We start from the raw sequence: 72,089 nt of genomic DNA, 5'->3' as shown, positions 1-72,089 counted from the left end.
TCTTTACTGATTTGTACATTCCAAGCGCTTAGTACAGTGCCCTGCACAGAGTAAGCGCTCAATAAATACTATTGAATGAATAGAGGAGGATGGAGAGAGTGTAATTTTTTTAAACGGTATTTTAAAGTGCTTACTACGTGCCAGTCATTCAATAGTATTTATTTATTTAGTATTTATTGAGCGCTTACTATGTGCAGAGCACTGTACTAAGCGCTTGGAATGAACAAGTCGGCAACAGATAGAGACAGTCCTGCCGTCTGACGGGCTTACGGTCTAATCGACTGTAACTTAGTGACTTAGTGACTTAGTACAGTCACTGTACTAAGCGCTAGGGTGGATACAAACTAATCAGGTTGTATACAATCCATGTCCCACTTGGAGCTGGCAGTCTTAATCCCCATTTTACAGGTGAAGTAAGCGAGGTACAGAGAAGTTAAGTGACTTGTCCAAGGTCACGCAGCAGCAAAGTGACAGAGCTGGGATTAGAACCCAGGTCCTCTGACTCACGGTCCTGTGCTTTTTTTCTATTAGGCCACGCTGCTTCTACTTTCCTGAGAGAAGTCAGAAACCAGACTACAGTAATGCATGACGACAGGCAGTTTGGATTTTATTTAATTATGTTAGGCTTTGCTATTTTTGTGAATTTTTGTGATGATTAAATCTAGATGCTTTGAGCCTTTTTTATGGTACTTGTTAAGTGTTTTCCATCTACCAGGCACTTTACTAAACACTAGGGCAGATACGGGATAATCAGGTTGGTCACAGTCCCTGTCCCATGTGGGGCTCACGGTCTTAATCCCCATTTTACAGATAGAGAACTGAATCACAGAGAAGTTAAATGATAATAATGCTATTTGTTAAGTGCTTACTATGTGCCAAGCACTGTTCTAAGCACTGGGGAAGGTACAAGCTAATCAGGTTGCCCCTGGTGGGGCTCACGGTATTAATCCCCATTTTACAAATGAGGTAACTGAGGCACAGAGAAGTTGTGATTTTCCCAAGGTCACACAGCAGAAATTTGGTGGAGTTGGGATTAGAACCCAGGTTTTTTCTGACTCCCAGGCCCATGTTCTATCTATTAGACCACACTGCATGGAAAAAAAAATCTTGGAAAAAAAAAATGTCCTTCTTTGCCACTCCATTTAGATTCCTTACAGTAAAACGCGCCCCCCCCCCCCCCCCCAACCTCACCCATCAGCCTCAGAGACCAACGCTTCATTTTACAAACAGGGAAACTGATGCCTAAGATGCAAAATGAATTAGCCATTTAACTTTCAGCTCAAGTTGGTGAGTTGTATTATTTCTGTTTCCCGAAGTCCCAACTTCTCAAGAAGATGATATTTTACGTCTGTCAGCAACCCCTGTCTAATTTCAGTATATTCCTTTCCTCCAATCAAGCAGTAAAGAAATGATATATAGCGAGTGCTCACTGTGTGCAGAGCACTGTACTAAGCACTTGGGAGAGTACGATACAGTGGATTTGGTAGACGATATGCCTGCCCACAAAGAGTTTACAAGGGGACAGTCTACAAGGGGAGAGGCAGCGTGGCTCGGTGGACAGAGGCTCTGGAGTCAGAGGCCATGGGTTCGAATCCCGGCTCTGCCACTTGTCAGCTGTGTGACCGTGGGCGAGTCGCGTCACTTCTCGGTGCCTCAGTTCCCTCATCTGTAAAATGGGGATGAAGACCGTGAGCCCCACGTGGGACAACCTGATTCCCCTGTGTCTACCCCAGCGCTTAGAACGGTGCTCTGCACATAGTAAGCGCTTAACAAATGCCAACATTATTATTATCATTAGATATTAAATTACAGATAGAGGAAGTAGTAGAGTATAAGGCTATGTACATTAAGTAATGTGGGTCTGAAGTGCGTAACAAAATGCTTAGTGGTGCACAGCCAAGAGCACAGTCAATGCAGAGGAGAGGGCAGATGGCGGGATTAGGGTTTAGAGGAGGTTGCTTGGAGAAGTGACTTTAGGAGGATTTTGATGGTGGGCAGAGAGGTGGACTTTTGGTTATGAAGAGGGAGAGAGTTCCAGGCAGAGGGAGGATGTGGGCAAGGAGTCAGCCACTGGGTAGATTCATTCATTCATTCAATAGTATTTATCGAGCGCTTACTATGTGCAGAGCACCGGACTAAGCGCTTGGGATGGACAAATCGGTAACAGATAGGGACGGTCCCTGCCCTGTGACGGGCTCACGGTCTCATCGGGGGAGACGGACGGACGAGAACGATAGCGAGAAATAGAATCGAGGGGATGAACGTCTCATCAGCAAAATAAATAGGGTGATGAAAATATATACAGTCGAGCGGACGAGTACGGCGCCGAGGGGAGGGGAAGGGAGAGGGGGAGGAGCGGAGGGAAAGGGGGGAAAAGAGGGCTTAGCTGAGGGGAAGGGAAGGGGGGGGGGGGGGTAGAAGGGGAGCAGATGAAAACGAGGTAGAGAGAATAGGTTGGTTTGGGACGGGAGAAGTGTGTGATTGTGTTGTCGTGTTGTAGTGCAAGTGTGTGTTTGGTTTTCCACGGAAATGTGAGGCTCGCATGCATAAATACACACATACAAACACACAGCCCCTACATTCTACCCATCTTCTTGAAAGAATGAAGGTAGAAATGTGACTGATTTGCTTAAGTACTTCACCCCCCTCTCTGGAGAAAGGAAATCATTAACCCCATTTTATTTAAGAATGTGATACTGCTGTCACGCCTAGATGAGCGAGCAACTTTTTCAGAAGCAAAGCTAATATAAATGATTAGCTGAGTTGGGATAGTGAAGATCAAGGAACTGTGCATTCCAGTGGGGACTATCAAAACCTGGAAGAAGCCCCTCCGTAGACAAACTCCCCTTCCTTTTAAATAATAATGTTGGTATTTGTTAAGCACTTACTACGTGCAGAGCACTGTTCTAAGCGCTGGGGTAGGTACGGGATAATCAGGTCGTCCCGCGTGAGGCTCACAGTTAATCCCCATTTTACAGATGAGGTAACGGAGGCACAGAGGAATCAAGTGACTTGCCCACAGTCGCACAGCTGACAATGTAGGAAGTATATAAAGTTCAGAAAGAGATCACAGAGGGAAAATCAACGCTGCAGTACATTATTCTGGCCCTCTAAAGCCTTACCTTCCCTGACTACTTTCATTCTTACAGTAAAACAGGAGTTTCACAGATAAATATTGGCAACTCCGGGGGCTACTTTTTACACAGAGGCTTGGGGACGAAAGGCAGGCATTATTTTGGTTTTGTCCGAGTCATCGTGCCCCACGGGCGTTCGTACGATGAAAGACGACGTGTGACGTAACAGAAGCGAGGACCATCGCGATTAGAGGTCTGCAGAGAATTAAAAGCTGACTGCTCACATCCCCATCCCTTCTTCATCCCCTTCAGACACATTTCCCAAGTAATGGGTTGCACTTTGTCCCAACGAAGAGGCGGTGACCTTTTAGAATTACAGCTTCAGAGTCATAAATTTGGAGCCTGTGAAATATAATGGTCCATTCTGGGATTCTAATCATGCACCTGACCTGCTGAGCTGATCACTCTTTTAGTTTGTGGTTCAGCATTCATTTCGTTGTCTCTCCCACTGAGATTCGCGGTGTATTTCGGTATCCATGCTGTACAACTTGCTGAGAGGAAGTTCAAAATTTCTTTCTCATGTATATTCCCTTTCAAGCGCACACGAACAGAGTCACAAAGATACACACGCACGCACAACAACACACAAAGTATGCACCCCTTTAGGACAGCTTTCAATTTTGCACTGGCCTGCAGTCCCTGCCTTTTCCGTCATACTTGCAAGATGGGCCCTGATGGTGCTTTTCTCTTATGTCATTAGAGATCACTCTTTTATATACCCAGTTTGATCGGGATCGATGGATACCACTTTGACCTTTTCGGTCATGCATACATTCATAGGTGAACTTCATCATCAGTGACAACTGTACACACACACACACAAATACATATAGACCTGAATTCTAAACAAGTCATTTCCCCCGATCTTCTCAACTTATATATTCTACTTTTAGGTACCATAGGTGTCTAGTTGATGCTCTTAAGTTATATATATATATATACATATGTGTGTTTATGTGTGTTGTATTTATGTATATCCCATATGTATGTGTGTGTGTATATATGTATATCCATATCTGTGTGTTTTAGGGAAGATAATGTGTACTAGTTTTTAATCCCCATGTGTGTATATATGTGTGTGTGTATGTATGTGTGAGTATATATATGTGTGTGTGTGTGTGTGTGTGTGTGTTGTATATATCTATATCCCATATGTATGTTTGTGTGTATATATGTATATCCATATATGTGTGTTTTAGGGAAGATAATGCGTTCTAGTTTTTAATCCCCATGTTTGTAAATATGTGTGTGTGTGTATCCCATATATGTGTGTATATGTTGGTATTTGTTAAGCGCTTACTATGTGCAGAGCACTGTTCTAAGCGCTGGGGTAGACACAGGGGAATCAGGTTGTCCCACGTGGGGCTCACAGTCTTAATCCCCATTTTACAGATGAGGGAACTGAGGCCCAGAGAAGTGAAGTGACTCGCCCACAGTCACACAGCTGACAAGTGGCAGAGCTGGGATTCGAACTCATGAGCCCTGACTCCAAAGCCCGTGCTCTTTCCACTGCGCCACGCTGCTTCTCCAGCGTGTATATGTGTTGTATATATGTATATCCCATATGTATGTGTGTATATATGTATATCCATATATATATATGTGTGTGTTTTAGGGAAGATACTGCTTACTAGTTTTTAATCCCCATGTGTGTATCTACGTGTTTGTGTGTGTGTGTGTGTGTACGTATGTGTATATGTGTGTGCATATATATATCCCATATATGTGGGTATGTGTGTTGTATATATGTATATCCCATATGTATGTGTGTATGTATATATGTATATCCATATATATATATATGTGTTTTAGGGAAGATAATGCTTACTAGTTTTTAATCCCCATGTGGGTATATATGCATTTGTGTGTACGTGTGTGTTTGCGTGTATATATGCAGCACGGCTCAGTGGAAGGAGCCTGGGCTTCGGAGTCAGAGGTCATGGGTTCGAATCCCGGCTCTGCCACTTGTCAGCTGTGTGACCGTGGGCGAGTCACTTCACTTCTCTGTGCCTCAGTTCCCTCATCTGTAAAATGGGGATGAAGACTGTGAGCCTCACGTGGGACAACCTGATGACCCTGTATCTACCCCAGCGCTTAGAACGGTGCTCTGCACAGAGTAAGCGCTTAACAAATTCCAGTATTACTATTATTATTATATACCCCCATATATATGTGTGTTTCAGGGAATATAATGTTTACTAGTTTTTAATCCCCACTACTTCCTACCTTTTTATGGTATTTGTTAAACTCTTACTACGTGTCGGCCACTGTTCTAAGCCCTGGGGTAGATACAAGTTAATCAAGTAGGGCACAACCCCTGTCCCAGCCGGGGATCATAGTCTAAGTTGGGGGGAGAACAGGTTTCGAATCCCCATTTTACAGTCGGGGAAACTGAAGCAGAGAAGTCAGGTGACTTGCCGAAGGTCGCCCAGCAGGTAACTGTGAGCCAGTTGTTGGGCAGGGATAGCGTACATTCCAAGTGCTTAGTGCAGTGCTCTGCACATAATAAGCGCTCACTAAATACGACTGAATGAACGAAAGATAAATGGTGCAGCTGAGATTACAACCCAGATCCTATGACTTCGAGGCCTGTGCTCTTTCCACTAGGCCATGCTGCTTCTGTGAGTTCTAGCAGACAGATTAGGTGTTTTCACCAGTGAATTTTGGGATGGCAACTCCCTAATTGATTGCATTTATTGAGCACTGTAAAATGCCGGTGCCCACCTATATACCTAGGGAAGAATATGCCGAGTGTCTAAGAAGCCCTTGAGCTCTGTGGAAATTTAAAAAAAAAAACTTTTAGAACAAACTCTAGAAATGCTGATATTATTCTAAGTCAAACAGTTTGTCTAAAAAGATAAACAAAAACCTTGATCTTACGTTGAATTTTCAAAATATTTAATGATTTAACTGAATTCATCTCTAGATTTATTGCCAGGATAAGGTAGGCTATACAAGCCTATTTTGTTTTTGCCTTAATATTCAGCTTCAGGTTGATTTTATAGAGTGGGGAAAAAATGGAATGATTAAAAACCTAGAGACTTATTTCCAAACCCATCTGTTCTGTATTGTTCCCTTGGGAGGTCTTTGGAACTGATTTGCCTTTGGTTCTGTATAGGTGACCCTAGATGAGATTTCTGGATCCCAACTATGTATTTGCCATTTTAAATGGCAACTTTATGCAATGAAAATCTGATGTAAACCATTAATCACATAATCACCGGGTAAACACGCTATTCAGAATGACATTAGAGCTACTGCGTTCCATCTAACGGCTAATATTTGTTTCCACATTGCATAAATCTGCCCACCCAATCGTTTTCTCCCGGGACTTCTTCGGCATAACAGGAAACTTACACGGTTTCTTTGAGCACAGCTTATATATCTGGCAGAGTTAGAAACATTGATATTGACACTGTGCATATTTAAATACTCTGTCCTGCAGTCAGTGGTTTCTAGGGTGGCGAAATGATCGTAGTAAAAGCAAATTTAAAAGAGGGTGGAATGCAGTCCCAACCCACATCACCTCTTCTCTTGTGAAGAATCCTGAGGGGGCAAAAGACAAAAGATCGCAACCTCAGATATTAAAGAGTCCTTCTTATTATCGAGAAGCTGCGTGGCTCAGTGGAAAGAGCACGGGCTTAGGAGTCTGAGGGCACGGGTTCTAATCCCGGCTCCGCCACCTGTCAGCTGTGTGACTTTGGGCAAGTCGCTCGACTTCTCGGTGCCTCAGTTACCTCATCTGTACAATGGGGATTAAGACTGCGAGCCCCAGGTGGGACGACCCGATTACCCTGTATCTACCCAAGCGCTTAGAACAGTGCTCGGCACATAGTAAGCGCTTAACGAATACCGACGTTATTATTATTTTGCATTTAAATGCAAGACTTCACTTACGGGTATTAACTGAACACTTACTCAAGACCATCAACTAGACACCTGTTGTACCTACAAGTAAATATATAAGTTGAGAAGATTGGGGGAGGTAATTTGTTTAGAATTCACGTTTTGGTCATGGTTCCCTGTAGGGCGAAACTAACTTAGCATCACGTTTTCGCAAATTTTGAAGACTCGGAGAACATTTTGGGACCCAAATAGCAGCTTAGTCCAGGCTCCGACCTTGTTCCAGAAATCCTGTTGTCACTATTTTGCTATGATCGACGGCGCATTAGGCTTTTTCAGAACCTCCTCCCTTGATCCCCACCCTGCCACTTAGGGCTAGAGACCCCCTGTCGTCAGCTGCCAATCTATAGATGGTTGGGTCTATCACAAGCCCCGCTATAGATTTGCTGCCTGGTCTCCAGACGTCCACCCTAGTAGTGCCAGGGTAGAGCCTAGGCTCCACTGCCACAGCAACCAAAAGGCTGTTTCCAATTTGCGTTGTGTTTTGTTCACATTGAGTCTGGCTATCCTTCGGAACCCATTTAGATGCTTTGGGGGTGAAAGGACTTATATGTAACCTTTGTAAACGTAATATTCATCCCCTATTCACGGGTTTAAGTACTTGATAATTGTGATATTTATTAAGGACTAGGTGCCAAGCGCCAAAATGAATATTGGGATAGATACAAGGTAACTGCACGTTTTACTTCTCGCATTCACTATTTATATTAATGTCTGACTTCCCCTCTAGACTGTGAGCTTGCCGAGGGCAGGGAATGTGTCCGCTAACTCTGTCGTACTCTTTCAACCACTCAGTACAGCGCTCTGCGCATAATGAGCGCTCCGTAAATACCACTGATGGATTGAATCATTTCCCCTTATATCCAGTCTGTGACCAAATTCAGTCGATTGTACATCTGCAGAATTTCAAGGCTCTTGTCATTCCCCGGCCTCTCAGAGTCCTACATTTATGTAAACCTGATCTTTAACACTAGCCTCCTTGCTGATTGCGGTCACTCCAGTCTTTCCCTTCTCAAATCCACCCTACACACGGCAGCGCAAATCATCTTTCTGAAAGGCCGATGGGATCAAATCACACACGGCTGAGGTCTTCTGCTCTCCTTCCCTGAGCTCTAACCACCGCCCCCCGCCCCCCAAATCTCCCACCCCTGACCCATCGCTCAAACCATCACTCCACCCCACCGGGTATGTCCTCTCCACTCTGCCATAGCCCTCCCAGCACTTGTGTGCACACCTGCAAGTCTCTGTGTGTTCTTTGAATTGTATTTTTGTGACCCCCTACTAAATTGTAAGCTCTTTAAGGCCAGGGGCATCTGTCACTTCTTTCACTCCGTTGCCTTCCCCTCCCTTAGAATTAGTACAGTGTGTTTCACAGAAAGCCGTTACAGGAGCAGCCTTGCCTGGTAGAAAGAAGATTCTAATCCCAGCTCTGCCGCTTGCCTGCTGTGTGATCTTGGACGAGTCACAACTTCTCGGTCACCTCAGTTTCCTCATCTGTAAAATGAGGATTCAATGCCTGTTCTCCCTCCTGTTTAGATTGCGAGCCCCGCTGGAGACTAAAACTGTGTCTGATCTTATTATCTCGTAACTTGCCCGGCACTTCGTACGAGGCTTGACGCACAGCCCTTAACATTCACCGCAGTTATTAGTAGGAGGAGGAGGAAGAGTAGAAGTATATAGAGAAGCAGCGTGGCTCAGTGGAAAGAGCCCGGGCTTGGGAGTCAGAGGTCACGGGTTCGAATCCCGGCTCGGCCACTTGTCAGCTGTGTGACTGTGGGCGAGTCACTTAACTCCTCTGTGCCTCAGTTACCTCATCTGTAAAATGGGGATTAACTGTGAGCCTCACGCGGGACAACCTGATTACCCTGTATCTACCTCAGCGCTTAGAACGGTGCTCTGCACATAGTAAGCGCTTAACAAATACCGACATTATTATTATATTACCACTCCTCAAGAAAAACAAAGTAGAGAATCAAACCCGTCTTGCCTTCCCTCATTCTTTTCTAAACTGAGGATTTTAGAGATGCTAAAGAGGACCTCTGCCATTTCCTTTCCCCATCTCTCAAGTATATTTTTGTAAAGAACAGAAGGAAATAATTCTTCCAATCCCCTTCACTTCTCTTTTTCTTTCGGGTTGCCATTCTGCTGCAGTGCCACCGTCCAACTGAGATCTTTACAAGGGGCACCGAAGAAGCAAAGCAAACACGAGCTCCATGAGATCTCACTTCGAGGAAGCAGCTTTTTCAGCAACCTGGAGGCCCTTGGGTCCCAGGATTTCTAAAAGTTTGAATATGCCAGGAGCCTAGATTGATATTTCATAAGACCCAGATCTCCTAGGTGCCATTTAAGAGGTATTTAGAGTTATTTAGACATGGCATTACATAGAAATGTGAAACATACCTAGAATAATTTGACCTGCTGTCCTGGGGTTTGACCCTGATTCTCGAGGCAGGCAGCGATGAGAGTTTAGGAAAAAAAGCACGATAATTTATGACTGTGGGGAACTCGAGTTGGTCTCCAAAGCACCATGTTTTAGCCCTGGAAACTTCTTTGTTCCTATAAAGAAGCCACTTAAAGAAACAATTAATTTGCAGGGGAAATAAAAATGAAGTCATAAAATCAGAAAGCATTTACTTATTTCTCTTGTTCATTGATTAAAGCTCACTAACTGGTTCGTGAGCATTCTGGTTATTGGATTGCGTGGTCTCTTTAGGCTCATCACTGAAGCCATATTCACAAATGATATTCTTCTTAATGAAGCATGCATGAAAGAAAACTGAGAGCGTTCGGGGAGGGCTCTCTCTAGAAAAAGGGCCCAGAATTACAAACGATGCTTTCTAAAATACCGCATCTCTGGACTTGAGGTTGTCGATCGGGTCCCAGAACAAGGTCAGGAAAATCCGCATTAGGAAAGAAAAAGCAAGTTCCCTGATCGTAACTGTCACACTGAAGTAGCAGTCGGGTAATACAAGGAATTACACTGCCCCGTGGACTTTGACTATCGCCTGAAATTAACTCCTTTTGGGCCAAAGAGGAAGTGCAGTCGAGACTGAGTTTCCCTTAGTGCAATCGCCGGCCAATGAAAACCAGAAATAGTGGATTGAAATGAATAAGCAAGAAGTCTGCAAAATCTCCAGGATGCATAATCTCATGTCTCCAGAATGTCTCTAAATATTAAACTTGCTACCTGAGACATTTTCCATTTTTCATCATTACCAGGGCACGGGAAAGTCTCCGCTGAGAACATTAAATTTGAAGGTCTATTTGGAAAAGTAAAGGTGTCAAGGATGAAGCGATCGACCCAGCCGTTAAGAGTTTACGATTCCAAGTACCATTCGATGTGCTTGCCTGCTCACGTTTCATCTGTTATGGCTCTAATATTTGGGGCATTACTGCCCAATACCAGAAGAGAGAAACCCGTAAAGAATGATCTGCATCCCAGCTCTGATGTTGGGACCTGGGTAGCTAAATTGGCACTAGGCAGGACTTTAGCAGTTGGACGGGCGATTCTAATTGCGATCGTCGGCTCAGATCAAATCACCCTTTCAGTTCTGCACCCAGCAGTTGACTCGAGTTAGAATGTTTCTTTTTCCTTTCCCCAAGTCCGAATAAGGTTCTCGCCAGTTCTCTTCGACCTGCATCAGCCTCTGGTCTGAGTTTTGGAAATCCGAGGCACTGGCCAAGTCCATCTGGAGCAGGGCATGTTTTTGGAAAGAGTTTCTCTAGTGGACAGTTCCTCTTAATAATAATAACTGTGATATTTTTAAGTGCTTACTATGTGCCAAGCACTGTACTAAGTGCTGAGGAGAATGCAAGGAAAGTGGGTTGGGCAGAGTTCCCGTCCCATGTGGCGCTCGCAGTCTCAAGAGAAGCAGCGTGGCTCGGTGGAAAGAGCCCGGGCTTGGGAGTCAGAGGTCATGGGTTCGAAGCCCAGCTCTGCCACTTGTCAGCTGTGTGACCGTGGGTGAGTCACTTAACTTCTCGGTGCCTCGGTTACCTCATCTGTAAAATGGGGATGAAGACTGTGAGCCTCCTGTGGGACAACCTGATTACCCTGTATACCCCAGCGCTTAGAACAGTGCTCGGCACATAGTGAGCGCTTAACACGTACCAACATTATTATTATTATTATTATTAATCCCCATTTTACAGATGGGTAACTGAGGCCCAGAGAAGTGAAGTGACCTGCCCAAAGTCACACAGCAGACAAGTGGCAGACGGGATTAGAACCCATGACCTTCTGACTTCCACACCCACGCTCTGTCCACTGCGCCATGCTGCTTCCCAGCGGTTTTGTGAGTCTCGTGACCCAAATCTGCGTGGGGCAGGTGTAACCCGTGACATCGAACCTGTGCTCAGGAGGAGGAAGCAGGGCAGGCGTGGAGAGCTTCATGGGGGCGCTACGTGCCGCTCATTTCACCCCAGAGCCTTTCCCGGGGCCCTGACAACAGGACGGCCACCTGATTTACTGTAGGAGGCCTAATGGCAAAAGCACAGGAGTGGGAATCGGATGACCCGGGTTCTAATCCCTCCTCTGCCAGCTGTCTGCCGTGTGACCCTTGGGCGAGTCACTTAATCTCTCGGTGCTTCAGTCTGCTCATCTGGAAAATGGAGATTAAATCCAACGCCCCCCGCCCCCTCTGCTTACACCGCGTACGACCTGATTCATTTGGGTCTACCTCGTCTCTCAGAACAGTGTTTAACACAGAGTACGCACTTATTGATAATGAGGAGGTCCAGATTGAGGATGTGAGTGCACGTGTGTGTTGGTTTGAAGAAAGCTGACCTCATTTCTTCATCCTCTTTCGTCCGAAGAGCACCGGAACGAGCTTCGCTACGGGGAACCTGTAACCCGACAATCCTTATTTAGTCAGTCAGTGCTATTAACTGTGCACCGACTGTGTGCTGAACCCTGAACGGACCTCTTGGGGGAGTAGAGTTGAATAAGAGAAATGGCTCCAACGCTCAAGGAGCTTGCAAGCTAATAATAATGTTGGTATTTGTTAAGCGCTTACTATGTGCAGAGCGCTGTTCTAAGCGCTGGGGTAGATAACGGGGTCATCGGGTCGTCCCACGTGAGGCTCACAGTTAATCCCCGTTTTACCGACGAGGTAACGGAGGCCCAGAGAAGTGAAGTGACTGGCCCACGGTCACCCGGCTGACGAGTGGTAGAGCGGGGATTCGAACTCCTGACCTCTGACTCCCAAGCCCGGGCTCTGAGCCACGCTGCTTCCTCTCTTCTCTATCATGGGGTCCAGACATCTTATCTCCCAGTCCCCCCTCGACCCCTCTCACTTGCTGCGACCCCCCAGGCTTTCTATTCTTGGTCTCACCCTATACCCCCGTACTGTTAACACATGGGAGCAAGCCCACTATCTGAGTCCGGGAAGTCGTAACGAACGGCATCCGGAGAGAGGTGGGGGTCCTTGAGATGCTGAAGGAAAATACTCCAAGAAGCCTAAAGGGCCTCTTCCCTTAGGACCCACGACCCTGGAACAAGGTTCAGGACCATCTGCACCGAGTGGAGATCCAGGCTGTGAGTGTCAGGGTGCTTTCATTGAATGGAATTTAATTCAGCGTCAAAAAAACTAAGTCCAGGGCCGTCTACGCTGGGGATAAATAACAGGGTGCTTGCGTTCAACAGAAACCAACCCAGCATAGAAAAGTCCAGGACCATCTAAGAGGCCTTTCCTGACTAAACCCTCCTTTCCTCTTCTCCCACTCCTTTCTTTGTCACCCTGACCTGCTCCCTTTATTCATCCCCACTCGTCCATTCATTCGATCGTATTTATTGAGCGCTTACTGTGTGCAGAGCACCGTACTAAGCGCTTGCAAAGGGCAGTTCGGCAACAGGTAGAGAAAATCCCTACCCAACAACGGGCTCACAGTCTAGACGATCCCCATCCCCCAGCACCGATGTACGTATCTTCAATTCATTTAATAATAATAATGATGTTGGTATTTGTTAAGCGCTTACTGTGTGCAGAGCACTGTTCTGAGCACTGGGGTAGAAACAGGGTCATCAGGTCGTCCCACGTGAGGCTCACAGTTAATCCCCATTTTAAAGATGAGGTAACTGAGGCACGGAGAAGTGAAGTGACTTGTCCACGGTCACCCAGCTGACGAGTGGCCGAGCCGCGATTCGAACCCATGACCTCTGACTTCCAGGCCCGGGTTCTTTCCACTGAGCCACGCTGCTTCTCTATATTCATATTAGTGTCTCTCTCCCCTTCTAGAGTGTAAGCTCACTACGGGCAAAGAATATATCTGCTATACTGTACTCTCCCAACCACTTAGTACAGTGCGCTGCACACGGTAAGCGCTCGATAAATGTAATTGACCAACTGACTGATCTTTACCGGATGTGAACGCCAATGTGCTAGTGCTCATCAGAATACCAGACGCGACAAAAAAAAAAAAAGAAGATGAGGTCTAAAATGCCGGTGTGACTGTAAGGGAGTGGACTGTGGTTTCTGTCGTTTGGGGAGCTCGAAATGGTTTTGGGAGTCTCACGGCACGTGAAGCCCGCTGCTCCCCGTAACGTGGGGAGGACGCCTAATCGTGACTGAGCCTCACCTGTGACAACTTCCTGTTGAATTGGAGTGTTGGGGATCGTCCCAGTCCGGGACCCTTCACGGACCCCCCACAGCCCGCTCCCTTATCCCTTAAGAGAAGCAGCTTGGCTCAGTTTACGGAGCTCGGGCTTGGGAATCAGAGGACGTGGGTTCTAATCCCGGCTCCGCCGCTTGTCTGCTGTGCGACCTTGGGCAAGTCACTTAGCTTCTCTGGGCCTCGGTTTCCTTATTCACTGCTATTCTTTTCTGTCCATCTCCCCCGGTTAGACCGGAAGCCCGCCAGAGGGCAGGGACCGTCTCTATCTGTTACCGATTTGTCCACCCCAAGCGCTTAGTACAGTGCTCTGCGCTCAATAAATACGAATGAATGAGTGAATGAATGAATAAAATGGAGATTACGACTGTGAGCCCCACGTGGGACAGCCTCATTACCTTGTATCTACCCCAGCACTTAGAACGGTGCTTGGCACATAGTAAGAGTTAACTAATACCATTCTTATCATCATTTTATTATTATCATTATCCCTCTGTCACCAGAGGGAACCTCGTGGCAATCCTCAGAGCCTAGGCAGCCGGCGGGACCTCCAGACAGCGACCGGCTGTCAGGATGCCTCGCAGCGCCGTCGGAAGGCACAAGGAATCGCCCAGTCGACGGCTTTCAACCGACCCCCCAGGTATCGCCGCCAAATTTACTCTCTTCCAATCTCATTTAGGTTTGAATGAAGAGAAAGTAGGGCGTGATGACCCCATTAGGAAACGTGTAGGTTCTGGATTATTTTGAAAATGGAAACCGGCTTTGCTCCAGGTGTGCGTGGCCACTGCGAGTCCTTCGCTGAATTTAGGTCCAAGGAGTGTGAAGGTCTCGGGGAAAATGGCTCCAGGTACGGCTGGCGGGGGAGAATGGCAGAGGTGCTGATCGAACAACTTAATTTCCGGGAGACCAGGGATGGAGAAGGGAAAGGGTGTTAGGAGCAATCTCTCAACACCCCATCTGAAAAGTGGAGCCCCGGGTCTATATCATCCCACTGTCCCACACCCCTCCACTCTCTAGCTCCAGTTCTAGTGAGGATGTTTTGAGCTGGAGGGAAGGAGAGAGAAGGGCAGCTGCAGAGAAAGAAGCAAAACAATGATGAGGCTAATTCAAGGGCAGGGACCGTCCCTATCTGTTACCGATTTGTCCATTCCGAGCGCTCAGTCCAGTGCTCTGCACATAGTAAGCGCTCAATAAATACTATTGAATGAATGAATGAATATTCACCCTCCCGAGAGATAAAGTCGCTTCACTTCTCTGGGCCTCGGTTACCTCATCCGTAAAATGGGGGTTGAGGCTGTGAGGCCCACATGGCATAGGAACCGTGTCCAACCTGATTGGCTTGTATCCCACCCCAGCTCTTAGAGCAGCAGCGTGGCTCAGTGGAAAGAGCCCGGGCTTGGGAGGCAGAGGTCATGGGTTCGAATCCCGGCTCTGCCACTTGGCAGCTGTGTGACTGTGGGCGAGTCACTTCGCTTCTCTGTGCCTCAGTTACCTCATCTGTAAAATGGGGATGAAGACTGTGAGCCTCACGTGGGACAACCCGATCACCCTGTATCTCCCCCAGCGCTTAGATCAGCGCTCGGCCCATAGCAAGCGCTTAACAAATACCAACGTTATTATTATTAGTACGGTGCATATAATAAGTATTTAACAAATACCACAGTTATTATAAAGTGAACCATTGGGAGGCTGGGGAGGGAGACCCTCTACTATCAACGCGGCACTTAGTGCCAACCGCGCACTTCCATGGTCTCACCCGCCTGTAGCACTTTGCACCTACATTATTATTTAAGCATTCACTCACCTAAATATCCACCTTCCTGATACCTGTCTGGAAATTATTCAGTTTCTAATTTTCCCCTCTGGATTGTAAACTCCGCAGGAGCAGGAATCTTGTCTGCCGACATTTGGATGCCGCACACGGTAAGCACTCGGTAAATGCAACTTGGCTCTGTGGTGGTGAAGGAGAGCATCTCTTTCCCCTGAGCCAAAGGAGAGGCTTCCCCTTGCCGTGGGCCAGGAGAATTTGCTGGAATAGCTTCCTGGGATCAAAGGGTAGAATTGAGTTGTATGTTTGCCTGCATTTTCTGGGTATCTTGATTTCGAGCAGGCCAAGACGTGACTTCGGTAAAATCTGAGTTTAACTAAGCTACGAACTAAGAAACAAAATGTAAAAAGTTGTACTTTGTAAATACAGGAAGTTCTTGGCCTTACCACACTAAACCATTTCCGAAAACTGCATCTGAACGCCAAACCTGTCGGAACCGATTTTCTCCGGAAGAATGGAATATATGAAGGCTTGGTTTCTGAACCAATGATAATTTTAGTAATTATAATAGTAATGGCGGTAGAGAAGCAGCATGGCTTAGTGGAAAGACCGTGGGCTTGGGAGTCAGAGGTCACGGGTTCTAATCCCGGCTCTGCCGCTTGCCAGCTGTGTGACTGCGGGCAAGTCACTTCAAGCAGCGTGGCTCAGTGGAAAGAGCCTGGGCTTGGGAGTCAGAAGTCACGGGTTCGAATCCCGGCTCTGCCACTTGTCAGCTGTGTGACCGTGGGCAAGTCACTTTACTTCTCTGTGCCTCAGTTCCCTCATCTGTAAAATGGGTATTAACTGTGAGCCTCACGTGGGACAATCTGATGACCCTGTATCTCCCCCAGCGCTTAGAACAGTGCTCGGCACATAGTAAGCGCTCCTGGCGAAATTCCAAGCACCAAGCCGACCTCACACACTTCAAATTTATCCTTTCCTGCCTTAACTCTGCCCTCTCCTCCGCCAGGCGAAACCTCTTCTCCTCCCTCATCGACACCCATGCCCGTCACCCCCGCCGACTGTTCCGGACCTTTGACTCTCTCCTCAGGCCCCCTGTTCCTCCCCCTCCCCCATCTCTCACCCCCAATGGTCTGGCCACCTATTTCATCACAAAAATCAACACGATCAGGTCTGAGCTCCCCAAAGTCACCCCTCCCCCTTTCTCCTCCCCCCCCACCGACCCTCTCCCCTACTTTCCCATCCTTCCCTGCAGTATCCTCAGAGGAGATCTCCCTCCTCGCAAGTGCCACCCCCTCCACCTGCGCCTCGGACCCCATTCCCTCTCACCTTCTTAAAACCATCGCCCCTGCCCTCCTCCCTTCCTTAACTTCTATTTTTAACCACTCAATCTCCAATGGCTCCTTTCCCGCTGCCTTCAAACATGCCCACGTCTCCCCCATCCTAAAAAAACCCGCTCTCGACCCCACTTCCCCCTCCAGTTATCGCCCTATCTCCCTACTACCCTTCCTTTCCAAAATCCTAGAATGAGTCGTCTACAATCGCTGCTTAGAATTCCTTAACTCCCATTCTCTCCCGGACCCCCTCCGATCTGGCTTCCGTCCCCTCCACTCTACCGAGACCGTTCTCTCTAAGGTCACCCGTGACCTCCTTCTTGTCAAATCCAATGGCTCCTACTCCATTCTGATCCTCCTTGACCTCTCTGCTGCCTTCGACACTGTCGACCATCCCCTCCTCCTCCATACCTTATTTCACCTTGGCTTCACGGACTCCGTGCTCTTCCGGTTCTCCTCTCACCTCTCTGGCCGGTCATTCTCCGTCTCCTTCGCCGGCGCCTCCCCCCCTCCCATCCTTTAACTGTTGGAGTTCCTCAAGGGTCAGTTCTCGGCCCTCTTCTGTTCTCCATTTACACTCACTCCCTCGGTGAACTCATCCGCTCTCACGGCTTTGACTACCATCTCTACGCAGATGACACGCGGATCTACATCTCCGCCCCTGTCCTCTCCCAAATGCCAACATGATTATTGTTCTCTGTGCCTCAGTTCCCTCATCTGTAAAATGGGGATTAAGACCGTGAACCCCATTTGGGACAACCTGATTACCTCATATCTACCCCGGCGCTTAGAACAGTGCTTGGTACATAGTAAGCACTTCACAAATGCCGTCATTATTATCAAGTACCATACTAAGTAATGGGGTAGCTAGAAGGTGATCAAGTTGAATGCAGCCTCTGTCCCTCATCGGGCTAACAATCTAAGTAGGAAGGAGATGATTCTATTTATCGTGATTAAGTTGTCTTGTTTTTGTCTGTCTCCCCCGATTAGACTGCAAGCCCGTCGGTGGGCAGGTAATGTCTCTATCTGTTGCCGAATTGTACATTCCAAGTGCTTAGTACAGTGCTCTTGCACATAGTAAGCGCTCAATAAATCCTATTGAATGAATGAATGAACAGCTAGTGAATCCCCATTTTACAGGTGAGGAAACTAAGGCACAGAGAAGTTAAGTGAGTTGTCCACGGTCACAAAGCAGGCAAGTGGCAGAGCGATAAATAGAACCCAGCTCCTCTGACTCCCAGGCTCAAGCTCTCTCCACTAAAATTAAACCGCTTTCGATTTACCATTATTCTTACCAGATTACTCGGAACTGCATACTCAGTTGCGGAAAACTAATATGGCTACATTCGTGAATTTATATTAAGTCAGAGGAGTCGTAGGAGGAAGTAGTATTAAATACCTACTGCATGTACAGGACTGTTGTAAAGCACTGGGAAAAGATACACATGTGAGAGATTTCATGGTAGGGTAACGGACTTCTGCAGAAGTAAAATGGCTGTGTTGATCCTCGCCGGTGACTCTGCTGGCCCATTAGGAAGATGACCCTTCCCTACTCCCGGCCTTGTCCACTCTCCCCTCAACCACCGCGTCTCATGAATGTCCCAGGCTGTATCTTGTGTGGGTGTTGGTCGTTGACTCGATGAGGTAAAACATCTGTCGCCTTGATGTCATCTGCTTTAACCCCGGCTGTAAGCGATGTGACGGTTTTGCTCCCGCTCATTGCCCTCTTTTGGTTTTGTATTCACGTGTCAATTATCCCAAAGCAGGGGAGAATGGTTTCCTGGATTGAATTTAGCCATAAATCCATATAGGACAAGCCACTGGCTCCGTGCTCGAGAAAGCCACCCAGTGAGTGGGATGCCATGGCGGTCCCCGCCAGCCTTGCTCTCCGGACGACAGTAAGGCTCTGGTTGGCGATAGTCCCCTTTTCCTTCAGTGTTGCTCACGGAGCCAGCACCGAACGAAAAGCAAATGGACCCACATCTGGACCACTAAGGAATAGATATACTCACCGCACCTGCTTTTTGGTTGAGCTCAACCACAGTGTTTGTCTCCTGCAGATGTGATTTCAGTCTCACCTTTACCCTTTCTCACAGGGTAAGACTGGGAGGGAAAATTCAGCTTGGATCAGGGGAACTGATCAGATGTGTTTGGTCCATTGAGACCTGAGTAATCCAGAGGAAGAGTTTTAGCAATAATCCCTCAAACCGCTCCTCAGAGTAAATTTGCCTTTGGCCTTGGTGATCTTTCCTGAGTCAGAGCCCTGGCAGATTAGTAAAGGAGAATTAGTCAATTTCTGCTGCACTTCAAAAGGTGAAATTAAAGCGTATGTCTCAGGAAAGCCTGGTTGGTTATTTTCCTCTCTTGAAAAGATAAGTGAAAATATTTATTTTGTGCCCTACCTAGCGGGGTCATAACAGGGTTCTTCAAATACCTCAGTATTCAGTGTTATAGCTGGTCACCTTTAAAAGGTAATGTGCATTTGTGTTGCACAAAACAGGGTGATGAGGAGACCCAGGAACAGCCATTCAGGCATATCTGCCCCCCATTAGTGAGTTAGCTGGACCAGAAACAGAATGTCGTCCCCCGCCGCCTCCCCCTTCTAGACCGTAAGCCCGCTGTGGGCAGGGATCGTCTCTCTTTATTGCGGAATGGTACTTTCCAAGCGCTTAATACAGTGCTCTGCACACAGTAAGTGCTCAATAAATGCGACTGGATGAATGAATGTTGATGAGTTTTGCTGGGCTGAGTGAAAACACCATGTATTCCCAGTCAGCCCAGCCGATTGCCCCAAAAATCTTCTCCCCACCCATGCTGGAGACCCAGACTTTCTATCACAAAGGTCAAGGATGGGCATGTTTCAAATGAAATATTTTAATGGAGTCTAAAGGAATGTTTTTTTCTAGAATGTGCTACATGTATCTGGAAGGGGGAAAGGCTTCCACTCCAAGTGTAATATGAAGTAAAAACCCAAATCGATCTGCCTTAGAAAAGTTATCACTGGTTGGAATATAGTTTGTAAACAAAATCAGGTATCTCTACGGCAGGTTTCACGGCCCGACAGAGAGTACTACCAAATACACTGACTTTCGCTCTAGTGGGTGCTGGTTTGGCATTTATAATGAAGAGAAACAAAGTGTGTTACGATGAGACATTTCTTGCCCTGTTTGCAGGAGGCACATAAACCCGTTCTTTAATCCTGCATTCTTCAGGATTTGAAAATCCCCCCCCCCCCCAAAACCCCCACAAGTTAAGAAATGAAGGAAAGAATGCCAAGCATCCCAATAGGTATTTTAATTAAAACTTCTTATGGAGTGATATACAACAATATCCTTTGGCAGCAGCAATATCGGCTAATTTTAACTCCCTATGCTGAATTCATTACCGAATTGAATTACACAGGAACTAAATGTTCCACTCAACATTGTTCCTCTTACAAGGTTAGCTGTGAAAGAGAAATAACAAGGAAGCCAGTACAGTCGGGGTTGAGCGATTTACTATACATTTGTCCATTTGCGATCTAGAAGTATATTAGTGCATAAGCATAGTCAATACATGGCTTAATATCGAGTTGACACGTACATCCCGATGAACCGTTTTACATTCCCTACCTATCCGTCAGTGGTATTTATTGAGCGGGCACTGTGTGCACAGAACTGTACTAAACACCTGCGAGAGTACAGTACAGCCCATATTGCCACATGTCAGGCACGTAAAGACTTCCTTCCTCCCTCAACTTGGTTCACGTCATTCTGGGAGTTTCCGTTTTTCCGGAAATCCTCAGCGTTGAATCCACATACATGACAGAGAACCAACAGGACTCCAAATCTCTAGACCAGCTGAGGCCGATCAGTCACCGGCATTTACTGAGCACTTACTGGGTGCAGAACACTGTACTAAATGCACTGGCGAGGACAATACAAAAGTTGGTAGACACCTTCCGTGTCCTTATGGCAGCACGAGCGACCTTCTGCGGACTTACTTTGCTCACTTATCTTTTCTAATACAAACCCAGGGAGCCCGCTCCTCCCGGGGTTACGTCTACTCTCTGCTGCTGTGTTAGGTCAGGCAAAATATCTATCTATGGGAGAACAGTATCACTGCTCCATGGCACTAAATGCCCTTTGAGATTTTTCCCGGGTCCCTCAGTGGTCTGGAAGCTAATGCGCCTTCCAGAGACGTCCGATTCATTATGTCTAAGAATCTTTCTCATTGGAAATCTGACTCATCAGTAAATAAGACGTACCGTTCCTTTAGGTAGGAAAGACAAGCCAAGGAAAAGTGTCATCTTTATATGTCTGCTGTGATCCCATTTCCCTTAACACCCTGGCTAGCTCCTCCTCTCTCTGCCGTCTCTCATCTCTTCCTCTTCAAGATCCCAGTGTTGTAAAAGTTTAGCGATGAGATCAGTATTACCTCATTAGAGGAAGAAAAAGATAGCTTGACAAGGCACCCACTCACTTTTTTCCGGGACTCTGGGCAAATCTCTATTCTAATCAGGGTCTCTCTTTCCCTATCTCTAAACTGGGAGTAAAGATTTTGACTCCTCTCAGAAAGTTATTATCAGGAGTGACTGAGAGATCTTTGCAAAGCTCTTTCGGGAGAGCGACTGTCAAGCAACGAAGCCATTCCAGAGCTTAATGGCAACAGCACGAGAGAGCTACGTCGTTATGCGGTAGTGAATTCTGTTTCTTGACTTCTCTTGGGCAGGTAAAAGCAGCGTGGCCTAGACGAAAGAGAGCACGGGCCTGGGAGGCAGAGGACCTCGCTTCTGATCCCGGTTCCGCCACTCATCTGCTGTGTGACCTTGAGCAAATCACTTCGCTTCTCTGTACCTCAGTTACCTCATCTGGAAAATGGGGATTAAGACTGTGAGCCCCAAGTGGGACGAGGACTGTGTCCAACCTGATTATTCTGTATCTACCCCAGCGCTTAGGACAGTGACTCACACAGAGTAAGCGCTTAACAAAATCCTCTTCTTCAAATGCCATCGAGTCATTTCGGATCCACAGTGACTCCGTGGACACAACCCTCTCCAGAATGTCCCACTTCTACCATAGAACCTTCTGGTATGCGTATCCATAGAGCTTAACAAATGCCATTTTAAGAAAAGGCGTGCGGCAACTATCTGTTGCTCAGTTCGATGTCCCCTTTAAAGTAGGATTAGCACCTAAGTGCCTGAGGTGTAGTGAGGTAATGAAACTTAGAATCACACAGGTTGCTCCACAGGATTGGAAATTTGGGAAAAATTAGATGGTTGCCTGGTCGCCAAAGTAGCTGATCATTCAGTCAATCAATCAATGGTGTTTACTGAGCGCTTACTGTGTGCAGAGCACTGCACTCGGCACTTGACAGCGTACGACAGAATTAGCAGACCCGTTCCCGGCCCATAATGAGCTTACAGTCTAAGCAACCGCGGACTCCAGCTGCAGCGGGAATACGGGTAGCCACTCGGGTCAGTGTTTGCAACTCTTCCTCTCCCTCCCCTCCTTGCAAATATTTTGGTTTGGTCCCTGAACTTTCAAATGTTCAATTGACCTCAGATTAATGCCGAAAACACGCCTCCCTTTCTAAAGCGGGACTGGGAAGTTCTTGCTCCATGATTTTTCCCTTTGATTTTTCCACTGCTCTTTCCTGCCTTTCATGGAGTCAAAGCAGCATAAATGCAAATGGTCCCAATCCTGTCACCCTTCCGCCATCTTAAATAATCAAATGGTCCCTGTACGAATGAGTCTTTCTGTCCCACCCTCCTCTAGACCACCACTCTGTCATTCCCTTGTCCCCACCCTCCACCAGGGGACCAGCAAAAGTCCAAATTTTAGTTTTGAGTGACGGTGGTAACAACAGAGCACTCCGGGAAGTCCAGCATGGGGGGCGGAGGATGCTGCAGGGAGCTGTGGTCGAGCGTAACTACTGCTGCTATCTCTCTGAAGTTCCTATTTCCACCAGCCCCGGAGAAGGTTGCTTAGAGCTCCGTCTGGGCAGCCGTAACGGGAATTCAGAGGAGTCGGCCCTGGCCTCAAAAGCCTCTCTTTTTAATTGGTTTCTCCTATTACTGCTCAGCTCTGGGCTGGGCATGTCTATCTTGGAATCACGGTTCTTTATTTGGGTCTCTGTGGGCGCGTAAGGGTCTGTACATTCCTGTGTCAGTCATCCAATGGTATTTTGAATGTGCACTTACTTTTTACAGAGCACTGTACTAAGCCCTTGGGAGAGTATGCTATAGTGAAATAGATGCGATCCCTGCTTTAGTGAGTGTACATTCTAGTGGGGGAGACAGACGTGTCTTTGTGAGTGTGTGTCTGGATGCATCTGTGAGGTATGTATACCAAGAGGGAATTTGTCTTTGTGAATGTGTATGCGTCTTTGTGAATATGTGTGTGTCTTTGTGAACGTATCTGTGAGGCACGTGTTAATGTATATAAAGTTGGGAGGGTCTGTGTGTATATCTGTTGCCACTGTTTGTGTCCACTTCTGAATCCTTTATGTCTCCACTTCCCCTCTCTGCCTCTACTTCTCTTCCCCTCTTCCTCCACCAGCGCTTAAACCACTGGCCTCATCTCTCGTCCCGCTTTGAGCTCCAGAAAATCTGGTCACCTCTACCCTGGTCATCCGCCTCACAAGATTCCTCACTCCGGTGATCATGTGAAACCAGATTTGCAAAGAAATGTCTTTGATTCAGTGCAGTTCAAGAAGGCAGTGAGCTTCCTAGTTGGTTTATAATAGAAATCCCTGTTGCCAAAGCTGCACAAGAGGATCATATTCACTCTCAGCTCCAATTTTTCTGAATTCGGTCCCAGAGTCATGTGACTCAGACCTAAAAGGAAAATGTGGTGACTAGCTGGAGGCAGATGACCCCATCACACCCAATGGGAATGCAGAGGTGTGGCTGCTGTCAGTCCACTTCTCAGGGCCAAAAGTGGATGAGGGTAGAAAATTCTCTTGGGGTGTTAACAAGCTGAAAAAACACAGAACAGTTAAGACATACATGACTAATGGCCTGAAGATTTCTCATTTAGTAGATTGAAGTGTTTCAAATTTGCCAAATACGTAGAAACCATTACAGTCCAATGTGCAGATTTTCATCACGATAATCATTAGATCTTTTTATGTGGCTTTCATAAATTTATATATTTCCTGAAGGAGCCTAAGAAAAACCAGACACACTCTTTTGAACAATCGTCTACGGAAAAATGAATGGGTAGTTTTCAAGTAGCTGCTTGAAGTTACCTAGTCCTCTGTGGAAGTCTTCTAGAAGAGCAGTACAGTTTTGTGTTTTTTTAATTCGCCGATCACCTAAATGCAGGCTCGTTGTTAAAAAGATTTCATGTGCTTTTATTTAAGGTCTCTTAGTGCCTTTGGATATATCGCTATAATGCATATGTATCTATAATGCATATCTGCAGTAATGGCTTCCTTGTAGGTCCAATTCCCTAAAGAGCAGTGACAAGCAGCCCTCCTGGAATTCCATGCTTGGCTCGCGTATTTAAGTACAGAGAATATTGGGAATTCAAGGCAAATCAGAGATTTAGTATAGGGTCCACTTATAAGCTGATGGAAGCGCCGACTAAAAGACTGGGGCGGATAAAGTCAAACTCCATCGTTATTTTAAGCTTAGCTATTTAGAGAGGCAAGAATCAAAGGAATGGACCTTATCGAGTGCCCCCCTAACGGTTCCCACACTAGTGCGCGGAGCCCTGGATATAAGACCCGAGAGTTCTACCGAAGGATGATCTCTGGCCTGGACAATCTAGTCGATCAGTTTCGGTCAGCAGCGATGGAGTGCAAGTGGCAAATGACCCTGGGTTTCTGTCCTTTCCGGGAAATGTTGCATGTCTCTCACGTGAAGGTCATCGTTATCCTGTGGGAATCTGTTTGACCGGTGAGGCGGGGCCTTCTGAAATCAGGTTGTCCATTTCACCGAGCATCTCGTTTTCACTAGCACGGCTGGCATTTAACCTGTTGAGCCGTACCTGGAGCCTTTCCTGTTCCTTTTTCAGCTCCAGGTAAGAATGAGAGAAAGTGTGGAAGATCGACGTTGCAGGGAAAGCCATAATGAGGATCCCACTCAAAATACTGCTCAGAGCTACCATCTGTCCCGGGACGCTCCTGGGTACCATATCCCCATACCCCACGGTCGTCATTGAGATGATCGCCCACCAATAGGAGGCGGGAATGCTGGTAAATTCTAGGACCCTTCCAGATTCATTCTCGGCCACGTAGACCAGAGGGGAAAAGAGAGTGACGGCCACACACAGGAACAGTAAGAGCAGACCGAATTCTCGGGTGCAGCGGCGAACGGTGAGCCCCAGCGTCTGCAGGCCTAACGAGTGCCTGGCGAGGCGCATCACGTACAAGATCCGCAAGGCACGCAAAATCCGTAGCACCAATCCCACTTTCTCCAAGTACGAATTGGCGCTTGCCTTCTCCTTCCCCGCCCCGGGCTCATCGGACACTATGAGCGACACGTAGTAAGGTGAGATCGCCAGGATGTCAATAATGTTCAAGGGTCCCCGGAAAAACTGACATTTACTTCTTGCCTGGATAAACCGGAGGCAGAACTCCAAAGAAAACCAAGCAACACAGACAGACTCCACGATGAAAAGGTAATAGCACTTCTGAGAACATTCACCCTGTGGGGGGGGAAACAAAAACAAACGGAAGAAGAGGTCAATCGAAAAGATGTTTGAAACGTTTAATGGTTCACGTCAAATCCTCTGGAGAGCCTGGATGAGTTTTACATTTTCTCTGGCAAAAGACATCCGAATGAGGTGAGCCGAACCTTCGGGGAACCAGGACAGCAGAGTTCTTGTGGGAACGATGGGGAGAATAGTTCATGTTGACAGGCCAAGGCCATCTCACGGCATTCTAGACTGTAAGCTCACTGTGGGCAGGGGACGTGGCTACCGACAATATTGTATTGTACTCTCCCAAACGCCTAGGACGGTGCTGTGCACACAGTGGGTGTTCAGTAAATACCACTGATGATGATTCGTTCCAGTAGCATAGTCATATTCTTGGGGCTCGGCTAGATGCAACTGTAGACTTCTCTAGGGCCTATTTTTTATTGCTATGGTCCCAAGTGCCTAGCACGGTGTTGTGAACACAGGAGGGGCTCAGTAAATGCTGTTGTTCACGGTGATGATCCCCTCTTGACTGGAAGCTCCTTGTGGGCAAGGGACATGTCTACCGGCTCTATTAGATTATCCTCTCCCAAGTGCTTAAAGCAGTGCTCTCCGCACGGTAAGCGCTCCTTAAATATGATCGGTCGACTGATGAAGGTGACGTTATGCGAAGGAAGCTAAACAGTCGCTGCTCTCTGGGACTTATGTTCTAATTGATGGCATATATTAAATTAAAAAAGGGAACATTAAAACCAAAAAAAATAACAGTAACGAGTTGATGAATTATGTCTTAACAGGGAATGGAGTGGCCCCAGGTGCCACGAGGAGGTTGATTTATTTCACACAGATGGGTACTTTATCCCAGAAGTTATTTCATTCTTTTGGTTCGCCATGGGATGAAGCCTTTTTGAGCAAACAGAAATAACGAGAGCTGGGAAACTTCTAGTCGTCGGGGAGTTTTATGTTGGTATTTGTTAAGCGCTCACTATGTGCCGAGCACTGTTCTAAGCGCTGGGGTAGACACAGGGGATTCAGGATGTCCCACGTGGGGCTCACAGTCTTAATCCCCATTTTACAGATGAGGTAACTGAGGCCCAGAGAAGTTAAGTGACTTGCCCACAGTCACACAGCTGACTGGTGGCAGAGCTGGGATTCGAACTCATGACCTCTGACTCCAAAGCCCGTGCTCTTTCCACTGAGCCACGCTGCTTCTCCTTTTGACAGCCGAGGGACAAACCCCGGTGAACTGCGAGTACTCGGGACCTATCGGGCCAAGGAGGGAGACCGTCGATGGCTTGTTTTGAGCTCAGAGTTGGAGCGCCTTTGACCACTCCATCCACTGAGGAAGGCACACCTCTTAAGAACCATAACCGACTTTTGGGGTGGCCGGAGGTATCCTGACAACCGAGGTGCGAGCTGGGGCCAGCAAGGCCTTGAGAGGCCCGCTCTGGGACCCGGGTCTCTTCCTCCAGACCGAGGCCACCTGGAGACCTAGGACCGTTCTCAGCCTACCCTCGCTACTCCAGGTTCCGATGATCTCATGGAGGGTCAAAGACAAAATGTTCCCAGATCCGCATGACCTTTAATACCACCCCAGGGAGACACTGGAACAAGTAGCGGCCTTGAGGGATCCCTGACTGAGGACTTGACCTGATCAGCTGCAGTGCTTCTCTTCCCCTTAGGACAGCTGGGTGTTCCCCAGTCTACACTGGCCTGACCTGAACCCCAGGCTTAATTCTGAGGCTCCCCAGAGGGTTCACAAGTACTCTGACCTGAACTCACATAAGCCGGGTCAGCTGGTTGTGCTTTTCTGCAATTTTCTGGGCAAGAAAACCTCCGTCATTCTAGGCTCCAAGATGACGCTGACAACCCTTTTTTTTTTATTCCACCTCTTTCCCCCATCCCAGAGACACGGGGGCACTGAACCTCTCAATGTCTCACTTCATCCCTGGGTGTAAGGTGAAGGATTCAATGTTTTCACCCACTATGCTAATGCTAGTACATCTGACGGAGGGGGAGGAAACAAAAAGACAGAAGAACACATAGGTGTGATGGCCTTAGCCGATGAACAGAATGCTGTCGGCCGAAAAGCAAGGGTAGCATAAATATTTTATGGGCCTTTTCGTGGTGAGAAAAATAACATACGGCAATTATTCAGAGGGGATAGATCTCCGGGAAACAGCGGTAACGTCTGTGTGGAAATGAGGACTATATTCAGATGCACTAAATCCGCAGGACTTCGTAAATGAGAGTAGAGGAAACAGATTTTTTGCCAACCCCCCAATCTCGTGCTAGAATTACAAGGAGTCACAGAGCAGATGGACAACGACTGCGGATGGTAAATGGAACCATTTCATTTCCGTTAATGTTTTGTAGAGAGTTGAATGTAAAACTTTGTTTTTGCCACTTGGTGTTTTCCAGAAGAACAGTGCACCCACAGCTCCTCTTCCACACGTCTATCAATCTATCAGTGGAATTTATTGAATGCTTGCTGTGTGCAGAACACTGTAATAAGCGCTTGGGAAAGGACCTTTCTGGATCTTTTTTACAGTCCTAACACTTTCTCCATATCCCTTTCATAAAGAGAAGCAAAATATAATTTGGAGAATGTGAGTTTACCGAGAGGATGAAGCGAACCTGAAGCATTTGCCTATTGTTTTTTTTTTTTTCACCCATAGCACACTCTGCCTCTTGATGCTTTGTTTTTTTATTTAGTATTCGTTAAGCGCTTACTATGTACCAGGCACTCTACTAAGCACTGAGGCAGATCAGGTTGGACACAAGCTAATCAGGTTGGACACATCCGCGTTCCACATGGGGCTCACAGTCTTAATTCCCATTTTACAGATGTGGTAACTGAGGCGCAGAGAAGTTAAGTGGCATGTCCAAGGTCACACAGCTGACAAGTGGCAGAGCAGGGATTAGAATCAGGTCCTTCTGACTCCCAGGCCTGGGCTGTAGCCACTAGACCATGCTGTTTCTCTTAAAGCTAAGGGCTGCTTAGACATCACTGTTTCAAACCTATAATCGCAGTCTGCAAAATACGCTTTATTGAAAATTAAATGATTGGCCTTTCACACAACTCACATTCAACTCACCTTAAATGGATCTGCTTTCTCTTTATGGATATTGAGGAGAGTGTTAAGGATTTCAAACAAGATTTTAAAAAGTGGCAGCTGAGTTCAACTGAATGTAGATCAGATGCTAGGTTTGGCTTTTTCCATCTGAGCTCCTGAGGGGAAGGGGAAAATAGTTTCAGGAAGTTCAAACCGGGGAAGCCAGATGACCCGCCTCTCCAGAGAAACAAGCTCGAGCTAAAGGTCAGTCTCTGTCTCCTTCTCTCCCCATGTTTTTCTTTAACTTGGGCTATAGTTGCCCCAAACCTCTATTCATTAATTGGCAAAATTCTGAATTTTGCCTGAGGGAGGGCAGCCAATGGGTTCCTACGGGGTAAGGAAGCCTATTTTTCCCAAGAATGCCTCACGATCCATCCATCTCGGGAGACGCCCAATTAATTCACTCACAAGCCTCCCTGGTCACAGTCTTCAGAAGTCCTCACCTGCCATTCACTTTCCATTTTTCTCTGAATCACTAAAACTTTTCAAGCTTATCTGTAGCCTAAAGCAGATAACATAATTGAAAACATCAGCCGGATGGAGGAGGAAAACAAAATCCACTTCTTCTGGAAATCAATCAACCAGTGGCATTTATTGAGGATTAACTATGTGCAGAGCACTGTACTGAGTGCTCGGGAGCATTCAATACAACGGAATCGGAAGACACGCTCCCTGCCCACGGTGAGTTTTCAGTTGAAAACCGAGGGGAAGGCTTGTCTTTACTTGACTTTCCTTCAGAATGCTTCAATCTTTTCCTTTCCTTTGTCTCTGAAGACCTAAGAGCCTCTTCCCTGATAATGGGTTGAAATGAATCAGCAGATCAAGACATAGTGAGGAGGGTTTAAAGACGGCTCCTACGTGAGTTATCAGATAGACCAACCCAATCACATGTTTAGGCCTGGTGACCAGGTTCTTTCAATTATTTTTTAAAATCGCATTTTTTAAGCGCCTCCCGTGTGCCAGTCACTGTACTAGGCACTGGGGTAGATACAAGCTAATCGGGTTGAACACAGTCCATGTCCCCGGCGGGGCTCCCGGTTTTAGTCCCCATTATACAGATGAGGTATATGAGGCACTGAGAATTTAAGCAACTCGCCCAAGGTCACACAGCAAACAAGCGGGAGGGCTGGGGTTAGAACCCAATTCAAACAGAATTATCCTCTGAATAGCCCGCTCCTGACTTAAGGAAGTATGGCAGGTACCAGTAAGCTATTCTTCCTGACCAGACCCATTGCTGCAAATAGTCATATCTTCCTTTGATCTAAGTAGATGGTGAATAATATATGAAGAACAGACATTCGGGAGCTCAGGGGAGGAGGCAGTGGGTCCGGCGTTTGCCGATGTGGGCTTTTAAGAGCAGAGGAGGCAGAATTGACTGGGGAATTCTTCAAAAGTATGTTTCTTAAGCAGGGTGACCCAAGATGAAAAGACTCCCATTTGTCTTTTCACAAACTCTCGGAGCGTTACACTGACGGTCCGAATGAGTGCTCGACACAAGATAACCAAGCTGGTTTGCCCGAGTTTAACCCCATGGATATTTTGTTTCTTTAAATCTTAAAAACTAGAAAAGAATGAGGTTTCTTTATCTTGGGTCACCGTATAATGTTCTTAAACAGTCACAGCTGTATTCATATTCCTTCTGACAAAACATTTTCCCGTGAACACACAATGAAATATTTATACGTCGGCTCTATTAGTGCACAGTAGAAATGTTCCCATGTGGAATTTTTCAAACAAACCAATATGATATTTAAATGTAGGCATGAGGAATGGTTCCATGTCTCGGCTCGTGTGAATTAAAAAATGGAAAAACTGGCTTATAGAGAGGAAATGAGTGACATTAGACCATGACTGTGTGCCAGCACTTACCTAAGTTTTATCCACTGAACACTAACATCCAGAGAGCATAGAATTAAACTAAAAGACTTGTGATTTGCAGTCTAGGGGAGGTGTCAGACAGACAGTCGATCTTATTGATCGAGTGCTTACCGTGTGCAGAGCACTGTACTAAGCGCTTGGGAGAACCCAGGACAACAAAAACCAGACACATTCCCTGCCCACCGCAGCGAGGGTAGGATGCAGTGGCAGAGCGCCTGTCTGGAAGCTGGAGGACCCGGTTCCAGTCCAACCTCCGCCACCCACTTTCCGGGCCACCTTGGCCAAGTCGCTTAGTCTTTCTGTACTTCCGTTTCCTCATCTGCAAAATGGGGAGGAGAAATAACTCTTTCCTACCTTCCGCCAAGGTTTGTCGTGAGGGGAAAAATGAGGAAATGGATGAGAAAGGACTTTGGGAATGAATGCACTGTACAAAATGAGGGAATTATCTGATAGAAACCAGATTTATCTTTTATTGGGAACGTGAGCCCCGTGGGAAACAGGGGTCGTGTCCAACCTGATTATCTTGTATCTACCCCAGTGCTTAGTATAGTGCTGGGCACATAGTAAGCCCTTAATAAATACCATTATTAAGCATTAATATTACCTGATTGCATTTATTTTCAAATTTTTCAATGGTCACAATTCTCTTCCCCATGACAGCCTGCTGCAAAGACGCATGGGGCATCCACACATGTGGCGTGGAGGGAGGAGCCGCTTCAGGCCTCTCTCTTTACACCAGTGCTATCAGGGAAGTATCCAGAATCTGTGCTAATGTCACTCTCTCCCTCTAGGCTGTAGCCTTATTTTTTTTTTTAATTGGTATTTTTGAAGTGCTTACTATGTGCCAGTTAGTGTTGTAAGCACTGGGGTAGATACAAGGTTATGGGGTTGGATACGGTCCGTGTCCCACTTGGAGCTCGCAGTTTTAACCTCCATTTTACACATGAGGTACCTGAGGCGCAGAGAAGTTAAGTGACTGGCCCAAGGTCACACAGAAGACAAGCGGCAGAGCCGGCATCAGAACCCAGGTACTTCTGACTCCGGGGCCCGTGCTTTAACCACTGGGCCATGCTGCATCTCCAAAGGGACACCTCCTCCAAGAAGCCTTCTCCGATTAAGCCCTCTCTTCCCTGACTCCCTTTCTCTCCTGCGTCATCATGCCCTTGGATCTGTACCCTTTGGGTACAGTCTAATTACAGATTACAGTCGAATTCCCCGATTAGACGGTGAGCCCGTCACTGGGCAGGGATTGTCTCTATCTGTTGCCGAATTGTCCATTCCAAGTGCTCAGTACAGTGCTCTGCACATAGTAAGCGCTCAATAAATACTATTGAATGAATAGGCACTTGATATTCACCCCTCCTCTGCCTCCCAGCAGTTATTATTTATATCAGCTTCTATCTCCTCCTCTAGACTGTAAACTCATCATGGCAGGGAACGTGTTTACCAACTCAGTTACATTGTACTCTCCCAAGTGTTTAGCACAGTCCTCTGTTACCCAGTAAGCGCTCAATAAATGCCACTGAGTGCTACTGCATTTCAGTGTGATAGTTACTCTGATTCGCTGTTTAGACCGGCGATGGGATTTTTCTACCTTTTCATTCTTCAGGTTAAATGTGATTAATGATGGTATTTGTTTAGCGTTTATTCTATGCCAAGCACCCGAGTAGATACAAGTTAATCAGGTCAGAGTCCCTGTCTCACTCGGGGGTCACCGTGTAAATACGGTGGAGAACAGCTATTTGGCCCCCATTTTACGGATGAGGAAACTAAGGCGTAGTTAGTAGTGTAGGTGATTTACCCAAGGTCACACAGCAGGCAAGTGGTGGAGTTGGGACTGACTCCCAGCCCCCTGCTCTTTCCGGTATGCCATGTTGGCGAGGCAACCCAGGAGACACCGAGACAGTTCAAATTGAGAGTTAGTGCAGATGAAACGAATCAATTGTATTTATGGAGCGCTTACTGTGTGCAGAGCACTGTACTACACGCTTGGGAGAGTACAACACAGCAATATAACAGACACATTCCCTGCTCAAAATGAGTTTTCAGTCTTCAGGAACGTCCAGAAATCTAGCATCTGTAATTTACCTTTATAATAATAACGTTGGTATTTGTGAAGCGCTTACTATGTGCCGAGCACTGTTCTAAGCGCTGGAAAAGACACAGGGGAATCAGGTTGTCCCGCGTGGGGCTCACAGTCTTAATCCCCATTTTACAGACGAGGGAACTGAGGCCCAGAGAAGTTAAGTGACTCGCCCACAGTCACACAGCTGCCAGGTGGCAGAGCCGGGAGTCGAACCCATGACCTCTGACTCCAAAGCCCGTGCTCTTTCCACTGAGCCACGCTGCTTCTCGTCTTTATGCTTTATGTCTATTTGCCAATTCTACCGTATTGTACTTTCCCAAGCCCTTAGTTCAGTGTTCTACACAAAGTAAGCACTCAGTGACTACTACTGATTAACGGATTGATAAAGGTGAGATTTCAAAAAGAAGTCAGCATGGCTCAGGGGAAAGAGCCCGGGCTTCGCAGTCAGAGGTCATGGGTTCGACTCCCGGCTCTGCCGCTTGTCAGCTGTGTGACTGTGGGCGAGTCACTTCACTTCTCTGGGCCTCAGTTCCCTCATCTGGAAAATGGGGATTAAAACTGTGAGCCCCACGTGGGGCAACCTGATTCCCTCGTGTCTACCCCAGCGCTCAGAACGGTGCTCGGCACGTAGTAGGCGCTAAACAAATACCAACTCTATTATTAAGTCCGCGGCTCTGATCCATGCTGCGTGGGTAGCTCTAGACCAAATGTTCTTTTATGTGGAACAAAAAGCCTTGGGCCACGTCACTGGAGTAGCGCAGAAGTGGGGGTGGTGCAAATCAGTAGGGCGGGTTCAGATCTCTTCATCGGGTCCATTCCTTCTCGCTTCTATCTACCCCGCCATATCTCCCAGACCAGTCAAGTGTGGTATTTCTTTTCACACTTAAATCCAGCTAAGTATCCCAAGCTTCCTGGCCAACTGCCTGGAGGGCTTATAGAGGGACCACCATCATTTAACTAGAGCTTAATAACCCGCCTGGAAATCAACCAGATAGGAGATGAAAGTGTGATTGCATTGCTCCATTCAGATAGAAAGAGAATTCTTTCCAAAGTGAAATCGCGTTGCATGAACATCCATCATTAAAACCTCAATGGGGCTGCTGAGTCAGAACTTCATCCCCTTTTGGCATGATTTCTGCTCCTCTTTAGAACTTTCAGATCGATTATGAGGTGAAACCTGGTACTTCCAACTATGCTTTTTTTAAAATTTTAATTTGGGAATACGTGGTGACAGGACCTAGGGCTTGTGTTTTCACTTCCCCCTATTTCTTTTAACAAATAGCCAAGATAAGAAGCAAAGCGCAAGACACATGGAATCTATAATATGTCTTGAACCTTCATTCCCTCTAAGGTTAAGATCTGAAGAGTTGTCTATTCGATTTCGTTCCCGTTTACTAGATTTCTTCTAATGTTCCCATTACCTCGGAGCTATGGGTTATTTTTTCTAAATACGGACCATTCTGGGATCTGGTGAACTGCTGCTCCTTATCTAAAATGCGGGATTAAGACCATCCCTCTGTGATGCCCAGATTCACCCAGTTTTCTTATCAAATGGGAGTCCATTCTTGCTAAACCCCATGTTAGGAAAACTCCTGTTGTGAAATTCACCATGTCCAAGGCCGCCTCTACGTGCGCGCACGTACCGGTGGGGAACGTGTCTATCGACTCTGTTGTATTATACTCTAAGCGCTCAGTAAAGTGCTCTGCACATACTAAGTCCTCAAAAACTACCACTGTTGATGATGACGACACATTCAAAGACTTTCCCTTCTAAAGCTCCAGCAAGCTGTGTGCCAACAGGCTTGTGTTTAGGTGAGCCGTCCCTGATTCCCCACCACATTCTACATGATCAATCATGGGTATTTATTGCATGCAGAGCACTGTGCTAAGCACACGGGAGAGTGCAATGACAGAGTTGACAGACACATTCCCCGCCCACAACGAGCTGACAGTCTAGAAGAGGGAAATAAAACTCTTAATGTCATAGCACCACTGAATGGACAGCACAGGAGTGCAGGGAATTGGAGATGGAACGGTGCGAAGTCGAAGGAGGGTGACTTGGGGCCTACCCTACTGTGGTGTAATTTATTTAGATTAATGTCTGGCTCCTCCTCTAGACTTGAGGTCTTCCCTACTGTGGTGTAATTTATTATATCTGTAATTTACTTACATTAATGTCTGTCTCCCCCTCTAGACTGTAAGCTCGCTCTGGCCGGGGAACGTGTCTGTTTATTGTCACACTGCACCCTCCCCAGCACTTTGTACAGTGCTCTGCACATAGTAAGTGCCCAATAAATGACTGAATGACTGAATGAATGAATGAATGACACAGGCCATCCTCTCTGTGCCCAGATGTCTCAACTTTCACTTCTTTTGGGAACCAGAAAAAATGGCGGCGGGGCCAGAGAGAACTGTCTGGAGTCCAGAAAACAGCTATTTGGGAAGCTCCACTGACCTTTCATTTGTATTTATTGATTGGTTTCTGGTGCACTAAACGAAGCGCTTTGAAGAATTTTGTTAATGAGATGTACATCACCCTGATTCTATTTATTTGCTATTGTTTTAATGAGATGTTCCTGCCCTCGATTCTATTTATCGCCATCGTTCTCATCTGTCCGTCTCCCCCGATTAGACCGTAAGCCCGTCAAACGGCAGGGACCGTCTCTATCTGTTGCCGACTTGTTCATTCCAAGCGCTTAGTACACTGCTCTGCACATAGTAAGCGCTCAACAAATACTATTGAATGAATGAATGAATGAATGAATGAAGAGTACACTATAATAGTATAACAGAGCTGGTAGACAGGTCCCCTGCCCACGAGCTTACAGTCTAGAGGATGAGCTCACCCTCATCTAATTTGCCCACACAACTTAGACCATTTCAGAATGTGGTGGCACAGTACTGTTGTTAACTGTGTGCCGAGCATTGAACTGAGTCACTTGGGGGTGTATTATGAAGTTGGTAGACATGATCTCCGCCCTCAAAAACCTTAGAGTCTGATGGGGGAGGCAGGACATTAAAATAAAGATACAAAGAGACTGTAAGCCCGTCAGAGGGCAGGGATCGTCTCTATCTATTGCCGAATTGTCCATTCCAAGCGCTTAGTACGGTGCTCTGCACATAGTAAGCGTTCAATAAATACTATTGAATGAATGAATTAGCCCGGACCCCGGGGCACTCTGGGCATTCCTGAGCTCGCCAAACCTTCTTCAAGACTCGAATTCAGGACTCTGTTGGCTAATTCAAGATAGCTGGCAAAACTATTGGGTTGGTTTGGACTAACACTTGATATAGATCAATCCACAAATCAGTGGTTTTACTGAGTTGTTTTATGGTGTCTGTTAAGCGCTTGATATACGGTCAAAAACTTTTCTAAGCACCGGGGTAGGTGCGAGTTAATTAGGTTGGACCCAGGCCCTGTCTCACATGGGGCTCACAGTCTAAGTAGGAGGGAGAACGGGTATTTAATGCCCATTTTACAGTTGAGGAAACCAAAGCACAGAGAAAGTAAGTGACTTACCCAAGGTCACATAAGAAACAGGTGGCAAAGCCGGGATTAGAACCCAGGTTCTCTGACTCCCAGGCCCCTCCTCTTTCCACCAGGCCATGCTGCTTATTGTGTGCAGAGCACTGTATTAAGCATTTAGAAGAATAAAGCACAGTAGATTAGATAGACATGACCCCCGCACTCAAAGAGCTTGTGATCTAGTATGGCGACAAAATAGATTTTATGCTTGGATCCAGGAATATTATAACTCCTAAAAGATATGCAGCGTGGCTGGGGAAGCAGCATGGCTCAGTGGAAAGAGCCCGGGCTAGGGAGTCAGAGGTCATGGGTTCGAATCCCGGCTCTGCCACTTGCCAGCTGTGTGACTGTGGGCAAGTCACTTCACTTCTCTGTGCCTCAGTTACCTCATCTGTAAAATGGGGATTAACTGTGAGCCTCACGTGGGACGACCTGATTACCCTGAATCTCTCCCAGCGCTTAGAACAGCGCTCTGCACACAGTAAGCGCTTAACAAATACCAACATTACAATTATATACGGGACAACCTAAGGCAGGTAAAAAAAAAAAAATGTAACACAATCCACGTGATTCCTAACATTCCAAACAAGTTCTCTCAAATGGCCCTAACATTTGGAGGACTTGATGCTAGAACAACTTGTTGTCTTTCAACCCGATATGAATCAAAAGCATTACTTTGAGCGGGGGTGGGTAGGGTATTTGTTCAGGGAGATTGCATCCTTGTGCATGCTCCCCGATTGGATGGGGACCCCACTTGAGTGGCAGATGTTACCTAAGGGTGCTAGAGGCTTGAGGAAGCAGCATGAACTTCTGGATAGAGCACGGTCTGGGAGTGAGAAGGTCGTGGGTTCTATTCCCTACTTCGGCACTCGCCTGCCGTGTGACCCTGGGCAACTCACCTCACTTCTCCGTGCCTCAGTTCCCTCACCTGTAAAATGGGGATTAAGACAGTGAACCCCATGTGGGACTGGGACTGCGTCCAAACCGATTTGCTTGTACCCACTCCAGCGCTTAGTACGGTGCCCGGCACAGAGTCGGAGCCTAACAAATGCCAGAATCATTATTTACCCAGTTTCCCACCTCCCTCCTCCACCCGGATCGCTCATAGCACGATCCAACTTTCTGTTCAGCAAAATCCCCACTAGCATTAGGTGAACATTCAAGGTTTCTCTTGCCCCCAAGGTGATTCGGGCTCCTGAATCTTCTCTGCAGGAAAATTCTCCTCAGATAACACACCTAATCTGGGCAGATCCAGCCTTGTCTCTGCCCTGATTAACCGCCAAGTTAAATGGGGAAAAAAACAAAGGTGCGAACTGCCTTTCCAAATGAAGACCCCCCCAATGGCTTTGAAGGAAAAATGACCTTAAAAATCACATAATTGGGGAAGAAGGGCCCCAGCCGACTCATTTTTGTGTCCCTGTGCAGAAGCCCGCGATTTCGGGCCAAGGTGTTCCGAGATCTCTGAGAAGGGCAATAGGCGACCCAGCCGTAATGGCTTACGCTAATACAGGATGACCCATTTAAGAAACGAGGCCCCAACACGGAGCGGTTTTTAGAATGGCCTGATTCGTACTAGCCGTTGACGGCGGCTTAACAGAACCTCTTTTCCACCTTTCCCCCGATACGATCGTTCTCCCATCGCTCTGGGGCTGAGTTTTGAAAACGATCCATTTTTCCTCGGCCCAAGAGGGGTTTAAAGCCAGCGGATACTTTCCTTCGCCACTCTGGGATCATTTAGGAGTCCGGCTCCCAGAAGCGGGGGGGGGGAAACGCTGTTCCCGGCTAGGTTCGCAGTTTGAATATTCAAGGCGTGCACCTCTCAACCCCCAGCAATGGAAATCCAACTGCAGTGCAGTAAACACCGCTGAGTCACTCTGCCTGCATTGCTGCTCTCATTTGAATCGTGAAACCGTTCTCCCTTCAATCGGATGTGACACTCAGGCGGAATCCGAAAACTCCCCGTGATGGATCACTCATGCTACTTGAATTTCTGGATGAGGAGCCAGGGCAAGACAGGTTCTAAAAATGGATGGCCTACCCCGAGCACTGGATCCGATTCTCAGAAACGCTCGCTGGTAATGAGGGTGTGTACCCCGATTGCTGGGAACCGAATCTTTCTTTTGAAAACTTCTCCCTTCGGAGAGCTAGAGTTAACTGAAGCGGATGGGTAAATGATGATGATGATAGTATTTGTTAAGCGCTTACTATGCGCCAAGCACTGTTCTAAGAATTGCGGGGAATACAAGGTTGATCAAGTTGTCCCATGTGGGACACACAGTCTTAATCCCCACTTCACAGATGAGGGAACTGAGGCACCGAGAAGTGGCTTGCCCGAGGTCACACAGCTGGCAAGTGGCGGTGCCGGGATCAGAACCCATGACCTCTGTCGCCCAAGCCCGTGCTCTTTCCGTTGAGCCACGCTGTTTCTCTAAACAGTTCTCTAAATTGTGTAAACAGTTCGGGAAGAGAGCTGGTAGGCAGCAGGTCAATTCTGAACCTGATCTAGGCTCTGGGGCTCCCGCCGTCCTGCAATTTGAACGGAGGAAAAGATTTTAACCTGTTTGTTCTTGGGTTACATTATTGGAAAAAGAGGCATAACAGCACCTGCCCTGTACTGACCTCAACAGGATATTTGAGGATTAAGTAGTGACTTATGGGTCCTTGGGGTGGAAATTCCAGCTCTGAATTGCCTTCTACTTCTGATTGTTGCCTTCTAATCTAGAGAAAGCCCAGGACACAGCACAGCATTCAGGACCCAAATACTTGGTTCTTCTCTGGCCTGACTGGGATGGACAGACCTGCAAAAGCTTTGGTTTGGTTCAGTCGATCAAACATATTTATTGAGCCCTCACTCTGTGCAGAGCACTATTCTAAGTACATGGGAGAGTACGTTACAACAGGGTCGGTAGACGCGATCCCTGCCCGCAGAAAGTTTAAGGAGCCACTGATGAGAAGGGAGAGCCAGGTGGGAAATGAGAAGCAGCTCGGGTTAGTGGATAGAGCCCGGGCCTGGGAGTCCGAAGGACCTGGGTTCTAATCCTGCCTCCGCGTCTCATCTGTTGTGTGACCTTGGGGAGGTCATTTAAATTCTCTGAACCTCATCTGTAAAATGGGGATTAAGACTGTGAGCCCCATTTGAGACATAGATCGTGGCCAACCTGATTATCTTGGATCTACCTCGGCACTTCGTAGAGTGCCGGGAACATACTAGATGCTGAACAAATACCATATAAAAAATGACGCTGGAAATACCGTCTATCAGAGTCTCTGCCTAAGGGGGAGAGTGAATGTGAATTTACAAGCTTTAGCCAAAGGAAGCATTTGCAGATGAAAAGGATTCCATTTTTGGATAACTGATATTGGTATTTGTTCTAGCAAAGGCAGATGGCCTTTAGTGGATTGGTATTATTATTGTTACGGCATCTGTTAAGCGCTTACTACGTGCCGAGCACTGTTCCAAGCACTGGGATAGATACAGGGTAATCGGGTTGTCCCACGTGGGGCTCCCAGTCTTAATCCCCATTTTCCAGATGAGGTCACCGAGGCACAGAGAAGTTCAGCGGCTCGCCCAAGTTCACACAGCAGACAAGTGGCAGAGCGGGATTAGAACCCGTGGCCTCGGACTCCCAACCCCGTGCTCTTGCCACTAAGCCACGCGGCTTCTCCTCTGGCGTGATAGTGGACAGTGGATAGCACGGGGTAGTGGGAAGAGCATGAGACTGGGAGTCGGGAGACCCAGGTTCTAGTTCCGGCTCTGACGCGGGCCTGCTTTGTTACCTTGGGCACGTCGTTCAACCTCCCCTCAGTTTCCTCATCTGTAAAATAGAAATGTGACTCCGGCTCTCCCTACTTTGTAGATTTTTGAGCCCCGTGGAGGGCAGAGCCTCCAGCTGATCTGATTATCTTCTCTTCTGCAGAGGGGTTAGACGCGTGGTAAATATCGTAAATAAATTAATTAGCATGTGCTCGGGTTTTTTCATGTGGCAGCAAACCTGAGTTCCTCACAGCTGCCTGAGTTTTTACAAAGAGGATGGATATCAACATTTTTCCCAAATAATTCATTCAATAGTATTTTCTTCTTGCCGGGTGGAATTATCCTCTTCGATGAGTTATATTAGTGCCTCAGTTTTAACACTTGAGATCCATCCTATTCCTCTCTTTGCCGCTTAGGAAACTTCCCCCCAAGAAAGTGCCCCTGAGCTGCGGACTCCATGTACTCGTTTTCTGTTTATTCTATTTATTTCTGTTTATTCTATTTATTCTATTTCTATTTATTCTATTTATTGTTATTGGTCTGTCTGTCTCCCCCTATTAGACTGTAAGCCCGTCAATGGGCAGGGATTATCTCTATCTGTTGCCGATTTGTACATTCCAAGCGCTTAGTACAGTGCCCTGCACTTAGTAAGCACTCAATAAATACTACTGAATGAATGAATTTTCTGCTCTGAGGACTAGGGAGCCCGTTATTGGGCAGGGACTGTCTATCTGTTGCTGAACTGTACGTTCCAAGCGCTTAGTACAGTGCTCTGCACATAGTAAGCGCTCAATAAATACTATTGAATGAATTCTGGAGTAGTAGAAGCAGCTCCCTCTTGAGTGCCAAGTGGGACGGGGACTGTGAGTCCCGTATAGGACAGGTACTGCGGCCAACCTGATTAATTTGTACCTACCCCTGCACTTAGAACAGTGCTTGGCACATAGTAAGGACTTAATCAATCCATCCGTCGTATTTATTGAGCGCTTACTGTGTGCAGAGCATTGTATTAAGCGCTTGGGAGAGTACAGCACATTCCCTGCCCACACCGAGTTTGTAGACACCATAGTTAGTGTTGGTATCTGTTAAGCGCTTACTATGTGCCCGGGGAGATACAGGGTCATCGGGTCGTCCCACGTGAGGCTCACAGTTAATCCCCATTTTACAGATGAGGCAACCGAGGCACCGAGAAGCGAAGTGACTCGCCCACGGTCACACAGCCGACGAGTGGGCGAGCCGGGATTCGAACCCATGACCTCCGACTCCCAAGCCCGGGCCCTTTCCACTGGGCCACGCCGCTTCATAGTTATTATTAGAGAAGCAGCGTGGCTCGGTGAAAAAAGCACGGGTTTAGGAGTCGGGGGTGGTGGGTTCGAATCTCCGCTCCGCCACTTGTCGGCTGTGTGACTTTGAGCAAGCCGCTTAACTTCTCTGTGCCTCTGTTGCCTCATCTGTAAAATGGGGATTAAGACTGAGCCTCACGTGGGACGACCTGATCACCCGGTATCTACCCCAGGGCTTGGCACATAGTAAGCGCTTAACAGTACCATCATCATTACTATTATCATTATTATTATTATTATTCTGGTTATGCCTGTCATCCCGAAAAGCAGCAGACGGGGGCCTTGGCAACCTATCGCCGTCCCGGACGGACAAGCCATCTAACAAGAAGCCAGCCGGCGGCTACCTCTCCATGAGCTCCATTCTTCCTTTCAAGCCCAGGAGAGCGAGGCCTAGTGAGAAACGGCGTGGCTTAGTACATAGAGCACAGGCCTGGGAGTCAGAAGGTCCTGGGTTTTAATCCCGGCGCCACCGCTTACCTGCTATGTGACCTCGGGCAAGTCACCTCACTTCTCTGTGCCTCAGTTCCCTCGTCTGTAAAATAGGGATTAGAACTCTGGGCTCCATTTGGGACGGGGACTGGGTCTAACCCGATTACCCCGTATCTAACCCAGTGCTTAGAACAGTGCATGGCATAGAAGAAGCACTTGCCAAATCCCGTAATTATTCATTATTAGGAGAGGCTATCACGATCCTCGCTCCCGATGGCGGGCGGCCTCTCTCTCTCCCGTTACTTTCGATCCAGGTGCCGTAGAGCCCGTTTGCTCCAAGCTGCTGCTGCTCTCCTCTCCCACCCAGATGGGGCAGTGAAAGAGGGCCAGCTCGAGCACCGGCCTAGGGGGCACAGGACCCGGGTTCTAATCCCAGCTCTGCCACTCCCCTACTAAATGACACTGGGCGAGTCATTTAACTTCTCTAAGCCTCAGTTTCCTCATCTGCAAAATGGGGATTCAATACCTTTCCTTTTTCCTACTTGGACTGTGAACCCCACATGGGACAGGGAGGGTGTCTGGACCTGATTATCTTGTATCTACCCCAGTGCTCAGTATGGTGCTTGACGCGTAGTAAGCACCTAACAAATCCCACAATTATCATTATTACCTTCTGAAAGAGGGCAGGACAGCTGAGAACCATATACCCTCCCTGGGAGACGGTGGGCTCGGAGCAGCACTTCTCTATCTTTTCCCCCTATCTTGCCAACCGATAGCATCGGGACGGTTTACTGTGTGCTGAGCTCTGTACTAAGTGCTTGGGGGAGTACAATACAAATAGATTGGTAGACCCGATCCCTGCCCTTAAGGACTTTACGACCTAGTGGAGAAACTTAAAATCTCCGACTTCACATTCTTACAACCCCCTTCCAAGAGTTGATACGGAACCCGTTCAGAAGCCGCTCATCATTACGGCAGCATCTACCAGTTGGGTAGGCATATGGTAACGTATTTTTACCCTTATCGCCGCGGAAGTGATGTCTGTCAACTCTGTTGTATTTTCCCAAGTGCTCAGTACAGTTCACTGTATACAGTATGCACTCAATAATAAGAAGAATGACGTTGGTATCTGTTAAGCGCTTACTATGTGCTGGGGGAGATACAGGGTCATCGGGTCGTCCCACGTGAGGCTCACAGTTAATCCCCATTTTACAGATGAGGTAACTGAGGCACAGAGAAGTTAAGTGACTCGCCCACAGTCACGCAGCTGACAAGCTTCGGAGCCGGGAGTCGAACCCATGACCCCTGACACCGAAGCCCAGGCTCTTTCCACTGAGCCACGCTGATTGACTGCCTTACCGTAACTCCAGAAGGAAAAAGTCTGTGGATGTGGGCACGTTATGGGACCTACTCCTCTAATGTGTGATTTCACACTTACATGTTTCTTTGAAAAACCACCAGGGGGGATAAATTGGCTTCCCCCCGCCCATTTTCCAGATGCGGTCATTTTATATGGTAGAAGCAAGAGAACCTCTATTCCCGAGGAAGGCGTTTATTCATTCGATCGTATTTACTGAACGTTTACGGCAGGCAGAGCACTGTACTAAGCTCTTGGGAGAGTACGATTTAACAGTAAACGGACACATTCCCTGCCCACACTGAGGAATCAACCCACTGAATCACAGGACCTACGTGCTGCAGGAATCGGGAGAAATCACAGGCACCTAATGGTTCCCTTGTTCCCTAACCGTCAAAAACAGAACCGTCTCAAAGGAACCAGACTCCCAGAGATCCAACTTGCATTTTTCCTCTCGCCTGCATCCCGAGACAAGCTTCCCTTTCGCTAAGGAGTCCATAGAAACAGACAGTCCGATTACCTGTCCCTAAACAAGGTGAGCGAGTTATAGAAACGGAGAGGTCAGGCCTCAATTTCTCACTTACAAGGGGACAGGGAGCAGCAAGGCTTACTAAGCACCAGAGGGACTCTCCCAGCCCGCTTGCTGATTCTCACCCACAGTTCTGGCTTAGGTCTCGCAAAGTGTTTTCTCTCTCCCTGGGGTGCCGGGGTGGGAGAGGGGGTGCGGGGAGGTCATGCCCGCTAGCAGATGCTAGAAGCGGTCACTCACCCGGAAGCCCCCTCCGCTCCCGCCCCTCCGACGTCGCTTTGTGCAGCGCCAACACTTTTCTCTCCGAAATAACGGACGAAGGTAAACCTGACACTGAGTTTTTGATTTCCAACCACCTGGAACGCTTCTAGAATCTCAAATTCGGTCTTTGTCCTCTGCCCGGGTCACCGTGAATCCGTCATTAGTATTTATTGAGTGGATACTCTGGGCAGAGCACTGTACTAAGCACTTGGGAGAGTACGAAAGAGTCGGGAGACACGATCCCTGCCCCCCAGAAACTGACAGTCCAGACGGATCCCCGTCCCCCCGCCAAAAGTTAAACTGATTCCTCCTTTTCAACCTGTGTTTACCCCTTGGATTTGACTGTCTAGCTCAGGCTTGAAGTGGGGTTTGATTTTTGATTGTTCGGGGGGAAGTGAGCCGTGCTCAGATAAACCTGGCTCGGCTTTCTGATTTCTGAGTTCCGGATGATTTCAATCAGACGTTATTTGCATGAAAAGGGGGTGGGGTGTTGACACTTCACTCTGCTTGTAATCTAGCAGCTCCTGGGTTTGGGAAGGTGGTTTCAAGCAGAAATTCCACAAGAAACAGCATGGACTAGTAAAAAGAGCAGGGACCTAGGAGTGAAGAGACCTGGATTCTAATCCCAGTTCTGCCACCCGCCTGCCGTGTGTGACCTCGTTCTCGTCCGTCCGTCTCCCCCGATTAGACCGTAAGCCCGTCAGAGGGCAGGGACTGTCTCTATCTGTTATCGATTTGTACATTCTAAGCGCTTAGTACAGCGCTCCGCACATAGTAAGCGCTCAATACTGTTGAATGAATGAATCCCTTAACTTCTCCGCATCTCAGTTTCCTCAGCTATAAAATGGGGATTAAATATCTATCGTCCTCCCCCTTAGACTGTGAGCCTCATGTGGGAAGGGTCTCGACTGTCTCGTACCTACCCCAGTACTTAGTACAGTGGTTGGCAAGTACTATGATAATCGCTGTGAATTCTGTGGGGCTTCCGGATGTTCATGGGAAATGAGGAGGAACCTTATCTCCAAAGGGCTGGGGGTGGCGGGGGAGGAAGGATCAAATTGTAACAGTTATAATTATGGCATTTGTTAGCGCTTACTTTGTGCCGGGCACTGGGGTGGGTACGAGCAAATTGGGTGGGACACAGTCCCTGTCCCACATGGGGCTCACAATCTCCATCCCCAATTTACAGATGAGGTAACTGAGGCACAGAGAAGTGAAGTGACTTACCCGAGTCACAGAGCAGGCGAGTGGTGAAGCCGGAATTAGAACCCTGGACCGTCTGACTCCCAGGCCCATGCTCTATCCACCGTGCCATGCTTGCAGATGTTCACGGTGCTCTGTTCTTTTCTAAACACATTTCAGGTCTCCTTTCTGTCTCTCAAGCTCATTCCCATTCTGAGGTCAACTCTTGCCCTGGTACTATGAGGAATGGAGACGCCCAGAAGCATCGTGGCCAAGTGGATAGAGCACGGGCCCGGTCAGAAGGACCTGGGTTCTAATCCCAACTCCACCACTTGTCTGCTGTGTGACCTAGGGCAGTTCACTTCACCTCTCTGGGCCTCAGTTACCTCATCTGGAAAATGGGGACCGAGGCTGGGAGCCCCACAGGGGAGGTAGCCTGCGTCCATCCCGAATATCTCGTATCTACCCCACTGCTTAGAAGAGTGCCTGGCACATAGAAAGTGCTTAAAAAATACCATTTAAAAAAAAGAAAGAAGAAGATCTCTGGCGGACTGTCAGCTCTGGCCATTGCGCTTCAGTGTTCACCTTCCTTTCTTGAGGGAAGAAGTTCGGCCTGCGCTGTTCTGCTTCTCTGGGCCCTGTCTGGAGGCTGTGCCTCCTCATGCGGTACAAAAGCATCTTGTAAGGGCATGTTAGTACTGCTCTCACTTCTGTTTTTCATGTGGAGATCATCCCAGTAAGGTAGAGTTGCCTCTCCACCAAGGACAGAGCAGAAAGGCATTCATTCAATAGTATTTATTGAGCGCTTACTATGTGCAGAGCGCTGTACTAAGCACTTGGAATGTACAGTTCGGCCACAGAGAGAGACAATCCCTGCCCACTGACGGGCTTACAGTCCAATCAGGGAGAAAACCCTCGGGCAGAAGGGAAATTGAATGCCTATCCATTCTCCGTTGCATCTCCTGGAGGTGGACAGCTAGTTTGGATAACCCGATTATCAGGAAGAACAAGGGGTCCAAAGAAGTCCATAAAACAGTAGAAGTAACCCAGCAGCCACAGGGAGGGGCAGCTAAGTCTGTGCCTGCAGGGAACAGGAAGCAGATGAGTTCACGGACGAGGCGGGTTTAGTATTCAGGTTTGCTTTTAACAGGTAAAGAACAGGCAGGAGATGTGCGTTCTTTCATTCATTCAATCAATCGTATTTATTGAGCGCTTACTGTGTGCAGAGCACTGTACTAAGCGCCTGGGAAGTACAATTCGGCAACAGATAGAGACAATCCCTACCCAACAACGGGCTCACGGCCGCGTCTGGCTCCAATGGGCAGCTCCTTTCTATTCCCACAGTTTAAGGAACCAACAGGAATGGCCTTAAGGTGCATCCAGAGAGATTTAGAATAGTCTGGAGGAAAATCGATCTGGCTAAAAAGAATGGGGCAATACTGAAGTGGACTACAAAGAAAAGCTAGAATATTTCTTTCCCTGGAGAGTTTTGAGAATAGATGAGGCCCTCATTTATCTGGGATGTCAAGTCCCGCTTCAAATTAACTAATAACTAGAAAGAACCATATAATCTCTTTGGGCCTCCGTTAGTCCTATCGGCAAGCTACTAAACTCTCACTCTCAGGTGCTTCTTCTGTAAAAAAAATTAGGATTCTCTCCTGGGCCTTCCCCACCTCCCACCTCAAGGATGCGGGAGTATTAACGAGAAGAGTGCTTTAAAATCCTCACCAGAGAAAGACAGGATAGAAATATCCTTTTAATTTATAAATATAATTAAATATAATTTACCACTATTCTTGCAAGGTTTTTTATTATGGGACTCCATTAAAAAACATCTTGGGAGTTTCATGTGTTTTAGCTCATTATAAAAATAATAATGATTGTGGCATTTATTAAGTGCTTTATTACGGCCCAAGGATTGTACTAGCACTGGGGTTGATACACTGTAAGCAGATCTTAGACAATCCCTGTCCCACACAGGGCTTATAGTCTCAAAGGTAGATATTTATACCATTTTACAGATGAGGTAACAGCCCAGAGAAGTTAAGTTCTCTGGTCACACAGCGGGCAAGTGGCAAACTCAGAATTAGAATCCGGGTCTTACGACTCACAGGTCTGTGCTCTTTCTTGCTTCTTTAAGTATTGGAAAGAAAGTGAAGAAAAGATTTCACTTTCATTCATTCATTCATTCAGTCACATTTACTGAGCACTTCCTGTGTGCAGAGCACTGTACTAAGCACTTCCATCCCGGCTGGTGGCTATTTCCTGATTTTCTATCTTCCCTGAGCTCGATTTTGGATTCTTTGGTCTCACCTACTCCACACAAGGGGCTTTTCTCTCCACTACGGCTACCTGGCCACGCAGCCAAGAAAGGCACAGACTGAAACAGTTTGAAACCGTTTGGGACAGCGTATTTTCCACAGTTCTGTCTGGAAGCTCGGCTACTGGGCGCCTATTCCGAAAGGGAAAGCCTTCAATCGTCAGCACTACTTAGTGAAGGTCTACCGGACCCAGAACAGAGTAGAGGCACTTGAGAGAGAACAGACTGCTGATCCCTGTCACCATTTTCCGCTCCAGCCAAGGCAAAGGGCAGGGGCAAGTCAGGATAGAGGAGACTCAGTGCCATCTAAGTCTCCACTCTCCTCCCTAGTACTTAGGGATTCTCCCTGCAAGCGAGGGGACGCTAAGGAGCCCAAATGTAATGTTCCTTTCTCTTTAGGAGCTGAATCTCCAGCTAGTTCATGGTATCCCTTGGGAGGTTAGCTTAGAGTGAGTTAAGTGATCACAGGAGGGACAGGTGAGGGACAAAGAGGTTAGCGGATTTATCCTTGCCAAGCAGCAAGGCAGCGGTGTCACGCGTGGTCCGGAGCCCGACCGGTGCCTTTCCCGTATGCTCGGGGTAACATTCTCCCCTGTTGCTCTTTAGAGAGAACCGGTGGATGCGGTCCCCGTCTATTTAGACTGGATGCTTGTTGGCTCGTCGTTCCCCCTATCTTTCACAGACCTTCTTTGTGATTTTTTTCCTTTAAAGAAATCATTTTCAAACTGCTTCAGTCTCAGTTTAAACTCTGAATATGAATCCAATTCACAGTCTGATGCTCTAAGATGTCACAAGACTGCCAAGATGCTGTAACTACTTTTTTATCTCAACTCCCAGCCATGACACTTCAAATCTATGACCTCTCTCTGGCATTACGAGAGAGAGTAGTAATTTCAGCCCCGGGAGTGGGCATCTGAGGCCAAGACTAAAGATTTGCACGAGTCCAGTCTGTGGATAAAATACCTGTCGGTAATTTTGAACGATATCTGTTGAGCGCTTACGGTGTGTCGATCGCTCTTCTAAGTGCCGGGGTAGATAAAAGTCAGTCGGGCGGGACGCGGTCCTTCTTCGTGATTATTAATCGTATTTAATGAGAGCTTACTGTGTGCGAAGCACAGTCCTCAGCCCACGTGGGGTTCGCGGTCCAAGCCGAAGGGAGGACAGGTTTTCAATCCCCATTTTACAGATGAGGGAACTGAAGTACAGAAAAGTTAAGGGACCTGCCCAAGGTCACGCGGCAGGCAGTCGGAGGAGCTTTCCTCGGGTGCGTTGCCGGGAAGAGGTCGGAGTTTCCCTTCAGGGGCCTGATCTTAACTTTTTAGATGCCGGGCAGCAGAGTGAGAAGGTCAGGACTGTGAATCCCAGCTCATGGTGTGATCTTGGGAAAAATCACCTTGCTTTCCACTGGCCTCAGCTTTCATATCTGCACAGTGGGGATATAAATAGTACCCTACTTCGGATGGAAACTTACTTTCTAAATATAGGGTGCTAAAGAAACGCTAAGTAATCGTAATAATTATGACAGACTGAGTTCAAGGATGCTCTGTATTAAAAGCTGAATCTCAGCAGCAGCTCCTTGTCATAATAGTTACAAACTGACATCACTTGAAGGTGACTATGCAGCCTCAGAACACTTATTGAAGGGATACTTTTCTTATGTCAATTAAAGGAGAAACCCATGAACTGACAGACAGGAGAAAACGATTGCTTTTAAATCTCCACCTTCGACGCAATACTTAGCTTTAGCGAAAGCCATAAAGTACCACGGCATATCTTCAATGCCACTGCAGGTCTGTGACTCTCTGAATTACTGTGGGAACAATAAAACTGACATGGTGCACCTCCTCGGGGAGCAAACTTGAAAATGATTTCGTTAGTTCTGTGTGCCACGATTCAGTCCCTGGAAACAAACGTAAGCTAGTTCAGTTGAGAAGCGGCGCGGCTCAGTGGAAAGAGCCCGGGCTTGGGAGTCGGAGGTCGTGGGTTCTAATCCCGGCTCCGCCGCTTGCCGGCTGGGAGACTTTGGGCAAGTCACTTCACTTCTCTGTGCCTCAGTTACCTCCTCTGTAAAATGGGGATTAAAACTGTGAGTCCCACGTAGGACAACCTGATCACCTCGTATCCCCCAGCGCTTAGAACGGTGCTTTGCATGTAGTGAGCGCTTAACAAATACTATTTATCTATTTATTCAGTTTGGGTGAATGGTAGGAAAAAAGGGCTGTCTCTTAACCCCGGTTAGGTTGTCGGGAGCTTTCTTTAAAAACAGACACACAGACAAAAAACCTGTTAGTCCAAAATAGTTCATCTTTCACATTCATGAAATGTGGCTTTTCACAGGATAGATTGACTGGTTAATTTGACTCAGACACTTTTGGGGGTTACTGGGTGATTGGTTTAACAAAGCCGGTTTGTTGAGCAGATTTACTCTGAGCCCGTTATTGGGCGGGGATTGTCTCTATCTGTTGCCGAATTGTACTTTCCAAGCCCTCAGTACAAGTGCTTCCGCACACAGTAAGCGCTCAACAAATACGATCGAATGAGTGAATTTACCGACTCATAGACTTCTTCGAGTTCCTGGGTGATTCGTTTAAACAACGGTAGTTTGTTTCGTAGATCGCACAAGCCCACGGTAGACTATCTCTACGAAAACCTTTAGGGAGCACAGATTCTGGTGTCGTTTTCTAGGCCGCCAAGATTTACAGAAACGGGGACTCTCTCCGGATCACCGGTGGCACTATTCCCACCGGTTCCAGGCATCGAAGAGATCGCGTGGGCTTGAGAAATAGTGCAATAAGGAGGTTATCGATTTACATCCGCCCCTCGCCGTCGAGACTAGGGGGAAACGGCTGGGGAGACTCGAGGGACCCTGCGGAAGGTGGCGGGGGCGCTCCACCGGTCCTTCGCATCCCCCGCGCTTGTCGTGATGCCCCATCCCGCCCAAGAGACCTACGCTTTCGCGGTGACCGGCCGGGGAGGCGGAAGTAGGTCCCGAAGCCGTGCCGCCTCTGAGTAGAGAAGCAGCGTGGCCCGGTGGACAGAGCCCGGGCCGGGGAGTCAGAGGTCATGGGTTCGGATCCCGGCTCTGCCACCCGTCAGCCGTGCGACTGCGGCCAGATCGCTTGCCTCAGTTCCCTCATCTGGAAAATGGGGGTGAAGACTGTGAGCCTCACGTGGGGCGACCCGATGACCCCGTATCTCCCCCAGCGCTTCGACCGGCGCTCCGCGCGTAGTGAGCGCTTACGAGATACCGACATCACGATGTCGGTCAAGGAGACTCACCCCGTCTTCTTCGGCTCTCAGGTCCGGCATGGCAGGCAGCGCCTGGAACAGTGCTCGGCACGTAGTAAGCGCTTAAGAGATACCAACATCGTGACGACGATGATGATCAAGGGGACTCACCCTGTCTTCTTCGGCTCTCAGGTCCGGCATGGTGCTGACGCAGAGGCTGACGGCCGTGGTGGCCACGAAGAGGACGGAGAGGCAGGCGAACACCTTGCCCGCCGGCCCGGACCGGGGATCGTCCACCACGTCCCGCAGGCGGCTCCTAAAGAGGTCCCAGCGGGTCTGGTGCCCGGGCCCGCCCGGGCCGCCCTCCCTCTGCCTCCGCAGCTCCTCTTCCCGCCCGGCCTCGGCCCGCTCCTCCGCTTTCCGCAGGAGCCTTCGGAAGCAGCACCTCTCCAGCCGGGCCTCCTCGATGCCCCAGTAGCTCAGCTCCTCCCCGAAGGCCAGGGCGCACATCTCTCGGAAGAGCACCAGCTTGCCCGCCGCCAGGAAGCTGACGATCGTCCCGAAGGCGCCGGGGCTGCGGTCGAAGAAGAACTCGCCGCGGGCTTCGTCGTAGTCGTCGCAGAGCTGGATGATCTCCTCGTGGGACCTGCAGGACTTCAGCCTGCTGAGTCGCGTCAAGGGGAACTGGTCCAGCGTGCTCCAAGGCAGCAGGTAGCGGATGCCGCCCACGTTGACCAGGATCTCCTGCTGCGGGTCGGCCGCCGTCCCGCCCTCGTCCTCCGGCCACACCTTGCGGGCCCGCTGGTAGTAGAGCCCTTTGAGGGTCGGAGCCTCCCCCGACCCCCCGGAGAACTCAGGGCTCTCGACGCCCTGCTCCGTCGACTCGCGGGCTCCGGCCGGCCCGGGCATCGCCGAGGGCTCCCGGCCGGGGGCATCCGAGGGACCCTTTAGACGGGCACCGGCCGGCCATCCCCGCCGCCCGAGGAGGAGGAGGAGGAGGAAGGAGACGGAGAAAGTTAAAAGGTCCGGGACCCGCTGGCACCGGCTCCCTCCCCAGAGCGGAGGCCCGGAGACGACTTGGGAGAGGGCGGCGGGACGCGGGCTCCGGCCCTACGGCCCCTTGCGCGGTGGGCTTCGTTTCCCTCCGGTGGCCGATCCCCACCCCACTCCCGAGGGTCCGATCCCCCTCCTGGACAGTCTTTCCCAGCGCTCAGGACGGTGCCCTGCACTCCCTAAGCCCTACGGTGCAGAGCAGCAGCGCGGCTCGGCGCAAGGAGCCAGAGGGCGTGGGTTCAAATCCCGCCCCCGCCTCTCGGGTGACTTTGGGCAACTCGCTTCACTTCTCCGGGCCTCGGTTCCCTCATCTGAAAATGGGGATGAAGGCTGTGAGCCCCCCGTGGGACAGCCTCATCGCCTCGTATCCTCCCCAGCGCTTAGAACGGCGCTTGGCACGTAGTAAGCGCTTAACAAAAACCATCATGGTCATCATTACGATCCGCGGCCGGTGAGCGCTGAAGGCACCGCTCCTCGGCCGGCTCCTCTCGGTCGTCGATTCCCCCGCTGTGAAACTCAGCCCGCAACTGTTGCAGAGTGTCGCGGGGGGGCTGAAATTTGGACCTCCGCCTTTCGCACGGGGTGGCTTCGCCTCTGTCAGGGCTCTGTCACATCGGTCGGAACTTCCCCAGTGGGACGGGGATCGGCCTCGGGCTCCGACTTCTCCTGTGGTGGTGCTTGAACGGTGCCTGATCGCCTCTCTACGTTATTATTATCCGACACAGCTATAATTAATATGCTACCTAGAGGCTTTCTACTCTTCTCTGTTTCCATGCCAGCTGCACCTTCCTACTAGACAGGCACCGGCCATGCCTCTACACCTTAACGTCCCCCTGAAATTACGCGGACGTTAACGAATAGCCAGTGAGCGGTGAAAGCCGGTTCCTCCGGAGCAGCTGGATTCCGAGTTTACACCGAGAGAGGCTTAATCGCTTCTCACGTACTTCGCCCGCCTTCATTGCCCGTTTGCTTGCTCTATCCTGCGTTCGTTAATGACGATGGTATCTGTTAAGCGCTTACTACGTGCCGAAGCACCGTTCTAAGCGCTGGAGGGACACAAGGTGATCAGGTTGTCCCCCGTGGGGCGCACGGTCTTCATCCCCATTTGACAGATGAGGGAACTGAGGCACTGAGAAGTGAAGCGACTTGCCCAGAGTCACCCAGCTGGCAAGCGGTGGAGCCAGGATTAGAACCCACGACCTCTGACTCCCAAGCCGGGGCTCTTTCCACCAGGTAGCCCGTCCCCATTGCTGACTGGACACGAGCGGGTTTTATTCGGCCCGTTTAATTCTGAGATGCAGGGCACCCCCAGGCAGCCGGCAGAGGAAGCAGTCTCGCTCCGTCCCACCCGCCTCTTTTAAACCCCGTCCTTCCCCCGTCACCAACAAAAACCGTGGAGGGAGCCAAACTTTCCCCTGAAGTTTCACTCACCGTCCTGATGTGGGGGGTTCCCGCAGGTGTCCCGCGAAGGCGGAGCCCAGACGGCAGACACATTCACATTTCCTCCGAGAGAGTCCGTCGGGTCCGTGCGGCGGGGGGGCGGGCCGGAAGGAAAAGCAGCTTTCGCAGAGCGGGGTTCGAGCTCAACCTTGGGGCCTTCCCTTCCCACTTCTAGGGAGGAGAAGTCCACCGATGGTGAGCCGGCAGGCCCGTGGCAAGGGGCTGGATGGGGTGTCCGTCGTCGGAGGTCGCCGCCGGGTGGCCGCCTCTTCCGGGAAAGGTTAGACCCCCGCGGCTCCGTGATGAAAATGACCGACTGAGCGAGCCGTCGGCACCTGCCCCGCTGCCGTCACTCTGCCTCGAATCCCCGAGAGACGGTCGGTCTGGTCCTGAAGGAGGCGTGTGGGGAGGGAGGGCCGGGAAGGCGATGGCGTGGGGGAGAGAGGAAAGGGTTGAGATAGGATCCCTCTAGCATCCGTGCAGCCATCCTGCAGGGAGCAGCCGGGCAGCGGCGGCAGCGGCAACTTGCCAGCGGCCTGGGAGGGGAAAAAAAGGAAAAGAAAGCAAGCCGCCCGTCCCCTCCCTTGCCCCAGTCGTAATCATTTAGGAGCCAGAGGCAGAGATCGCTAAAACCGATGTATCCCGCTATTCGCAGCAGTTCCTGCTACTTCGCCGAACGGTGACTTAACAGCGACGTCGCTGTTTCCTTGTGAGAAGCCGGTTCTGCGGAATTAACTTTTCTCTTTCTGCTTCTTTTTGAGAAGCGGCGGGGCTCAGGGGAAAGAGCACGGACTTGGGAGTCAGAGGTCGTAGATTTGAATCCCGGCTCCGCCGCTTGTCAGCTGTGTGACTGTGGGCGAGTCACTTCTCTGTGCCTCAGTTCCCTCATCTGTGAAATGGGGATGAAGACCGGGAGCCTCACGTGGGACAACCTGATGACCCTGTATCTGTGCTCTGCACATAGTAAGCGCTTAACAAATACCGACGTTACTATTATTAGTAAACGGAATGTGACCCCCGGGCCCCGACAGACACCCCAAGCACACCTGGCCGTAGCTTTGGGGCAGAGAGCGGACGGCAGGAGGGCGCTCAGCAGGGTGGTTGGTTCAGGAAGGAAGGGAGAGTCCCGGGAGATGTGGTCACCTCCTAAATCTTCAGCGCTGCTGGATGCTGAGGGAAGGAAAGGCAAGGCTCCTTCCCCCCGGGGCTATTTCCTTTCAGTCCCGAAGAACGAATATTCTAGCAGTTCTCTGCCTGGGGGGAAGCCGCCTTGCAAGTAAAGAAGGAGAGGTGCGGGGTGACCTAAGGGGAAAAACCCTGGGCCTGGGAGCCAGAGGACAGGGTTACTAATCCCAGCTCTGCTGTGCGACCTTGGCAAGTCACTTAACTTCTCTGGGCCTCAGTTTCCTCACTTGAAAATGGGGCTTCAATACCCGTTCTCCCTCTCCCTAAGAATGTGAACCCAATGTGGGATTGGGGCTGTATCTGATCTGGTTATCTTTTATCTATCCCAGTGCTCGGTTCAGTGCTTACCATATAATAATAATAATAATAATTCTGGCAATTGTTAAGCACCCACTCTGTACCAGGCCCTGCACTAAGCACTGGGTGGTCTACAAGCAAATCAGGTTGGACATTTAATCCAACACGAATCCCCATTTTACAGATGAGGTAACGGAGGCCCGGGGAAATGAAGTGACTTGCCCAAGGTCACACGGCAGACGAGTAGTAAGCTCTTAAACGGTGCAACCAACTGGAGGGATGGAGGAGGTCAGGCGGTGCCAAACCTGGACAATTTTCTCTCTGATAATAAAAAAAAAATGACTCGGAGACTGGGGCGTGGCTGGGATGGGCAGGACAGCCTTTGAGTCAGCGGCAGAGGCTAACTGAACAGACCCTCAGCATTTCTCCTGAGCACCCTGAGGATGCTACTCCCTCGAAATCTGGTCATGTAAAGTCCTTAAATCAACCAGTCAACCAATGATATTGATTGAGTGCGGGGCACGGTATTAAGTGCTGGGGAGAGCACAGGAAAACAGAGATTCATTCATTCAATAGTATTTATTGAGCGCTTACTACGTGCAGAGCACTATACTAAGCGCTTGGAATGTACCATTCGGCAACAGATAGAGACGATCCCTGCCCACTGACGGGCTTACGGTCTAATCGGGGGTGACGGACGGACAAGAACAATAGCAATAGATAGAACCGAGGGGATGTACACCTCATTAACAAAATAAATAGGGTGATAAAAATATATACAAATGAGCACAGTGCCGAGGGGAGGGGAAGGGAGAGGGGGAGGAGCAGAGAGAGGGAAAGGGGGCTTAGCTGAGGGGAGCTGAAGGGGGGGCAGAGAGGCAGCAGAGGGAAAAGGGAAAGCTCAGTCAGGGAAGGCCTCATAGAGGAGGTGAGCTCCCAGTCGGGCTTTGAAGAGGGGAAGAGAGTTAGTTTGGCGGAGGCGAGGGAAGACATTCCAGGACAACGGGAGGACGTGGGCCAGGGGTCGACGGCGGGACAGGCGAGACCGGGGGACGGCGAGGAGGTGGGCGGCGGAGGAGCGGAGCCCGCGGGGTGGGCGGTGGAGAGAGAGAAGGGAGGAGAGGTAGGAGGGGGCGAGTCGATGGAGAGCCTCGAAGCCTAGAGTGAGAAGTTTCTGTTTCGGGCGGAGGTCGATAGGCAACCGCTGAAGGTTTTTAAGAAGGGGAGTGACGTGCCCAGAGCGTTTCTGCGGGAAGATGAGCCGGGCAGCGGAGTGAAGAATAGACCGGAGCGGGGAGAGACGGGAGGAAGGGAGATCAGAGAGAAGGTCGACACAGTAATCCGGCCGGGATATTGTGAGAGCCTGTACCAGTAAGGTAGCCGTTCGGGTGGAGAGGAAAAGGTGGATCTTGGAGATATTATAAAGGTGAGATCGGCAGGTCTCGGTGACGGATCGGATGCGCGGGGTGAACGAGAGAGCCCAGTCAAGGATGACACCGAGGTTGCGGGCCCGAGAGACGGGAAGGATGGTCGTGCCCTCCACGGTGATAGGGAAGTCAGGGAGAGGACAGGGCTTGGGAAGGAAGATGAGGAGCTCAGTTTTGGACGGAGATGGCAGACATGAACCCCGTTCTCAAGGAGTTTAACATCTAAGCCTCAGAACCAGGTCCGCAACAAATAAAACCATGTTGTCAGGTCTTAACTGTGGCCTTTTTCACTGATATTTTTTTCCATAAGGACTGTGGTTTGAAGCGGAGAGGCTGCGGACTTAGGACCGCTCCTTCCAAGTAGCGTTTATCTGTTTTTAATAACGCCCATGGTTTGTAACTCATTCCTCTTTCCTTCGTCCCCTGCCTTTCTCCTCTTAGGTTCTGAATCCCCTGTGGGACAAGGAACCATATCAGAACTGCAGAAATTGAGGTATTAAGCTTTTACCTTTAGTTGAAGGACACCAAAAATGTTCTGGTAGTGGCATGAAGGGAAATCATTCAGGAAAGAAGAATCTGTTCAAAAGCATCTCTACAGGGTCATAATGAATGACCTGGGTAAAGAGCTATCCATCCATCAGTGGCATTTAATGAGAAGCAGCGTGGCTCAGTGGAAAGAGCACGGGTTTTGGAGTCAGAGGTCATGGGTTCGAATCCCGGCTCTGCCACTTCTCAGCTGTGTGACTGTGGGCAAGTCACTTCACTTCTCTGGGCCTCAGTTCCCTCATCTGTAAAATGAGGATGAAGACGGTGAGCCCCACGTGGGACAACCTGATTCCCCTGTCTCCCCCAGCGCTTAGAACAGTGCTCTGCACATAGTAAGCGCTTAACAAATACCAACATTATTATTATTATTATTACTCTGTGCAGGGGAATTACAATATGTTTGGATCTAGGTTCTAATCCCGACTCCGCCACCTGTCTCCTGTGTGACCGCGGGCAAGTCACTTAACGTCTCTGTGCCTCAGTTACCTCATCTGTAAAATGGGAATTAAAACTGTGACCCCCCCCATGGGGGACGGGGACTGTTTTCAACCTGTTTAGCTTCTCTCTACCCCAGTGCTTAGAACAGTGCCTGGCACGTCGTTAGTGCTTACCAAATGTCATAAGAAAAAAATCGGTAGATACGATCCCACCCCCAAGGAGCTTAGAGTCTAGCAGGCCATTTTCGCTTCTGATACCCTCTGTTTATCCCTCAGCTTATCCAAGTGTGGTCAGTGGTCACAGGGCTCAGTCAACCAGTCAATCGTATTAATTGAGCACATACTGTGCTCAGAGCGCTGTACTGAGAGCTCGGCAGAGTGCACTGTAAGCGACGCGCTTCCCGCCCACAGTCAGCTTACGGTGCGGTGCGGAGGAGTTCAGAATGGCCCTTGTCCGAGTTTGAAAGGAAGGGCCTATGTTGTCGGCACTTGGCAGATTTTGCAAGATAACATAATGACATCGTGCAGGACTTTTTTCAGAAACTCTCAGATCCCAGAGTGTGTCCCCTGGGGGCTCCTGACCACCTCTCTCCTTCCAAAGACTACTGAATTCCTCTCCCCATTAACATAGGCACCACTTCTGAGCCCTGGAATTCAGTGGCAGGACTTGAAGTGGAAGGAGGCTAGTGCTGAAAATAAAATGACAAGAAATACAGATATATGGCGCCATGTCAATACTAGACAGAATGGACAGGCAGAAAATTAGACTGTCCAGTAAAAAAAAAAAAAAAGGCTGCATGCCCATTGCAGTCCTACTCTCCTATGGCATTCCTCACAAAAAGAACCTAAGCGGGCAGATGGGGTGGGGAGGAAGAAGGGCAGGGTGCCATAATTCACATCCCAAGTCCCAGAGCATCAGGGGCACGCGGCTGTTACTCTCCAGTTGGTAGGACTGTCGCGTCCCGAGCTAGGTCTGAGATCTGGCTCTGCATGGGGCTGTGGAAATGGCACTTTTCATCTCCCCTCTCTTTCCACTGGCCCTGCCTGAGGGTATTGGGAATTTGATTCCTGTGACTCCCTGAAGTGACAAGTTGTTTTATAGTGGAGATTTACCAGCAGGTTCATTCATTCATTCAATCATATTTATTGAGCGCTTGCCGTAGGCAGAGTGCTGTACTGAGCGCTTTGGAGGGTACAATCTTCCCCTGTGTCTACCCCAGCACTTAGAACAGTGCTCGGCACATAGTAAGTGCTTAAGAAATACCAACATCATCAATAAACAGACACATTCCCCACCACCCGCACTGAGCTTACAGTCTAGAGGGGTTTCTGGTTACAACTGATTAAGGCCCAAAATGAAAATACCTTTGATTTTCTGCTCTCGTCCAGGAAACGTATTCCCTGAGAACGGAGAAGAGCCGACTCCAGATCCACCCAGATTCTCCCCGCGATAGAGCAAGTAACCGACACCACTTTCCCGCTTTCTTAAGAAGCAGCGTGGCTCAGCGGAAAGAGCCCGGGCTTGGGAGTCAGAGGTCATGGCTTCTAATCCCGGCTCCGCCGCCTGTCAGCTGTGTGACTTTGGGCTAGTCACTTCACTTCTCCGGGCCTCAGTTACCTCGTCTGTAAAATGGGGATTAAGGCTGCGAGCCCCACGTGGGACAACCTGATAACCTTGTATCTACCCCAGTGCTTAGAACAGAGCTTGGCGCATAGGGCATAGTAAGGACTTAACAAATCCCATCGTTATTATCATTATTACAGTGCTCAGGAACTAAATCACAGAACTGTTGGAGCAGGAGTCTCCCAGTAAAGCAAGCTGGTAACAACCCCCACTTCTGGGGCTCCGGGGCTGGTTTGGCACTCAAAGACTGTGCCTTGGTCCAGCAATCCCGCTCCCAAAGGGAGAGGGTAGACCGTCTCCGGACCCTCGGGAATGTCCTTCCTCCTCGACTGCCTAATATCTCCCTTGCCACTTCCCCCGAACCCTCGGCCTCTTCCAAAAAATAGTCGGTCACACCAATTACTAATAGCAGTGACAATCGCGCTTCGGTGGAAAGAGCACGGGCTTAGGAGGCAGAGGTCAGGGGTTCTAATCCCGGCTCCGCCACCTCTCAGCTGTGTGACTTTGGGCAAGTCACTTCACTTCTCGGTGCCTCAGTGACCTCATCTGTAAAATGGGGATTAAGACTGTGAGTCTCAACCTGATTATCCTGTATCTACCCCAGCGCCTAAAACAGTGTTCAGTACAGAGTGGGGGCTTAACAAATACCGACATTATTATTATTTAATAACAAGTATCTTACGCGGAAAGACAAATTTGTCTTTAGTCTCCCTGAATTCACAAGAGTTATGGAGTAGACAGTGCTCACTTTGTACCCTGCTAAAAAATAACTTCTTCAAAGCCTAATTAGTTGTACACTCAAAATACCCCACGAGCATTCTTGCTAGGAAGCCCTAATGCTAGTTGAATGTCTGTTTTTTTGGTGCAGTATTTGTTAGGGCTTACTATACGATAAGCACTGTAGTAAGTGCCGGGGTAGATACAAGTTAATCAGGTTGGCCAGAGTCCCTGCCCCACGTAGGGCTCACAGCCTTAATCCCCATTTTACAGATGAGGGAGCTGAGGCCCAGAGAAGTTAGTGACTTACCCCAGGTCACACAGCAGCCGAGTGGCGGAGCGGAGATTAGAACCCAGGTCTTCTTTCCGACTCCCGGGCTGTGCTCTATCCCTTAGGCTATGCTTCTTCTCCCTGTCAAACGCCCAATACCAGTAGTCAACTAAGTAGTATTTAATGAATCCCAAGTTTGGTTGTAGATTCAGCGTGGCTCAGTGGAAAGAGCCCGGGCTTGGGAGGCAGAGGTCATGGGTTCGAATCCCGGCTCCGCCACTTGTCAGCTGTGTGACTGTGGGCGAGTCACTTCACTTCTCGGTGCCTCAGTTGCCTCATCTGTAAAATGGGGGTGAAGACTGTGAGCCTCACGTGGGACAACCTGATGACCCTGTATCTCCCCCAGCGCTTAGAACAGTGCTCTGCACATAGTAAGTGCTTAACAGATACCAACATTATTATTATTATTAGACATCCTCCCTGCCCTTCAATCAATCCTATTTACTGAGCGCTTAAAGTGTGCAGAGCATTGTGTTAAGTGCTTGGGAGAGTACAGTGTAACGGAGTTATTAGTCACGTTCCCTACCCACAGTGGCTTAGAGTCTAGAGTCTGAGGAAGCAGCGTGGCTCAGTGGAAAGAGCCCGGGCTTGGGAGTCAGAGGTCATGGGTTCGAATCCCGGCTCTGCCACTTGTCAGCTGTGTGCCCGTGGGCAAGTCACTTCACTTCTCTGTGCCTCGGTTCCCTCATCTGTAAAATGGGGATGAAGACTGTGAGCCTCGCGTGGGACAATCTATTTACCGTGTGCCTACCCCAGCGCTTAGAACAGTGCTCTGCACATAGGAAGCGCTTAACAAATACCAACTGATTAGACTGTAAGCCCATCAGTAGGCAGGGATTGTCTATCTGTTGCCGAATTGTACATTCCAAGCGCTTAGTACACTGCTCTGCACATAGTAAGCTCTCAGTAAATACTATTGAATGAATGAACGGAGTGGGATACAGACATTTAAATAAGTAAAATACGGTTATGTACATAAGTGCTCCATAAGTGCCCTCAGGGAGTTTATTCATTCAGTCGTATTTATTGAGCGCTTACTGTGTGCAGAGCACTGTACCAAGCGCCTGGAATGTACAATTCGGCAACGGATAGAGACAATCCCTGCCCAACAGCGGGCTCAGAGTCTAAAAAGTGAGAGAAGTGAGGGGTAGGACAGGTTATTGTGTTAAAATGAGATATTCATTTTTTGTCCAGACCATAATTACTATAGAAGACACTTAGAAAAAGAAGGCAAAAAGATTTAAAAACTTGAAGTCCCATTCCTTCTGACCCCTCTGCTCCCTCCCCAAGGCCCCTGGAGTTATCAAGGCAAGGAGATATTGAGGAAGTCAGGGTTTCTTTGCATTCACGAAGCACTAATTGTTGCTCCCGCGGATAGGCAAAGGAGTGGGCGAGCCAATGGCCTTTTGCAAGGGTACCATAAACTATTAAAAACCTTTTTCCACATTTATTATAAATCATTTTTAGGAAAGAGCAGAGAAACTGCTGTCGATTTCCTTAGTCACTGCTCTAATGCCGTAGGTCGCGAACAAATATTTAGGAAGTGTTCATAAATGACCGTAAGTATAATTTGTACTATTAATACAGCAATTTAAGCTAAGTGTAGCCTCAGTGTATTTGGTAAATGTGTATTTACAAATATATTACCAGCAAAACAAAATTTCCATTTGGTTAAAATCCATTTTCTAAGAACTCTGCTGCCTATTTCTTGCCTTCTGCCACTTTTGAGATCTCTTTGCTGTTGCTGTCTGGACTAATAACTTTCCTCATATATTTTTGTCTTCCTAGAATACTTACTTGTGATTTGATTCTTCTTCATCTTCGCCTCTTCTGTGAATACATTCTTAGGACACTCACGGTTCCTGTAGGGTTTTCGAATCAATTACCTTTACCTAGGTTAGCCTCTTCATCTCTGATTCTTTGCCCGTCGAGAAATTTTTCTGCATTTTGTTTATATGGTTTCATTTCTCTTCCAATCTCAGGAGGTCCATCACTTTAGAGTTCATTTCAGTACTCGTATCTCCCTCCTTTCATTTCTACCTGTCAGTCGGACTGTGCTCTTTTCTCTCCCTAGTTAAGCGAGAGGAAAATCTAAAGAGAGCTTGTCCTTTTAGGTTTAAAACAAGGGAGAATTCAGTGGAGATCTTCCTTGTGCCTGAAAAATAAATTATACCAGAAATGAACATCATTAATTTGTCACCTGCTGGATAAATTGCGTATCAGCTTAAATCATAATATCCGTGATTAACCTCTAAGACCAGGCTGTTAACAGTGATGGCATGAGAGAATAAATCCACGGCTCTCTGCCCCGTCCGCGGTAAAGGCTCGATAGGTATCGTTGATTTCGAGCGATCCGGTCTCTCGTTTAAGGCTAAATAGTGGGGCGTCCAACTTCTAAGAACACCAGTCAGATTCACTAAAATGAAAAGAATTGAAAATCACCAGGTCCCTGTGCCTAACAAACTGTCCGAAAAACTCTTCATCTCCGGACAAGCAGCGAGGCCTAGTGGAAAGAGCATGGGCGTGGGAGTCAGTGGACCTGAGTTCTAATTCTGGCTCCGCCCCTTGTCTGCTGCGGGACCTCGGGCAAGTCACTTAACTTCTCGGTGCCTCAGTTACCTCATCTGGAAAGTGGGAATTAGGACTGTGAGCCCCAGGTGGGATGTGGACCGTGTCCAACCTGATTAGCTTGTCTCTACCCCAGCGCTTAATACAGTGTCTGGCACATTAGTAAGAGAGTGACAAATGCCTTAAAAATTAATTATAGCCAGTTTTCCAGAGTGAGTTTTCTTTTCCCCGGGCACATAGCTCACATACCTCCAAACCTTCTGCTTTCCAGAAAGACTCAGTTGTGCCTCACTTCCGTCAGTGATCTAAATGTCCCGGTTAGCCCACATCTACCGAGCCGGGAAGAGAGATTTCACTCATCCTTCTGCGGGTAAAGTTGCCTTGGGCAAAGGCAACACTGCTGACGGGACGCACTTTGGTGGTGTGACCTCAACATCAGGTAATTTCAATCCATCGATGGTGTTAATTGAGCACTTGCTGCGCACAGAGCACTGTACTGAACACTTGGGAAAGTCCAGTGCGATATAGTTGGTAGTCACGACCCCTGCCCACGAGGAGTTTACATAATTTAAGGGAGAAATCGTTGCTCAGTGTGACACAGTAGTCTGTGTGGGGCCCAGTCTACAGCATATTAAAAGGCCCAGGGGGCCAAGGCTGAGAAGAGGAACAGGGCAGGGTTTGGACCTTGCCGAGGGTGTGTAATTCTCCTCGCGTGTCTCTCAGAGTCTCCCATCATGGAGAGTCCCCTCTCTCTGCACCTCAACCCCACACAGGCAGAATATCAGCGTCAGCAGGAACTGGGGCGTTCTCTGGATCGGCCCAACATTAGCCCGACGGAATTGGAAAATAGAACAGACAAAAAGTGGAGACGTACTGCGACGGACACCCTTAAGGAGAAGTGTGGCCGTTGATTTTAACTGGCTTTTTGTCTATTTATGGAGTTTGAGCCTGAGCTAGTCACAGGAAATGATATAATGTGGCCTAGTGGAAAAAGCATTGGGTTGGGTGTTAGGAGAACTATGGTCTAATCCCAGCTCTGCCACAGCTGAGTGACCTTGGGTAAGCCTCATTAAGTTTTTTGCACCTCAGTTTCCTCATCGGTAAAATGGGGATTAAAACTGTGTATCCCATGTGGGACATGGACTGTGCCCAATTTGATTAGTTTGTAGACCTGTTCTCCCTCCCCTAGACTGTGAGTTCCTTGTGGGACAAGTTGGTTTCTGACCTGATTGCTTCGACACCAGCGCTTAGCACGATGCGTGGCACATACTAAGTGCATCACGATTATTATTATTATAATCACTGTTATTAATTAGGGTTGAAACATTGGCCTTAGTCTGCATCACTCTTTAGCGACCGACCTCGGCGTTGAACTGAATTCTTTAGAGGCGCCTACTAATCTTTGCTTATTCATTCATTCATTCAATCTTATTTATTGAGCGCTATGGCGTGCAGATCACTGTACTGAGCGCTTGGGAGAGGACAACGTAGCAATAAACAGACACAGGCCCCGCTATTCTCTTGGTTGTTGTGAAAAGATGAATCTTGTAGACAGGTCAACTGTAGGGATAGGTTTCTGTTTGTAAAATCATCTAACGAAAATGTCTCATTCATTCCATATTTATTAGATGCCTCAGAGCATCAGATAGCAAGCTTTCCTAGTGAGGCCAGAAAATCCATAGCCTAAGACAGTAGATTCAATACCTACCCTGAGAGTCTTGAAGCATAACCTCCTACCGTGAACTGATCGATCAGTATGATGTAACGATATATTATTTGGTACAATATCGGTGTTTTTATCTCTATCGAAGAGTGAGTCCGGTGTCTCAAAAAGCGTCTCGGCCTTTGTTATCACCCCGCTAGCCACTTGCTCCTGGCAAGCGAAGTCAGCATTTTGGGGGCAGGGCTGTGGCAATCATGAGACTTGAAAAATCTAGGTCAGGGAGTCTCCAAAGAGAGAATGAAGGAGACCAGAAAGGAAAGTGCTACCCTCTCGCGGATCTTCTCTCTTCTAAAGTAAGCAATTAATCAGGCAAGAATGAGCAGACTAAAAGAAGTCGAACAATTGACCTGAAAAATGGAACCACTAAGATTCAAAACCCCTAGAGGGGGCACCCTGGGGGCTCGTAAAGAAATGGCACGATGAAGTGAAAAGAGCTTGGATTTAGTAGACAGGAAAGTCGGGCTCTAATCCCAGCCCTGCCATTGGCCCGTAGGGGTACCTTGGGCAAATCTCTTAACCTCTCAGCGCCTCAGTTTCTTCATCTGTAAAATGTGGATAGTGATGAGGAAAGATCTGCTCTCCTCACGCCTTCCCCAAGCGCGCGGAAGGGCGAACCCGCTCTTGGAGAGCTCAGGGGTCTGCTGCCGAAGGGGGTGTGGCTAATTTCGAAGCCGAGCGGGACCACCGGCTGCAAACAGAGATTCTCCAGGTTGCGCTGAGCCATGGTTTGGCTCTACGGCGGCAGCTTTTTTTTCCAGGCAGCCAGGAAAGCTGCCATTTTTGGAGAACAAGCCTCCAGGAGTGAGCTACGGCGGCTGGCAGTGGCCCTCGTAGATATCGGACACCAGATGCACATGAGGCGACTTGCCTTGTAACAGACACGCAGAAGTAAACAGTAACAGTAACAGTAACAACTGTGGCATTTGAGCGTTTACTATGTGCCAAGCACCGTACTAAGCTGTCCGGTAGATACGAGACAATCAGGTCGGACACAGCCCCTTCCCACGTGGGGCTCACGGTCTCGGTAGGGGAGAATATAGGTATTTAATCTCCATTTTATTGATGAGGAAACTGAGGTTCAGAGAAATTACGTGTCAGGTCAAGGTCAACCAGGAGGCAAGTGGCGAGATCCGAATTAGAATCCAGGTCCTCTGACTACAAGGCTCGTGCTCGTTCCACTAGACCTTGCTGCTACAGTATGCTAGAGATGAGATGGTGCCGTAATCAATTTGCCGAAGTCTGCTTTTAACCTGGACCATTTTTTCAAAGTAGAACCCAGGTTGACCTCTTTGCAAACTCTGTTCAGCGTTATTAAAGTCACTTCTTCTCCAAGAGGCCTTCCCCGATAGAGTCCTCTTTTCCCGTCTCACTCTCCCTTCTGCCTCATCTATGCTTTGGATCTGCGACTTTTGAATGTATGATATTCACCCCAGCCCAATCCCGTAACACTTATGTACGTGTCTTTAAATTCTATATTATACTCTATAAAATTCTATATTCTATAAAATTCCATCTATATTAAATTCTATATTCTATATTATTTATTCATATTAATGCCTGTCTCCCCCTCTAGACCGTAAGCTCCATATGGGTAGGGAATGTGTCTGCTAATTCCGTTGTACCGTATTCTCCCAGGCTCTTAGTACGGTGCTCCGCACATAGTAAGCACTCAGTAAATACCACTGATTGACTGATCGATTGCTTCGTAGCCCTAACGTTCTCCTCCCACGGCCCTCTGAAAACGGGTGCCACTTCTAAGCCCCAGAACTCAGTGGCAAGAGCCAAGACAGAGGGAGCTAATAGGTTTAAAATGAAAATACCAGACATAAAATTGCCTGGCGCTATAACCGTATTGGGCACAGGACAGATCAGCTGACAACGGGACTGTCTAGTATAAAACCAGCCGAATGGCCACCCTAAGGTAGCCTTTGTGGGCAGCAGGATCCGGGAATGGAATTAAGCCCGGTGCGCACCCCCTCACAATGCTGGGGAGAAAACGTCGCCTGTAGCAATCGAGCTGAAACTTTTATTCAGTTGAATTCTCCCCCTTTGGAATAGTAAATGCTATTTACTGATCACCCTAGTGGGTGCAATTCTCTGTCCAAAGTGCTTAGGTTAGAACAATAGATGCATAAGACATTTTCCCTGCCCACAGGAAATTCCACCTCTGTCACTTGACTGCTGTGTGACCTTGGGCAAGTCACTTCACTTCTCTGTGCCTCGGTTACCTCATCTGTAAAATGGGGGTTGAGACTGTGAGCCCCCACATGGGATAGGGACTGTGTCCAACCAGAGTTGCTTTATCTGCCCCACTGCTTAGAACAGTTCTTGGCACATAGTAAGTGCTAAACAAATACCATCATTATTATTATTATTATTAATAATTGACACCCTATTTGGAATATGTATGGATTAACCCAATCTGGGTTGACACCATTTGACAGTCTTCCCTCCAACCCTTATTTTCCTCCAAATAGGTTATCATCCAAAGTAAATATTTCTTTTTAAATAGCAAAAGTGAAATGACAGTCATGCACTCTATGAATTGTAATGACTGAGCTTAGACTCTTTTCAAAACAGTTCCCAAACATTTTTATAGCTTTAAAGGATCTGTTTTTAATGAGTTCATCAAATCTGCTTTCTGGCTACCCATTAGTATTTCTAAATATTATTAGAAGTATTTAATGCTCTGGATGGCAGAGAGATTATTAAAGTGTGAAATTAAATTAATTGTTTAAGAGAATATATGAATGGAGAACCCAATAATCTCAGATTTTAAAATCAAATACAAATCACATTTGCAGAGCTATTTCTCTATTTTATAAAGAGCTTAAGAATGAGGCAATGAAATGGGTGATTATTATTATTGAGGTTTTTAAGTCTGAGTTATCATCAATTCTGATTTTTCTTCCTCTTTCCATGGGGATTTAATTGTGAGAAATACTACCACTTTCAATCGTATTGGAATAAAACAATAAACCCATCTCGTCAGTGGAAACATTTTAAGCACCGGCTAGTACTTGGAAGGATCAATGCTGCTATTGTGATGACAGTCAATCCTTACTTATAAATTAATTGGATTAAAATAATTTTGTGAAATGGAAATTTAAAGTTATGTTGCAACACAATATCAATACTTGAAAAATGGGAAAGGTGAATTTCCATTTTGAGCCTAAAAATGATATAATAAATGACCAGATAAACTTTAAAAACTTCATCTCAATTTGTTTCAATCAGCAAAATCTGGTTGGGGTTTTGTCATTCGTACAGAAAAAATAAAAATGTCCTCGTTAGGGGTGAGAATAGTTGCTGATTTTTGAACAATGGTTTGAGGAAAAGACTGCCTTTATTTTTGATTTAGAAACTTTGAAAGAGTAAGGCCTTCAGGGTTCTTAATTTTGGTACCATTCCTAAAACCCAGAAATAAGTGGCATTGATTTCTCAACCGCTTTTCCTTTTAAATGGTAAGTCTGGAAGTTTTAGTTCTAATTGTAATGAATGTGATGATTGACTGATTGCAATCTTGATTAACTCTGCTTACTCCTATGCTAATATAAGTGGTATAGATTCCTGGCCCCTCCAGGAAGAAGAGACTGCTCCCACGCCTGGAGGGGTTATAAATTATTTATCTAGATTAATGTCTGTCTCCCCCTCCAGACTGTAAGAAGCATGAGAAGCAGCATGGCCTAGTGATTTGAGCATGGGCCTAGAAGTCAAAAGGACCTGGGTTCTAATCCTGGCTCTGCCACTTGCCTGCCGTGTGACCTTAGGCAAGTCACTTCTCCATTCCTCAGTTACCTTATCTGTAAAACGGGGATGAAAAGTCTGAGCTCCCGACTGGGACATGGATTGTGACCAGCATAACTGTCTTCTATCTATCCCAGCTCTTAGCACAATGTCTGGCACATAGTAAGTGCGGGGGCTCAGTGGAAAGAGCGCGGGCTTGGGACTCAGAGATCACGGGTTCTAATCCCGGCTCCGCCGCTAGCCAGCTGTATGACCTTGGGCAAGTCACTTAACTTCTCTGTGCCTCAGTTACCTCATCTGTCAAATGGGGATTAAAACTGTGAGCCCCACATGGAACAAACTGATCACCTTGTATCCCCCAGCGCTTAGAACAGTGCTTTGCACATAGTAAGCGCTTAACAAATACCACAGTTTATTTTATAAAAAAGTTCATTGTGGACAAGGAATAGGAATAGCACTCTTCCAAGTGCTTAGTACAATATTCTGCACCCAGTGTAAGCTCTCAGTGAATACCGTGATGATGACAACAAAGACTCCAGGCATCCGAAGAATGAAGAGAGGGATCCCCCGGAAGAGGAGGGAAACGTGATAGGTGCCCCGTCCTCTGTAAAGGACCGAGTTCCTGGACCCTGGAAGGAGTGCTACCTGCCCAGGACCAGCTGGGCAGACATGACGCTGCTCCCCAAAGACCAATGCTTCCTAACCCATGAGGGAAGGTGCTCCCTGTTCTATCTGGAGTGTACGTAACAGCAGTGATTTCAAAGATCTGGGAGCAGTGGCCAAAATGGCAGAAATTCAGGTGTTGTACTTAAGGGTCACTCTAACTGATGGGAAGGATGGCCACAGGATGCCGGAGTATGTTTATAGCTCTGTAGTCGGCATCAAAGAGAATAAATCAGAGTCGTCTTCACCTCACGTTGAAAGGAAATGAATCTCCCTTAGGAGAAGTCCGAGCCCTCTGAGGGATGGGGACCGTGGCAAATTCCCACCTTTGTAGTCTCTCACAGAGTTTAGTTCGGTGCTCTGCACACATTAAGTGCTTAACAAATGTTATAATTACTACAACTGACTGCTTAGTGCTCGGAATTAGTGTTAGTGGGAATGAATCAATTATGCCCAAAAGGCAAGGGAAATTGATACTGATTGCCGATCACTGTCTAATGAGATCTCATTCCCCTTCTTCCATCCTCTTACTTATGCTCTTCTCCTAAGTGTGGGACGTTTCCTCCCAAATGTGCCAGACCAACAGCTCTCCCCTTCTTCAAAGTCCTGCTCAAATTCCTCCTTCTACAGGAGAGCCTTCCCTGAATAATTCACAATATTCCAGCACATCAACTCAATGACTACGCTTAGCTTACAGATTTCATTTTATTTCTGTCCTATGCACTTTTTTAATGGTAGTTGTTAGATACTTACTCGGTGCCAAGCACTGTACTAAACACTAGGCCAGGTACAAGAAAATAAGGTTGGCTTCCAGTGCCTCCACCACCTGGGGCTCATAGTCTAAGCTAATCGGGGGCAGGGAACCGTCTACTAATTCTGTTATTTTGTGCTCTCCCTAGAGCTTAGTACAGTGCTTTGCACACAGTAAGTGCTCAGTAAATACACTGATAAGTAAGAGGAAGTAGGATTTAATCTCCATTTTATTAATGGGATAACTGAGGCACAGATAATATAACTGACTTGCCCGAGGTCGCACAGCAGACAAGTGGCAGAGCCGGGATTAGAAGCCAGCTGCCGTGACTCCCAGGATGGGTGATCTTTCGATTAGATCACGTTGCTTCCCTTTTTTATGTATGTAATTATTATTCCGTTTGTATATTCAGTTACTTATTCTGCACCTTCATCTTGATTTGCCTAAACTACTCACTGTTATATCCTCCTATGCCTATCATTTGTAAATAGTTTTGGTCCATCTCCCTTTTTAGGTTATAAGCTCCTTGAGGGGGTCTCAAGTTCTTAATACAGTGCTTTGCAGTCAGGCAATAAATACCACCGAATGATTGATTAATAGATTGATCTGTGGAGAGACCCGAAAGTATTGGAAAATTCTAACATGGGTGACAAGATTCAGTGAATGAAATGTAAAGAGCATGAGAAATAAACGGGAAGAATTGTAGATCCTAGCTCAGAACAAAAGTTTTGAAGAAATTGGAATAACTTAGTAACAGTGGCAAAACACATACGACTGGGGTGTTCGGTAAAGATGGTTCTGTAATATTAGGAGGGACATGGAGGTAACATAGCTTGGAACGTCAAGAACATCTTCATGTGCTCAGAAACAGGAAAAAACAGACCAGTGTTAAGAATGGATAAGAAGAAGAGTAGTGTCCAGATAAAAATAATAACATTTATAATGAATATGAAGTGCTTATTATGTGCCAAGCACTGTACTAAGAGCTAAGATAATCAGCTCGGACATACTCCCCGTCCCACATGGGGTTTGCAGTCTAAGGAGATGGGAGAACTGCTATTGAATCCCCATTTTACAGATGAGGAAACTGAGGGTCAGAGAAGTTAAGTGACTTATCCAAGGTCACACAGCAGGCAATAGCAGAGCCAGGATGCGAACCCAGGTCCTCTGACTCCAGAGCCTGCCTTCTCTCTATTTGGCCCCACTGCTTCCTAGTTGCTAACCCAGAACGATTTAGGAGCTAAAAGCAGAAGGGAAAATTTCAAAAAAATGGAAATTGGGCAAGATCACTGAAAAAGCCAAAAAGAAATTTTATGATGCTATAGAGGCAAGATGAGAAAAGCTGAAGCTGGAAACCAGATGCAGCTAACACAAAACATAAAAGGAAACAAAAGATTATTTCATTATGTTCGGCAGAAGATAATGCCGTAGAAAGGGAGAAAAAGATGACAGCCAGTGTCTGTTAAGTGTTGGAGGCTTTGAATGTTAATTTCACTTTTGCCTTTACAAAAGAGATGAAATATGGACATCCAACTAGGGCCAGCCTCATTCGCCATGGAAGGTTGGAAAATCAAGCTAGATAAAGGGAAGAAATAGTTAATAGGTGTCTGAAATAATTGACTGCATTTAAATCAGCAGGACTTGTTGTCATGCCTTGGTACTTAAAGAGTTGGCAGGTGTTATTGCAGAGCCATTAGCAATAATTTCTGACAGCTTGTGGAGGACAGGAGAAGTTTCTGAGGATTGGGAAAGGCCAAATGTTATGCCCAACTTTGAGAAAGGATGACTTCCATTATTACAGATCAGTCAACATCAATACCTGAGACAATAATAGAGCAGATTGTCAAAAAATCAACTTGCAGCCACCTTGAGGAGCATAAGATATAAGGCAACAATGTGGTTTGTAAAGAACCAGTTGTGTCAAACCACATATTCTCTTTTTTGATGGAGTGGCAGACCAAAAAGACAAAGGAGAAGCAAAAGATGTAATTTATCTAGACTTCAGTGACACTCGATTCTGTCCCACATAACATTTTCATTGACTGGCTAAGAAAATGTGTTGGGTGGTTGCCCATTTGGCTTGAAGAGTGCACCCAAAGGGAAGTCATCAATGACTCAGTGTCAACCTGGAGGGATGAATTAAATGGTCTTTCACAGGGATCGCTCCTAGGGCCAATTCTATTCAATATCCTTAATAATGATTTGGACAAAAACAGTGAGAGCATGCAGATGATACTACATTTGGCAGAGTTGCTACGACTGTAAACATTGGACATGATTGCTTACATTTTGGATTACAGGAAGAAGTTCAAAGTGACCTCATCAAATTAGGAAATTGTCTCTAGAAATCGTCTAGATCTGATAGGGCCGAGTGCAAGGGTCCTTTAAGAGAGTTAGAACAAAACTCAAATGAGCATAGACGATACTGGGTAAGCACAAGTATGGCAGAAAGTTGTCATCTGTGCCCACAGACTGAATGACCTAGCAATGCGGAGCAAGGATTTAAAAAGTCAGCGTGACGTGAGGATGAATTAACGGGACTAAAACAGGCAAGAGCCCAGATAGAATCCTTCCACTGTAATCTGGACTGTGATAGTGTTTCTAATACAGTTTGGGTTAATGTTCCCCGAAAAGAATGTGGAGAAACTAGAAGGGGACCACAGAAGAGCATCGGGGATGATTAAAGAGAGTGAAGGCAGCGGGACAGAAAGGGAGAAGAGGAAAGGGACACCTTTCGGTGAAAATCCAAGGCGCGTTAATTGTCGGGAAAAGAAGGCGGAGAATGGCAATAGCTGCCTTGACTACGTGAAGGTTTTATGGGAAGGGGATCTTGATCGTTGACGGCTAGTAATGTGCAAAAGTATGTAGGTAAGGACCATGTTTTTGGGGGCGGAAGGCGGGATTGTGAGTACAGAAATGCTCGGATGAGGTAGAAGTGCTGGTTGTGGGGCCTCAGGATGGAGAGGTGAGAAATTAATCATGGAAGGCTCCCTAGAGGAGAGATGATTTACGAAAGGCTTTGAAAATGGGGAGACTAGTGGCCTGCCACTTGGGGGAGAATGTTCCAGGAAGAACAGAGGGAGTGAGCAAGAAGCCAAAAGACAAGAGATGAGAACATCTTAGGAAAGCAGCGTGGCTCAGTGGAAAGAGCACAGGCTTTGGAGTCAGAGGGCATGGGTTCGAATCCCGGCTCTGCCAC

The 72,089-nt window shown here is 47.9% G+C and overlaps 1 protein-coding gene across 1 annotated transcript; it reads right to left on the bottom strand.

The window, feature by feature from the left end:
- Positions 1 to 21,679: 21,679 nt before the first annotated feature.
- Positions 21,680 to 51,310, bottom strand: KCNG4 (potassium voltage-gated channel modifier subfamily G member 4). The gene is made up of 2 exons (XM_001509318.5): positions 50,553 to 51,310; positions 21,680 to 25,381 (listed from the first exon to the last, which is right to left on the bottom strand). The coding sequence occupies exons 1-2, from the start codon at positions 51,288 to 51,290 to the stop codon at positions 24,605 to 24,607; spliced, it is 1,515 nt and encodes a 504-aa protein (XP_001509368.5). The 5' UTR covers positions 51,291 to 51,310; the 3' UTR covers positions 21,680 to 24,604.
- Positions 51,311 to 72,089: the final 20,779 nt, after the last annotated feature.

The sequence above is a fragment of the Ornithorhynchus anatinus genome, chromosome 11, assembly GCF_004115215.2.
Source record: "Ornithorhynchus anatinus isolate Pmale09 chromosome 11, mOrnAna1.pri.v4, whole genome shotgun sequence".
Taxonomy (NCBI): Eukaryota; Metazoa; Chordata; class Mammalia; order Monotremata; family Ornithorhynchidae; genus Ornithorhynchus; species Ornithorhynchus anatinus.
Note: the sequence above shows the minus strand (reverse complement) of the source record. Positions and strands in the feature narration are given on the sequence as shown.

Coding starts and splice junctions, on each gene's coding strand:
- KCNG4 (XM_001509318.5), bottom strand. CDS start 51,290: ATGCCCGGGCCGGCCGGAGCCCGCGAGTCGACGGAGCAGGGCGTCGAG. Junction 25,382..50,552: donor TGAGAGCCGAAGAAGACAGG/GTGAGTCCCCTT, acceptor CCCCCCCCACAG/GGTGAATGTTCTCAGAAGTG.